Below are 70429 nucleotides of genomic sequence, written 5' to 3'. Positions count from 1 at the left end.
TCTTGTCTCTCCTGCACATTGCCACTCCAGTGGCAAAGCCACGTTAAGGCTGTGTAGTCGACTTTTGAGCAAAACCTTTAAAGATAAGTAAAAAATCATGCACAAATTCACGAATTAATACAACATTTAGATAAAATATGAATAGCATTTCATTTATAATTGACATCACAGGTTTATACTTCTGGCACCGCCTGAATCGACAGTGTTGGTTTAACGTGAGTACAGCAGTAGTCGATGTGTGTGGGGCTGAAGTTAGTTAGTTTCTGTGTCCATGCCTGAGACTAGGAATGTGCCTCTTCTGCCTGACTAATCGTTACTTTTGACCGGTGGTGGCACTGAAAGTTACGTTTCACCATTCTTGTTATTTCATAGGGGATATTTCAGTGGGATTACTTGTAATTAGTGGACTTATGATGGATTATTTCCTATTCACAGACATTAAGGGATTGTGAAGTAAGTACCCAGCAGGACCAGAGCAACAGTGGTGATTCATTACCTTATACTACCACACAATGCATTGAGAAGCTTCACAGAGAATTTGAGACTTCAATGTCTGATGATCTACATACTACAGTGGCGCTAGCTGCTATTTCCGAGCCGCTGAAAGTAATGAATGATTTACTGCATACTCGTAAGGTAAAGTCAATGATAAACTTGTGGGGGTGCATACAGATACACTATTTAGGTATTCGCAAAAAAAGATACACTATTTAGGTAGTGTCTGTGTTCTAATGCAAAGGTACCTACTTGTCTTGACTTCCTTCTGGTGTTTGATCAGGGAAAGAAGCAGGAAAAACGTTTGGAATCGCTTTCTGCCTTGGAAGAGAAAATAAGAATGGTGCTTTCTGGTCTCGGCTTGATGCCTTCAAGTTACTATGAGGTGAGTGGCATGTTTTGTTAACAGAAAACACCTTGTTGGCTAACGTACTGCTTGTTCCGCTGAAGAACATCTTTTTCTCCTTTAGAGGACCATCATTCATCACTCTTATCATCTCTCCCAGTCGATATATTCTTAGTTCCATGTTCTGAACTGTAGCATTCATGCTGGTCATATAGATCCAACTCTGAAAACTGCTAAGCAGAGCTTGGTACAAGTAAATGCAGTGACGCTCACCTTTGAACCTTATTCATGATTGAGGATGCAAAGGGTTCCTCTGTTGAATAGCTCAGGAGAAACAATTCACGTCAGTACATCTGTTTGCTTGATATATATAAATTAAAGGGGATAACGAAATAAAATACAGTTAGTGATCGTTGTTTCAAGTTCTGAAGTCACTGATCTAACAATACAAGGCACGAAAAGATATAATGCAAGCGTAGTTTGTCACTTGTCAGTAAGCTCTAGCTGCATTTTGCACAATTAGATTCGAGTGGTCTTTTTTCGCTCCACTAACGGCGACCCTTGTGCTGCCAGGCCCTGCAGCAGCTGCGGGAGAAGGCGCTGCGAAGAGCGTCCATCACTGAGGAGCAGGTGCTGCAGAAGATCGAGGAGCGGACCTCTGCGAGGAAGGCGAAGCAATACGCGAGGTCGGACGAGATCAGGGACGAGCTGGCCGCCCTTGGGATCGCCCTCATGGACGGGCCCGACGGGACCGCCTGGAGGCCCTCCGTGCCGTCCTCCGAGCAGGCGGTGGTCGCCAGCAGCACATGACCAGCGCAACCCATGGGGTTGCCTGAGGGTCTTTGACAGTTTTGAGAAATTAATCAGCGGCTCATTTATTTTGGTTATCGACGTGTTTATGTTGTTCTGAAAGGTTGTCATGAATTTGAAAACATAGGAGCCCAGCTAAGTTAGCACACGGAGAGCTACATGGCTAAGTAATACGGAGAGCTACATAGATAAGCAACGACGGATTCGATTCGAAAGTAGCGGGAGGAAGGGACAGAAAGTAGTATAGCAGCTTCTCCGAAGAGACGGAAGGAGATCCTCGTCCTCCTTCCCTGCTCCCATCATCTTGCTTTCTCACGTATATATTCCCGTCCCCACCACATTCCGACCGACCTTCACTTCCTCATCTCTACTTCTCCCCCACATGCGTCGCCGGCGCTTCTCCGTGCAGGCGCTCCTGTGTCTGGCCTCAACATGGGCGCTGCTGGTCGCCGGCGGCGCGTCGGCGACGTGGTGCATCGCGCGCAGCGGGGCGCCGACGAAGACGCTGGTGGCGGGGCTGGACTACGCGTGCAGCCCGGCGGGCGGCGCCGACTGCGCGCCCATCCAGGCCGGCTCCGGCCTCTGCTTCCTCCCCAACACCCTCGCCGCGCACGCCTCCTACGCCTACAACTCCGCCTTCCAGCGCTCCGGCGCCGCGCCCGGCGCCTGCGACTTCGCCGGCACCGCCACCATCACCATCACGGACCCCAGTAAGTTCTACACACTCACTCGCAGAGCTTAGCTTAGCTTAGCTTGTTCCTTGCTTCTCTCTCACGCACACGCCTTGCTCACGCATGCATGCAATGCTGTCTCTTTCGCTTTTGCTTTCTTTGCTTCTAGTGTCGCTTTTGCTTTCTTTGCTTCGTTGGTAGTGGCGCGAATGCTTTTCTTTTTTTGACCCTCTGCCTAATTTGTGGAATCTCAGGTTTCTTTCTCGATGTTCTTATACTGGTAGTAGGGACAAATCGTGTGGTTTCTTTTTTTTAAAATTACAAACTTTAGTTTGCTTTAATCTGATTTGATAAGATAGGGTTCAAAACTCAAAAGCATTCTACTCGACATGGTGGTTCACAGACACTAGAGAAATAAGTCCCCCGGTTTACAGTCTGTTGATGCAGCAACCAAGAGAGCAGCCTTAGTAGACGTACTTTCCCTGTTCACTCATGACTCATGAGCAGTTGTTTGTGTTACATATATACTTCGTGTTTGTCTCGCCATGATTTGACTGTCATTTATCAAATATCCTGCTTATGAACAATGTACATACATTGCTTATTTTACCATGTTTGTAAACTCAGCTTTCGGGGCTATCTAAACCATGAAAAGGAAAAAAGCTTTGGGGTCTACTTCAGAATAATTTTGTTGTAGCCGTGTAGCTATCTGGAGCATTTGCTAACTTCTACTAATTCAATATTCTTTACATTTCAGGTTACGGATCATGCACATACCCTGCGTCTCCAAGGTACATCCCTCAGATAGTAATTGTTTCCATTCGTAGAATGACCTTGCGAGCATGCTGAATTTCGAGTTCATCGATTCATTCAGAACACGCGTTCTACAATCCGCTGCATCTAAAAGACTATAATCTTCAGAAGATGAAATTATAAAATGTCAATCATTTTCACAGGGTAGCTCTTGATCTTGGATATTCTGATTTTTTCCTATGCCCAACTCTTGTATATCGCACAATATTGTGAGATGTTTACTTAGGCTCTACGGTTGCTGAAATTCGTTGTACCAATCGTGTTCATATATGCAGGAGAATATTTTCACTGAAATAAAGGCTAATTTGCAAAATTGTAAAATAGAAAAGGCTGATTAGGCAATCAACATTATTACAACCGCCTCAATGCGAAACACAACTTTAATTAGTTTGAAGAATCAGGTTAGCTTGAAAAATAAACCCTAAATGGATGGATAGATAAAACTTAAGCACATCCATATTTGTAGGAAGACATGGACCTAAATTGTTGGAGGAATTCATTATAGTTAAATCCCGCATCAGTATGAACCATAATCTTATTTACTTTCAAGAGTCAGTTTAGCTTGAAAATAATAAATTCTACATGGATCAATGGACTAAACTTAAGGATTAAACTTAAGCATATGCATGTCTGTAGGAAGACATGGACCTAAACTTACGCATAGTCTGTGTTGGCTAATATTGCTAGGGATATTCAGTTCACAGTCAGAGCATGTGGTTGAAATTTAGTTGACATTATTTTATTTTATTTACTTTTAACCAAGGAAAAAAAATAGCGCGCTATAACAAAATAGCGTTGGCCGAAAAATATGCTATTAGCGCGCTATAGCACGCTATAACGCCGAAATGATGTAGTGTGGACTGTCTAAAAACGCTATAGCGTGCTATTAGCGCCAAAATAGCGCGCTATTTTTTTTCCATGCTTTTAACACATCAGCAAAGTTAAAATATTTCCTAAAAAGGCAAAGAAGAAATCAATTTATGCGAAAGGACAACAAAAACTGAGGCTAAAAAACATGCGCATTATATTTATAAATAAGAAACATTTGGATTTAATGTATTTATAAATAAGAAACATTTATATTTAATGCATTATATTTATATTTAAATAAGAAACATTTTGCGAAAAGTTCCATGATGTCATTCTATTATGTGCCCAAGAGAATCCAGTAAGAGACTAATGCTCATGATGACTTCTAATATGCAGCGCCGCCAGGTCACCAGGTTCAACCACATCTCGACCACCTCCGGGAACTAGCAACGACGATAGCAACCAACCTGACCTCGGCCCCGATTCTGAAGCTGAAACTCGCATTGCTGTGGGCGGCGCCGCATCCTTCATGTCTCTTGCCCTGTCCTGTTTCGTGTATCTGCACCTGCGGTGATGGTGGGCACTACGGACCGCGCGCATAGTTAGAGCATCAGAGTCGTGTTGTGAGAAAGCACCACATTTTTGTTTATGGGAAAATTTTAGTGATCAATGGTTAGCTGTTGTAACCTGCCTGTTCAAGCAAAAGGGCTAGAGTGGCAGATATTTCAGTTATATTGATTCAGTTGGATGTTCATTCAGGTTATGTGTTTGCGGTTTAATTTTGTTATCTCTTGTTTTCGAAGAATTACGCTGCAAACTGAGGAAATTCGCTTTCTGCATTCATATTAGTTTGAAATGTTACTCGTAGTTCTAAATAGCCGGCTATAACACTGCTATATCTATTTGAGCATGTTGGCGTCAAATAAAACCATGTACAATTGTCTTTTACAGCCCCATTTAGCTCTGCAATAGCCTCGCTATAGTTGTTTTGGAGTTGCGGCTATTTTTCATACCCAGCTATTTAAAACACTTGTTACTCCTTGTTGTACAAACACGACTGTCAAATTTTAGTGTGAAAATCAAGTTTCATTTTACAATACATATGATTGCAGGATGTACTTTGTTAGGTTCCTGCCTGGACTTTGGATTGAAGGGTTTTCAGCGGAGTACAATTTATTGGAAATTTTCCTAGGGTGCATTGTGAATTCTAGGACCGGATTTTAAAATTTGGAGAGTCTGATGCTTTACTCTGGGGTCTTCCAGACCCCTCTCTGCTTTATTTATTTATTTTCACCTAAATCTCATGTTCTTGCCAAACATTATCTACCACGTGCCCCTCAGACCATGTACTATGTTCAGGTGATGCAGACGAATGTTTTTTATTTGAAATTGGGGCCACATGTGATTCCACACACAGCAACAAAAAGCTCATTAAAACAAAGAAACATATCAGGTGACTTCTCGAATTGGTATTGATTTTACTGGTGGCAATGGCAAGTGTTGAAAAAGCATTCCGTGCGATGAGTCTATTGAAGAATAATCTCTTGAACTATGGGTTAGCGACATTCATTGAGCGGGCAATCTTCTTGCAAGTTAAAGGGGAGTATTTTCGCAAAAAAAAGGGGTAGTATACATTTTAGACTTTCTTGGCAATGTGAAGGCGTAGAGTAATTTCCTGTACAAGTAGAACTATTTCATCTTCGGTCTACTTGTATTGTAAGTTCCGCTACTTTGGACTTATTTCCCCAACTTATTGTGCTGCGAGTCTTTTCGCAGTATATGCGGTAGTTTTCGCAAGCTTTGTATTGTATGTTGATGCTGATGTCAATTCTTTTTCCGATGTGTTAGAACCTTCGAACCGATGCTCGGGTACGTGTTGAACCGACTCGTTGGTGCATTTGAACCACTTTTGTTGCACATAGTGGATGAACGGTCTTCCTGAAATTTTGGCCGCGGTAAGAGCATCCCCACTCGTTGGCGCTCCCCACGCCCAAATCCGGCGAAATTTTCGTCCGGATTGGAGGAAGATTTGGCGTGGGGAGGAGTAGTTTCCCAGTCGTGTGCTCCCCAAGCGGCGTTTCTCGGAAAAAAAGAGCATGGCTCGGGGAATCCGGACGAAAGAGGAGACACGTGGGCGTGGACGGTTGGTTTAGCTTCATCCGGAGTCCCCGGGAGACCCCTGGGAAACCGAGGATGGCATGGGGAGTCCGGACGAAAATAGGCTCAAATCCGGACCAAAACGAGGAACCGGGGGCCTGACTGGGCCGTTTTTCGCCGTCCGGATAAAAAAAAGTGGCCGTGGGGGACTCTGTGGGGAGACGAGTGGAGATGCTCTAACAAATGTATTCTGCAGTACAACATTTTCCTAGAAAGCTTGGCAGAAAGAAGAATATACCTGTAGGCATCTCGCTCTGTTTCCTACTCCTAGCTGCCAGCCAGAGATAGCAAGCCGCGGGCTCCAAGGAGGCAACGATTTCCACGTGGCCGCCGCTGACACGCGGGTCCCGGCCCCGCACGTCGGCGGCTGGCGGGCCGCGGCAGCCACACGCTCGTCGCCGTCCCCTGGCAGCTTCAGAAAACTTCAGACTTGCTCCGCTGCTCATGGCCGCTCGTTCCCCGACCTCGCCGCGTGTCCTCCTCCCCTCCTCCCCTCCAAGAGCCCACCGGGAATTTTCGAACTCCGCAGCACGACACGTCTCCAGCAGTCATGGCGATGGCGGCATCCTCCGCGCTCCAGCAGCCGGACCGCTGCCGCCTCCTCGCGCCGCTCCGGCGGCGGCGCCAGGCCCACCACCTCCTCCGCATGCTCCCGCCGCCTCTGCTCGTGCCCCCGCGCTGCCGGCGCGGGGCCGTGAGGTTCTCCTCCGGGGACGGCGGGGGCAAGGGAGGGTCTGCGGGCGCCGTCGAGAAGCGCTCGGTTCCGGCTCCAGTTCCGGAGGCGGCGAAGGAGAAAGGGGGTGAAGGGGCGGAGGAGGTGGAGGTGGCCGTGGCCGTGGACGAGCGGAAGCTGGAGCTGAGGTGGCCGCCGTGGGAGGGGCTGCCGGAGCGGTACAGGCTCATGGGCGCCACCTCCCTCGCATTCGTCATCTGCAACATGGACAAGGTGCGCCTCTATCCTCCTTCTGCTGCACCCACTCCCCTTAAAATCCGGCCGCCGCTGGCGCTGTCTGCTGCTACGGCGCTGCTTATCTACTTCTGCTCGATCTGACCGGAGCCGGAGCAAACAAACGCCACCATGTTGTAAGCTGAACGAGCTGCTTCTGGTCTCTGAGGCTTGCTTCGTAAATCAGAGAAACGGAACACGAGTTCAAACTGGAGTACACGGGGGTGCTGTGCTGTGCACTGGATTTGGGTACCGCTGTTCGTCGGCTCTGCAATTGGCCGATCGCGCGCAGGCCAAGTTGAAATCGCATTATTGTTTGAGAAGATGATTAAGAGAAATGCTGCCTTGTCCGGCACTTGTCTAAATGTTACCCTGATGTCGTGATGTGGTCATGATGGCAGCGAGTGGATTCACTACTGCCTGCGACCGCGAATCTGCCATGCTAAATGCCTTCACAACTTCAGATATTGTAGCCATGTCTTCCTTTGGGTGATTTCCTTTGGCTGGCATACATACAAACAGAGACAACATAATATGACAAACTTTACATTAGAGCATCTCCACCGGCGACCCCCAAATAGTCGCCGGCAAGAGCGCCGGCACTGCATCCTCTATTTAGGGATGTTGTTCTCACACCGGCGCCCCCAATACGGCGGCCGGCTAGCATGTTTTGAGCAGAAATTTGGTGCCGGCGCCCCCAATCGAAGCCCTTAACATAGGGATCCTTTCGGGAGTGCCGGCGCTTTTATTGGGCTCCAAAACATGCCGGCGCTTTTTGGGGAGCGACGGTGTGGGTGTTTTCTCTCACTAGAATCCCAATAGAGCTATTGGGAGCTCTATTGGGAGCGCCGGTGGAGATGCTCTTACGGCTACTCGTTGCAATAGTCCTCTCATGACTCTGCTTAATGTTAATGCCATATCGAACATGGTGTTACGGTTAGAAAACATTTCTGCCACTCCTGTGCATCTGCGGACCAAGTTATGTATGTTTGATTCCGAAAGACACACCGGGTGGAGAGCTCGTAGTCCTTAATGTAGTGTTGACATGCTGCAGCTATTTACTTGTAGATAGACAACCGCTTATGTGGATAATTCGATTTTATCTCATCAAGAATTTCTGCTGCTCTGGTTTTCCAGGTTAACTTGAGTGTTGCGATTATTCCAATGTCGCACCAGTATGGCTGGAACTCGTCGACCGCTGGCTTAGTTCAGTCGTCCTTCTTCTGGGGTTACGCTTTGAGTCAACTACCTGGGGGTTGGCTCGCGAAACTGATTGGTGGAAGGTTTGTTTGGGGTAACCAAACCTCCTTTACTTATTTTCATACAGTTACACAGTTAGTTATGTTTGATTTCACGCCCGCAAATACGTTTTCCAACTTATAGATATGGTTATCATCGGTGGCTGCTGGCCATGATGAAATGATAGTTATTTCTTCCTCTCCTGTGGCATAATGTTGGGATATCTAACTTAAAATATTCGTTCGTATCATGGAAAATTGGAAATAATCTTGTCCAGCGAGTATAGTAGGTAGGAAAAGAAAAGCAAAAGAGCATTATGAACTATGTTGTGCTAAATGATAGAATGTGATTTGTGAGCTGTGCGCATTCTTTTCACCTCTTTGCGGGTTGCAGATTGCTTATTTTACCATCGAAATTAAAATGTTCGTTAACTTATTAGCCACAAAAATTCAAAAGCAACACCCAATAGTAGATTGATTCAAAGATAATTCCAAACTCTCCGACCTTCGGCGTCTCTTCCATAATTGACAGGAATATCTTATTTTACTAGTACCATGCGTATTCTTCATTTATCAATTGTTATATTGCATTGCTAAGTGTTGTTATCTCATTTCTAATTGTAGGACAGTGCTTAAGGTTGGTGTTCTCGCGTGGTCTTTGTCCACTGCTGTTATTCCTGCTGTAGCAGGATTTATGCCAGGACTTGTGCTATCAAGGATTCTGGTATGCGTCTACTCACTAACTAGTCCTGATACTTGTTCAGAGATGATGTGCTACATTATTCTGATTTCATGTTTGTCTTAAGAACGCAAATCCTTATAAAAGCATGCTTTGATCCAAGAGTGGTGGTTGTCATTTGGGTTAAGCCTTCTATGTATTTTGAGCAGCATGACAATTAGCATAAATTGTGCTTTTTATGGAAAAACATTTTGTCAACAGTACTTTTTGCGAATGATTTGTTAACATCATTTCTGTTAATGTTAGGATTGCTATATTCTTTAAGTATGCACATTTTCAGGTGGCAGATGTACCATATTTACATAGGGAAACATGCCTTTTGTGTAAATATCTGCCCCTTTGCCTCAGCAAATAAACCACCCATAATTATTGCAATACCTAAATATTAACCTAGGTTTTGGAGCATTCATGTGTGATGGAAATATCTTGCTTATTATCACATATTCATGTCAGTACAATGGGAGTGTTCCTTGTGATACTTTAATGTATTTATTGACTTTGTATTTATTTCTTTTTAACTGTGTTGCTATGGTAGGTAGGTATTGGAGAAGGTGTCTCACCATCAGCCGCTACAGATTTAATTGCAAGGTAAGAACAAATATATATTTTATTTAGAAGCAGTCCTACTGTTTTCAGTTACTTAATGCTAATTTGGTTCTCATGTATCATTTTATAAATACTCTGTATCATTTTCTCTTTTTCTAAATGATGGTGAATATTGTGGTTATGCACTCTACCAAAATGTTTATTGGGATTGTTTTTGCAATGACTATTCTAGTGTTTAGATGGATTCTCTTGTATCTACATGTGCAGAATCAGGGTTTGTGGCTGTATTCTCCACATTATTTTATCAAATATTACTCCGTTCCGAAGCTTTCCAACAAGGCTTATATTTCGGAACGGAGGTTACTACCATTGATTATGGACTTTCTATGACGTGCCATTATTCATAATTTTTTCAATGGTTCCGTTGACATTGTCAGGGATATAATGTAACTTCTATGTTGAAATGATTATTAAATAAACAGAACTGTCTATTACTTAATATGCATGAAAGGAAACCCAATGGAAAACTACCTTATCTCCCTGCTGTGGTTATAGCGAGTAGAACTGACACTGATCCCTAGTAGAATATGGATCAAAGAAATTAGAGTATCATGATTCTCATACACTATTATTCCGTGTTTAACTGCTATGGCTGCACATGCAGGACCATCCCAATTCAAGAAAGATCAAGAGCGGTTGCTGTTGTTTTTGGTGGCTTAAGCTTTGGAAGTGTCTTAGGGTATGTGTTTTCAGATATTTTTGTTGGTAATACGTATATAACTGTGCAACTTTCACATGGTTTCTGCTGAGGGTGTGATGACTATGCTGCTTTGAACGCAAGAAAGTTGCATCTTTTCGGAAACCCTGATAGCTATCGGACCTTAATATCCTGATTGATATTTTGCTTGTTTCTCAAACAACATTGAGTCACATTCTTTCTGTATGACAGTATCACTACACAACTTAATTACTTGTCTACTGATAATATTACAGTTATCTGTTCGCCCCTCCCATTATTCAGAACCTTGGCTGGGAGTCCGTCTTCTACATATTTGGTCTTCTTGGAGTTATTTGGTAAGCAAACATTTCTACGAAGTTCATAACAGATTATTTCTTCTAGCTTAACTTTATTTTTTATTTTATCTGCAGGTGTATAGGGTTTGAATCTATAAAAGAATTGCAATCAACTGACAGTGAAGACAACATACTAAGTAAGTGTGCATCTATCTTTATTTCCACGAAATACCTCCGTCTTTATGCGTCTCGACCACCATGACAGATATTCTCTGTCCAAATTCACATTTAATGTTATTGTCTGTTTATAAAATAAAAAGAACTTCGGCTTGCAGGTTTAGCCGAAGGAATCATATTGTGGCCTTAATTCTATAATATGTGAAATTCACGTGCGGATACTTGGCTTCTTTCGTAAGGACACATTACATATCTAGTGCAAATCATAGCTTAGTTCAGTAATGCAAATTAACTTGAAAATTTCTGAAAATAAAGAGAGTGGAGCAAATAGTTACCCATACTACTACTATCATTTTTATCTTTGAATTTCCATTTGGATGAGCGGGTTCGTGTGTTGGATATGCTCTCTTTTGGCATTACTATCCTTTTATATAACACAGGCCTATTTTGAAGTTTAGATCTTAATTATTCAGTAGGTACTTGATTTTAGTCAATTTCAAGTTAATTTTCTGTACTAACCAATGTGTCATGATTATACCTAGAGTATGGTTTGCACTAGATTTATCCCTTTAATACATTATCATAAATAGTTTCCAATAAGCTGGGTATTGAGTATTTTTTGAGCTTACGCGTATCTACTGGCTAAATATTTGGCAGTTATGACTTTCAAAGTTTTGTAACTTTGTGACAGATATTTGGCAGTTATATCTGTGCAATTTGGTACAAAATTTCAAAAAACTGAAACACCCAAGAAATCCACCTCCTTGCAGATATTGAACAGTCTCCTACTGGATCCAATGGTCTTATCTCATCACCTGTGTCTTTCAAATCATCGGACCCCTCATTGGAAGAGATGAAAGACTCGATAAAGGTTAGCATGTCGCATAACGTCTTGTTAATGTATTAGAGATATGTTTGGGGATCAAGTTAAACTATTTCCAAGCTGTGACATTGATGAAAAGGTTGCACAATAAAGATAGAACAACTAATATGATCTAGTTTTTTGTAAGATACACCAAGCAGATGAGCAATATATCTAATGATTTGGGAAAAAAATCAGTCCATTAAAAAGGAAAGTGTTGGTTGCTAGAGTGTTTCAAATTGGGAAGTTCGAGTGGGAAACTGGGAACTGTTTGGTAGTAAAACTGCTAAGAGTCTTCTCAATTGGTTAGACTCTGTGCAGCACTATCTGAACTACTGCTGGTGTAGGTTTTGTGCAAGCCTCTGGTATTCAATTTGTTGGAATGTAATTCACTACTGATCACTTTTACCTAGCATTCTTAATTAGTTTATGATATGTCTAGGCTAGCCAGTAGTGTTCTGCTATACTGCTAGTTCCGCTGTGCAGTGCTTGTCATCTACTCCCTCTGTTCACTAATATAAGACACTTTAGATATTTTAAAGTGGACTAGATACAAATTAAAATGAGTGAACCTATACACTAAAAGTAGACTAGATACAAACTAGTGAATCCAAAAAAGAGCTTAAACGTCTTATAAAAGAGAACGGATGAAGTATATCCTGGGGCTGCATAGTATAAAGTTTATACCATAAACACCAATGTAGACTTCAGTAGGGTTGCAGATGTATGTCCAGTGTACTTAAATGATATCATTTGTAAAAGATCTGATAACCGATTTTTAACAACTGTTTCTTTCAGATAAGGATTTTCTTTACCTGTATCACATGGCCAGCTTGGTGTAACTGTAGCAAACAATTATGTATGTGTTAACTTTTTCGATAAAGGGAATATATTAATATCAAAAGATACATGTATGTGTTAACTTATTTGATGTTATAAGTAAAGAGTTGAGCCTCTCTTTATCGTCAGACTCGTATAAAGTACATGCTGGTCTTTCCCTCACCTGGCAGCAGTTCAACAGCAATGCTTTGATCTAATTCAACTAGCTGTGGATTTAGTTTGTAACTCCCAGTAAGAATTATGTGTGAAAATCTTGGTAATTGGTTTATTTACACATGTCACTGATATAGCAAGTTCAACCTTTGTGTTGTAGGATGTGCCTTGGAGGGAATTTTTCAAAAGCAAGGCAGTGTGGGCCATGATATATGTTCACTTCTGTGGAAGCTGGGGGCACTATACTTGTTTGTCTTGGCTCCCGACATACTTTAGGTTTGTCACCTTGCATATTTGTTTTGTCACTTTTAGATTAAGTGTCGCTGCTTTGTTATAATGAATAGTTCATCTTAGTTGGGCACACCTGTTTGTTGAGCTATTCAACTTTTTCTGCTATTATGGAGATTGAGGTTCTTGGTTTTTGTATTATTGTTGGAAGTGATTGGGTCTTTATTGTTAAATGACAATCTTCTTCACATTTTATATGGAAGACTTCCTTACATGTGCACACTTATTACTAGTTCATTTCAAATTTCTGAAAGTGGATTGACTTCAATCAAGATCGGAGGACCAACCAAAATTTGGATAGAAAGCTTCTACATTTGACTTCCATAACTTCTGCTCAAGTTGAAATTTCTTTGGAGAGAATGCTCAAGTTGAGATTGGACATGAAAATTATCAGTGTGCTTGCCTTATAGTATAGATTTGTTGGTACACGTCAGTCTAATAGTATGTTTTCTGTTTTATGCTCTAGAGTCTACTAAAATGTTTGGAGGGATACGATAATATTTCTATATGTTCAGCACATTATGTCAAATATCTATAATAATTGCATTCCGTGTTTATAATAATTGCATTCTCGTGCAGTGAGGAGCTAGACTTGAACTTGACAGAAGCTGCTTGGGTACGTTTCCGTAGAATTATAAGAAGACACTTGTACTCCCTTGTGTTGAAACCCTCATACCCCTCCTCACTGTGATAATGGCCTGTCCTTGTCTTACATTCACAACTTCTGCTCCAGTCTCATGTATAGCTTATGAATTTCCATATTTGCTGTAGGTTTCAATTCTTCCCCCGTTAGGCTCAATGATCATTACATCTATTGCAGCACCTTTTGCAGACAACTTGATATCAAGTGGAGTTGACACCACAAAGGTAAAATGGCCTTGAAGATGAAAACAGTCTGCTTGTTCTTGTTTTAGTTGATTTGTATTCGAGGATCCTGTATGGTACCTCATCGAGTAATTAAGTTTGTAAAGGCTGAAACCCAGATGTTATCTTTTCACAATATCAGCTTTCATTTTTTTGTGTGCATAAAGTAAAGCATATGTTGCAGAAAAACGAAGTCTAAGCTCTTTAATTTCTTTTGTAGGTACGAAAAATATGTCAAACAATTGCGTTTCTGTCACCTGCAGCTTTTATGATGCTTTCCTCTGTGGATCTTGGACTGCCTCCCTGGGTAATCGTGGCTTTCCTGACAAGTGGCTTGGCACTCTCTAGCTTCGCATTAGCAGGTCATGTTGGTAAACTTGCACTGGATTTCTATTTCCCCAATATTTGAAAGGTTCAAATCTAACATTCTAAATGTTTCGGTCCACAATCAGGCCTTTATTGCACCCATCAAGATATATCTCGTGAATACGCAAGCATTCTCCTTGTAAGGCATTGAACTTATATCTTTCTTCTTACTTTTTTTCCATTAATGTTCTAAGAAAGGAAAGGAAGAGAAGAAAAGGAAATTCCTATGCCTGATTGCTTAAACAATGTCTGATGCTATGTTTGGCCTGTTTGGAGGCATTCAGATTTCTATCATTTTGATTTACTGGAAACAAAATCTTGAAACTTCAAAGGAAATATCCCTCATCCTGCAGAACCTTTTATTTTGATAATCTCTGTGCTTATCTCATCAAACAATGGTTGCCGCCTTTGTATTTCAGGGAATCACAAACACTGTAGGGGCTGTGCCCGGAATTGTTGGTGTTGCGCTGACAGGCTATCTCGTTGACACGACTCATTCTTGGAGTGTATGCTTGCCGATACCAAAATCTAATCCATCTTTATATTCTATACTTGTCTTTCATGAATCATCATTCTAACTCTAAGAATGGTTATTGTTTCTTCTGCGTGCAGATGTCTCTCTTTGCCCCTTCAATCTTCTTTTACTTAACTGGTACCGTGGTCTGGTTAGCATTCTTCAGCAGCGAGCCCCAGGATTTTAACAAGTCAGCATTGGATTCGTTAACAGAAAGTAATCAGTAGTTACTCACTGGTTCCGTTTCCTGGAAAGGATCATTTGGAAGGATATTTCTCAGAGTTTAGTTCGCCCTGGACAGCAAATTTATGGAGCTCCTGGGCGCTAGATCAGTAGAATTTTAGTTGCCAGGAGGAGACTGGTAGGAACAAGTAGACTGTAAATGTACATGCAACGGGTATTTTCTGCCATACTATATTGTAGAGATCTCTGTATATTGTATAGGCCTTGTTGTAGTGAATTTTCTGTGTATGTTCTGGCACAATTTTGGAATGGAGGTGCCTGTCACTGTTTTCCATTATAAGGAGTTGCCTTGTCCCATTCAGAAATTCAGAGATGAACTGGAATGTATGTAGAGTTTGGCAAAGAGATTTAACATCCTTACATTTTTTATGTTTTCTTGTAACTTGGATAAGAGAGATAATAAAAATGGAAATGTCGCTAATTTTCTCATTCGAGTGTTTTTTTTTTGTTGTAATAGTTTTGAGCGGGTTTGACATGTATTCAGGTTTGATAAAATCCCATCTAAAAACAAAAAAATTCCCACTAGTTCTCTCCAAATTGCTCCAATCCACATAGGGAGGGGGTTAACCGAACAGGTTAAGATATAAGTTTCACTTTGAGAGCAAACACTGAAATTTAAGTTGGTAGACTGTGTTTGGCAAAGAAAGCACATAAATTTAAGTTGGTAGACTGTCTGGCAAGGAAAGCAAAGTTCCTCCCAATTCAAGGTTCTTCCAACAGCCAGTTCCTAAGGCTGACAGCCTTTGTGCAAAGAATAAATAATCATTTCAGCCACATACACAATCAGGAATCTGTGGAGTCAAACTCAAAAGCAAATGGTGGCTGACAAGCACATATGTGACACACTTGGCGACCACGCCAGAGCAACAAGAATTAGATTGAATGCATAACGAGGTATGACAACTCCAATAACAGAACACAGCAAAGTTAAGACTACATGCACAACTGGCCAACACAAGAGATAGCATCAGAGTTTCAACATTCTCCTACCCTATGAGACCCGACAACCAAAGCCACAAGCTACACAGGTCGGCACCAGACCTGCCAAATCATCATCTAAACAGGCAGACAGCTAACAGATACTGAAAGGACAGATGCAGCAGCTAGACAGATCATTTCTTCTTCTTGGATGGGGGCTGGTCCTCATCTTCCTCCTCCTCTTCATCCTCGTCTTCATCCTCCTCATCATCATCATCGTCCTCTCCGTCCTCACCATCTTCATCATCATCGTCATCGCTTCCCCCTTCACCATTGGCCTCAGGGTCAGCTTCCTCATCATCATCGTCATCCTCACCCCCTTCTTCACCCGAGAAATCCTCCCCAGCATCATCATCGTCAGCGTCAGCATCGCCAGTTTCATCATCCTCATCTTCATCATCGTCGTCATCATCATCTGACCCATCCTTGTTCTCCGGGACAGTTTCAGACTTGATTCTGCCAAATTGCCTTCAAATATTGAAGTGTATATAAACCAGTCAGCAATAGGAAACAGTAAATTAGAGTTAAAGCCATGCAGAATAAAGTGATGAATTTACTTACTTGATAATTTCTTGCTGGTCTTCGCTGAAGATATCTGCTCCGCTGTTTACAGCTTCCATCTAAGAAATGATTCAAGTCAGTCAGACCAACAAAGGAAGATATGTATATAGTAGGAAATAAAGTATTTCCATATAACGAGCAGTGAAGTGTCAAACAAATCGATAAAATAAATGCCTATATACAGTGTATTCAGTCAGAAGCAGAAATTAATGCAGTATCAGCAGAAATCCATTAGTATGCAGAACAAGACCACCACACTATACTATTGACAGAGTTTCCATTTAATTCCATGGCTGCGCTGCGCAGTAGAGATTTTCATTGAATTAGTCCAGGGGCATCCATCCGTAAGGATCTCAAGTTTCCCGCGCAGAATTTTAATTAAATTAGTTCAAGGGCTTTCCATAAAAGCTAATTTCCGACAGTTTCCACCCCAAGACTTTCCTTGTAAAGGACACAATCACAACAACTTTATGGAACTTAATAAAACACTACTCAAAATCTAATTCCAAACCCAATCTGTTTCCATATATAGGTATATGGTGAGTCCCGTACGATGATTGTTACGATACTAACCCTGCTGGTAACCTTTTCACAGCATTTACTGCTCTATCCAAAACAGTGCACAATGAAAAATTCGCTTCCGTGTCCGAATACCATTCGGAAACGAAACTAAAATTTGTGCTCCCAGAACAATACACAAACGGAGTCTGTCCTGGTGACAAAAGTTAAAGGTAATCGTGGTCTACAACTGGTAAAACACAACAATGATGTTGGCCTCTACTTAGCACAGCGTATTTTCCCTATGATTCCCACTTCCGATCAAAGCTTCGATGGTAAAATACAACAATGATATTGGCCTCTACTTGGCACAATGTATTTTGCCTATGTTTTCCACTAGCAAACAACCCTTCCCCGCTCAAACTGCCCAGATCTGCCAGATCTACTCACGGTGACCAACCCAGGAAACAAAATAACCATTGTTTCGCAGTAGAGAAAACCTAGAATGGCCTAGACATCAGAGGTCCTGAGGATACATACCCAGATCTACAAGCTAAATTGCCCAGATTCCTACGGTCAACCCCTCTAGCAGAACAAAAATACACCATGCCTAACAAAAAAAATTCAGCGCTACAACGAGTCAACGAGCATTTCTACCCAATCCTACCAACAAACTACAGTAACAAGTAAAACAGCACAGGAACGTGGTACACCAACAGGGCTCTGGAGGGGGCCAACTCACCGCGAGCGCGAGAAGAGCCAGCAGCCTCTGCGCGGCCACCACGGCCGTCAACGCCGCGGGCAACTCCACCACCACCATCTCAGTCCCGCGCGCCGCCGCCGTCGCCGCCATCTCTGCACGGAGAAATCGAACAGATAAGCGCCCGGAACCGGCCAAATCTGGGTCCGCGCTCGGCCCGGAACCCTAGGGGAGGAGGATGACAGGCCGTACCTCTGGTCTGCTGCAGCGCGCGCCGGAGAGGAGGGAGGAAGGAGGAGCGGATAGAGGAGATGCGGGCGTGCGCCGGATTTCTTGGGGCGGAGGCTTTAATAGGTGGGCGGGGCTAGGGTTTTGGGCTCGGCGGCGGGCTAGGTTTTTCGCTGCGGCTGGCGGGTGGGGCCCGGCTGGAGCCGACGGCGGCGATCCGCTCGAGACGGCAGGCGTCGGGCGAGCCCCCTCACGATTCGTGCGGCTGAGAGTGACTCCACTGTCTGCCCGTTTGGCTTCTGCTGCTGCTGCCTGGTTGGAGCCTAGCTGGGCTGCTGGGGCTGCCACGCTGGGCCCACATGGCAGGGAGTTCTTTGGTTGTGTTCAATTTTTTTAAGAGATTCTTTGTTCATGTTCATGATTGGCTGTAGTCTAAGCTCAATTGTTTTTTGGATCTAATCTTAGGGTTAGGGTTCCTTTGTCCTCTTTTTTTGTTGGAGAATTCTCTAGGCCCTTTGTTGGAGAAGAAAATATGAGGGTTCCGAGTCGTAGCACCATCTACACGGCATCTTGTTTGTGTCTGATTAGGGTCGACCGATATCCGGACGGCTAGGCTTATGTTAGCTACTGGCAACACCATTGCAGTTCATGTCCCAGGGAAATAAGAGCATCGAACAGCGATTCGACTTCCACGCGCGCGCGTATTACTGCCGCCGGTGACACGCCCATGAGGTAAGTTAAAGCACCCGAAGCTTTTATGCCGAACATTAATACGATTGATTGGTAATCATATCGTCCTAGGGTATGCAATGGACCGGTCCATGCCCGGGCCATGGAGTATGATGTAAGCATTTATGTGGTAGACGATTTGAGAATATCCTATCACACATCACTGGTCTATTTTGACATGCTTAATGAATACTGCTTTTATTTGCTATAAATAGATATTTGCCAAATACTTACGCTGCGTATGTTGCTACACTGCCTCGGCAACGCTACACTCTTCTGCTTGAATTCGTTGCAAGTTTGATGCCTATTAAAAGGCGGGTTTATAAGTTTTTTTCAAAATGTTTGTTATGACCGTGTTCCCAGTTCTCACGAATAGTATGGTGTTGCCACCGTGAATCGGTGAATTGGATGGATGCTAATAACTTTCGCGAAGTTGTTGTATCTATACCACCGGATGGACGTGACGCCAACTACAGTTAGGTCCGGCCAACTTGTTGTATGTTTGACCCGTGTTTTTTACATGTAGGCCACACCCTCGCTTCGATGCTCGACTCGTTTTCTTACACGTGGGTTGTACCTGACATCAACATTGTGACTGTTATACTTACATTGTGACTGTTTTCTTACACGTGGATGCTTAGCCACCATCATGCCCCTCCTCCTAGTCCCTGCTATATTATGTGTCGTGCTCTGGCGGCTAAAAACGAAGTGTGTGAGCCCCGGTCATTGTTGGCATGCCTTTAAAGGTCGATGTGGAGCTAATCTTGACGCAGAGATGGATCCTGCAACCACGGAGATTGTGGGTAGTGGGGACATAGAGCCAGAGATCGGAGCCCTTTGAATGTATCGTCCGTCGTCCCTAAAGGGCAGGAATTGAGATTCCTTCCCTGATACAGTTATTGCTACTTTAATTAGGGATTTGGATCAAGTTAGTAATCATAAGGATATGCGTTGGTAACTGTAGTACGTCTGCTGCATCTCCATTTTTCACATTTCGTATGGGTGTCGAACTGAAACCTTGTTCGATGGTTGAAATACAGTTAGAGCCTGATTTGATTATCGATTGGCAGTAGACACGGACGAGCTAACTCTAGATCACTTTCACATGGAATTTGGCAATATGACATGTAGCCAAAATGAGGAATTCCTGCCCAGATAGTATGACATTAATTCTAAAAGTTTCTACTATGTTAGGACTCACAATGCTTTGGCTCTAATATGGGGAAGGCACCTGAGTTCGAGGACGATGTCTTCGATCTGGATTACATATTTTAGTACTAAAGCATTTTCCCTAGAGACCCTAGGTTATCCAATCCACATGAATATCGCTTTTGTCAAGCAACTACAATTGAGCTTTTACAAACAAGTACGAATAGTTGAGTAATCGGTACTCTATCTTTCTCTAGAAAACTTTTGCGTGTCAAGGGTTAATTACTATTCAATAATTCTAACAGTTAAGAGTGATTGATCATGTCAAAAGAAGCATATCAATAGAGTAACTCATTTTCAACTCCCACTTACTAACTCATGACTTTTCAATACCTTTTCTTAGTTCATGTTCTTTCAAGAACTTGCACTTGTTAGTAATGAGATCATTGATGTCTACGGGTGCTTCTATTCTTTTAGACAGTGTTGGGCCTCCAAGAGCAGAGGTTTGTAGAACAACAGCAAGTTTCCCTTAAGTGGATCACCCAAGGTTTATCGATCTCAGGGAGGAAGAGGTCAAAGATATCCCTCTCATGCAACCCTGCAACCACAAACCACAAGTCTCTTGTGTCCCCACCACACCTAATAGGTGCACTAGTTCGGCGAAGAGATAGTGAAATACAGGTGGTATGAATATATATGAGCAGTAGTAACGCTAGCGAGTAGTAACGCGATAAAAACGAGTAAACAAGCGGCGATAGCGATATTTAGGAACAAGGCCTAGGGATTACACTTTCACTAGTGGACACTCTCAACATTGATCGCATAATAAATAACTCTTTCTCATATGTGCTACATACACTCTTTTGTTGGATGATGAACACATTGCGTAGGATTACACGAACCCTCAATGCCGGAGTTAACAAGCTCCACAATTCAATGTTCATATTTAAATAACCTTAGAGCATAATAGATCATTGCAAAATAAACCAAGAACTAACATAGTGCACACACTGTCCACATTACACTATGAAGGAGGAATAGATCACATCAATACTATCATAATGATAATTAACTCCACAATCTACAAGAGATCATGATCATAGCCTACGACAAGAACCACACGGTGCACACACTAGTCACCTTTACACCATGCGGGAGGAATAGACTACTTTAATAACATCACATGAGTAGCACACAACTAGTAGCGATACAAAGCTCATCATATGGATCTCAATCATGTAAAGCGACTCATGAGATCATTGTATTGAAGTACATAGGAGAGAGATTAACCACATAGCTACCGGTACGGCCCCGAGCCTCGATGGAGAACTACTCCCTCCTCATGGGAGACGAGCGGCGTTGATGAAGATGGCGGTGGTGTTGATGGAGAAGCCTTCGGGGGCACTTCCCCGTCCCGGCGGCGTGCCGGAACGGAGACTCCTGTCCCCCAGATCTTGGCTTCGCGATGGCGGCGGCTCTGGAAGGTTTCTCGTACCGTGGCTTTTCCGTCTCGAGGTTTTAGGTCTGGGACCTTTAAATAGGCGAAGAGGCGGAGTCGGAGGGGCGAAGGGGCGACGACACCATAAGGCGGCGCGGCCAGGGCCTGGGCCGCGCCGGCCTATCATCTGGGGCCTATGTGGCCCCCCTCTGGCGACTCTCGGGTGTTCTGGATGCTTCCGGGCAAAATAGGAACTTGGGCGTTGATTTCGTCCGATTCCGAGAATATTTCGTTACTAGGATTTCTAGAACCAAAAACAGCAGAAAACGAGAGCTGGCCCTTCGGCATCTCGTCAATAGGTTAGTTCCGGAAAACGCATAATAATGACATATAATGTGCATAAAACATGTAGATATCATCAATAATGTGGCATGGAACATAAGAAATTATCGATACGTCGGAGACGTATCAATCATGCGAAAATGTTATAAACCTGACTTGTAAAAGAATTATGAACTCTTCTGAGGAGCATTTGAATTTATTGTGAAAAGTTGCTCATGGAGGTATTTTACCCGTAATAATGGGCAGAAAACATGAAAAAAGCGAGTATTGCCAATGCATGTCTAACCATGTATTGTCACCGTCGCTGCAAGTTGTCCCGAGAACAAAAAATGTGCGCTATATCCCATGAAAATAGGCAGAAAACATTAAAAATACGAGTTTTGGCGACGTATATCAAACCATGTATCGGTGGTCACGATCGCTAGAAATTGTCTCGTGAACCAAAAACTACTTGCTAGCCCACGAAAATGGGCAGAAAACATGAAAAATGCGAGTTTTGGCGATGCCTCTCAAACCATGTATCGGTGGTTACGATCGCTGGAAATTGTCTCGGGAACCAAAAGTTGCGCGTATAGCCCACGAAAAAGAGTAGAAAACATGAAAAATGCAGGTTTTGGCGACGCCCTTCTAACCATGTATAAGTGGTCACCGTCGTTGAATATCGTTCCATAAACTAAAAATTGTGAGCTATAGACCAAGAAAATGAATGCAGGAAATATGAACATCGCGAGTTTTTCATGAAGCCTCTCTAACCATTTATCGGTGGTCACAGTCGCTGGAAATCATCCCAGGAACCGAAAAATGTGCGCTATAGCCCATGCAAAAAGGCATAAAACATGAAAAATATGAGTTTTTGTGACGCCACTTAAATCATGTATGGCCACGATCGCTGGAAATTATCTCGGGAACCGAAAAATGTTCGTTAGCCCACAAAAATTGGCGAAAAACATGAAAAATGACAGTTTTGGCGATACCCCTCAAACCATGTATCGGTGGTCATAATCGGTGGGAATTATCCCAGGAATCAAAAGTTGTCGCTATATATAGCACACAAAAAAGGGCAGAAAACATGAAAGTACCGAGTTTTGGCGACACCCGTCTAGCCATGTATCGACGGTCACCGTCACTGTAAATCATCATGGGAACTTAAAACTAAGCGCTAAACCCACGAAAATGGAGACATAAAACATGAACAACACATGTTTTCATGAAGCCTCTCAAACCATGTATCAATGGTCACGATGGCTAGAAATCATCCTGGGAGCCCAAAAATGTGTGTTATATCCCATGAAAATGGGCAGAAAATATGAAAAATACGAGTTTAGGCGACGCCACTCAAACCATGTATCGGTTGTCACAGTCGCTAGAAATTGTCTAGGGAACCAAAAAACTGCGCTATAACACACAAAAATGAACATAAACATGAAAAATGAAAGTTTTGGTGATGCCCCTCAAACCATGTATCGGTGGTCACGGTCGCAGGAAATTGGCTCGAGAACCAAAAGTTGTCACTATAGCACACGAAAAAGGGCAGAAAACATGAAAAGGCCGAGTTTTGGCGATACCCGTCTAGCCATATATCGACGGTCACCGTCGCTGCAAATCGTCACGGGAACTTAAAACTGAGAGCTACAACCCACAAAAATGGAGACATAAAACATGAACAACAAATGTTTTCATGAAACCTCTCAAACCATGAATCGGTGGTCACGGTTGCTGGAAATCGTCCCAAGAATCCGAAAAATGTGTGCTATATCCCGTGAAAATGGACAGAAAATACAAAAAATACGAGTTTAGACGACGCCACTCAAACCATGTATCGGTTGCCACGATCGCTAGAAATTGTGTCGAGAACCGAAAACTATGCGCTATAACACACAAAAATGTGCACAAAACATGAAAAAGGCAAGTTTTGGTGATGCACCTCAAAACATGTATCGGTGGTCACGGTCGGTGGAAATTATCCCAGAAAACAAATATTGCGCGCTTTAGCCCACGAAAATGGGTAGAAAACATGAAAAATACGAGTATTGCGATCGCCCGTCTAACCATGTATGGTCACCGTCTAGGGATGTGAAAACGGTGAGCTATAGCGCATGAAAGTGGAGGCTCAAAACATGAAAAACACAAATTTATTCCGTGAAGTCTCTCATACCATGCATCGGTGGTCACAGTCGCTGGAAATCGTCACGGGAAACGAAAAATATGCAATATAGCTCACAAAAATGGGCAGCAAACATAAAAAATACGAGTTTTGGCGACGCCACTAAATCATGTATCGGTAGTCACGATCGCTAGAAATTGTCTCCGGAACCGAAAAGTATGCGCTATAACACATGAAAATGGGCAGAAAACATGAAAAAGACGAGTTTTGGTGTTGCACCTCAAACCATGTATCGGTAGTCACGGACGTTAGAAATTTTCTCGGGAACAAAAAATTGCGCCTTATAGCCCACGAAAATGGGCAGAATAAATGAAAAAGGTTAGCATTGCCGACACCTGTCTAACCATGTATGGTCACCATCGCTGGAAATTGTCACCTGAACCCAAAAAGTGCGCTATAGCCCATGGAAATGGGCAGAAAACATGAAAAATAAGATTTCTGGTGACGCTACTCAAACCATGTATCGGTGGTCACTGATATGTCCCAAACGTATCTATAATTTCTTATGTTCCATGCTACTTTTATGATGATACTCACATGTTTTATACACATTATATGTCATTATCACTAGTAGGGAAATGCTTATAGGCGGAGCTTAGTTCTGTGCCGCACCGGAATAAATGCGCCACAGAAAGATTTTTTGTGGCGCACGAGGAAGAATGCGCCACACAAATAAGCTATTTTTGTGGCGCACTACTGCGCCGTGCGCCACAGAAATTATGTGGGGCCCACATTCTGCCACCACCAATTATTAGTGTAGGTATTTCTGTGGCGCACATGGCTTGTTGCGCCACGAAATAAGTGTTTACGTGGCGCACGGCTCGGTGCGCCACGGAAGTAGTTGATTCCGTGGCGCACTTGTGCTTCGGTGCGCCACGAAATAGCGCCTTCTATAACCAACCGTACCCCCCCCCCCGCCCGTACTTCCTCCTCACCCCTCTTCCTCTCCCTACCGCCGCGCGCCGCCGCCTTCCATGGTGAGCGTCGCTGTTGCCGTCGCCGCCTCCTTCCTCCGCGAGGGCCGCATGCCGCCACGCTCCATGATACGTCTCCGACGTATCGATAATTTCTTATGTTCCATGCCATATTATTGATGATACCTACATGTTTTATGCACACTTTATGTCATATTCGTGCATTTTCTGGAACTAACCTATTAACAAGATGCCGAAGAGCCAGTTCCTGTTTTCTGCTGTTTTTGGTTCCAGAAATCCTAGTAACGAAATATTCTCGGAATTGGACGAAATCAAGACCCAGGGTCCTATTTTTCCCGGAACCTTCCAGAGCCACCGCCATCGCGAAGCCAAGATCTGGGGGACAGGAGTCTCTGTTTCGGCACCCTGCCGGAGCGGGGAAGTGCCCCCGGAAGGATTCTCCATCGACACCGCTGCCATCTCCACCGCCATCTTCATCACCGCTGCTGCTCCCATGAGGAGGGAGTAGTTCTCCATCGAGGCTCGGGGCTGTACCGGTAGCTATGTGGTTCATCTCTCTCCTATGTGCTTCAATACAATAATCTCATGAGCTGCCTTACATGATTGAGATTCATATGATGATGCTTGTAATCTAGATGTCATTATGCTAGTCAAGTGCGTTTTACTTATGTGATCTCCGGAGACTCCTTGTCCCACGTGTGTAAAGGTGACAGGTGTGTGCACCGTGTGGGTCTCTTAGGCTATATTTCACAAAATACTTACTCACTTGTTATGAATGGCATAGTGAAGTGCTTATTTATATCTCTTTATGATTGCAATGTATTTTGTATCACAATTTATCTATGTGCTACTCTAGCAATGTTATTAAAGTAGTTTTATTCCTCCTGCACGGTGTAATGGTGACAGTGTGTGCATCCGTGTTAGTACTTGGTTTATGCTATGATTATGATCTCTTGTAGATTATGAAGTTAACTATTGCTATGATAGTATTGATGTGTATTATTCCTCCTATATAGCATGAAGGTGACAGTGTGCATGCTATGTTAGTACTTGGTTTAGTCGAATTGATCTTTCTTGCACTCTAAGGTTATTTAAATATGAACATTGAATTGTGGAGCTTGTTAACTCCGGCATTGAGGGTTCGTGTAATCCTACGCAATGTGTTCATCATCCAACAAGAGTGTAGAGTATGCATTTATCTATTCTGTTATGTGATCAATGTTGAGAGTGTCCACTAGTGAAAGTCTAATCCCTAGGCCTTGTTCCTAAATAGTGCTATCGGCTGCTCGTTTCTTGTTTTACTACGTTACTACTTGCTGCGTTACTACTGCTTGTTCTATCGTCCTGGGCAAAGCACTTTTACGGTGCCGTTGCTACTGCTCATATATATTCATACCACCTGTATTTCACCATCTCTTCGCCGAACTAGTACACCTATTAGGTGTGTTGGGGACACAAGAGACTTCTTGCTTTGTGGTTGCGGGGTTGCATGAGAGGGATATCTTTGACCTCTTCCTCCCTGAGATCGATAAACCTTGGGTGATCCACTTAAGGGAAACTTGTTGCTGTTCTACAAACCTCTGCTCTTGGAGGCCCAACACTGTCTACAAGAATAGAATCTCCCGTAGACATCACTCCACCCATCCCCGCCACCAGCAGCACAAGCCGCTGCGGCGTGGAGGAGGAGGGGCGGCCGCCGCATGGAGGAGGAGGGGCCGGCTCCGCGTCAAGGAGGAGGAGATGCCGCCCCTGCCATCATCGTCAACCTCCTCCTCCACCCGTACCCGGCCCCTCCCTCTTCCTCTACCCGGCCCCTCCTCCAACAGCGTCGTCGGTGAGCTCCACCTCTCCCCTCCCCTCCCTCTTCCTCTCCCGTGCGGGCACAAAGTGCTCGACGAAATTACTTTGTCGGATTGAGTGATATGACTACTGCTTGTTTGCTCTCCAAATTAGCAAGTGATGAATATATAATCCCTTTGGAGCATCTGCCCCATGCTATATATGTGTATTTGACCATGCTTATGATGGATTTCTTTTAAGGACTCTAGCTAGATTAGAGGGGAAAAAGTTGTTGCTTTGTTGCCTATGATAATGGATCATAAAATGTTTCCCTTTGTCCCCTGGTTGCCTCCTTAATTGATGCCTTATGATCCAAATGACCCAAGTCCCTTGCATGATCCTATTTGTCCCTAATGTTGCTTAAGATGAATAAATTCCCTCTAATCACCATTTGGAGATCAAGACTAGTTCTTGATTTCCATTAGCTAGACTACAATATTAAAAATGTCTCCCAAATATGAAGACAAACATTTTAACATTACCCCAATGTTATTTCTCTCAAATGGACAATTTCTGATGGTATGCTTGCTCCTCACTGTACTTTATCAATTCCCTACTGATCCAAAGTACCCATGAATATCTCGTGGTGTTCTTCTGCTGTTTAGTTACTGTCAACACATGTGTTTGCATGTGTGTGTGTGAGCTGCTTGCAGATGTTTATCCACTGTTGGCCTTTATTCTTGGTAGCTCAAAGTGTCATGCACTTACTTGGATCATCAAATGTTTCCCTTTGTCCCTGGTTAATTGCCTCCTTAATTGATGCCTTATGATCCAAATTACTATATTATTGGATTGAGTGATATGGCTACTTGCTTGTTTGCTCTCCAAATTACCAAGTGATGAATATATAATCCCTTTGGAGCATCCGCCCCATGCTATATATGTGTATTTGACCATGCTTATGATGGATTTCTTTTAAGGACTCTAGCTAGATTAGAGGGGAAAAAGTTGTCTGCTTTGTTGCCTATGATAATGGATCATCAAATGTTTCCCTTTGTCCCTGGTTGCCTCCTTAATTGATGCCTTATGATCCAAATGACCCAAGTCCCTTGCATGATCCCATTTGTCCCTAATGTTGCTTAAGATGAATAAATTCCCTCTAATCACCATTTGGAGATCAAGACTAGTTCTTGATTTCCATTAGCTAGACTCCAATATTAAAAATGTCTCCCAAATATGGAGACAAACATTTTAACATTACCCCAATGTTATTTCTCTCAAATGGACGAGTTTCGATGGTATGCTTGCTCCTCACTTGTACTTTATCAATTCCCTACCGATCCTAAGTACCCATGAATATCTGGTGGTGTTCTTCTGCTGTTTAGTTACTTGTCAACACATGTGTTTGCATGTGTGTGTGAGCTGCTTGCGGATGCTTATCCACTGTTGGCCTTTATTCTTGGTAGCTCAAAGTGTCATGCACTTACTTGGATCATCAAATGTTTCCCTTTGTCCACTGGTTAATTGCCTCCTTAATTGATGCCTTATGATCCAAATTACTATGGTACCCTGGTTAATGTCCCTGGTTACTACCAAGTTATGAGTAATCCCTTATGGTACCCCAACTTTGTTTTGAACTCAACTGAGTAATGATAAATTTCTATTTCTTGTTGGCTTTGATGAAAATAGAGATATCCACAGTAGGGGATCATGTAAATGAAAGCCATTGTGGTATCCTTTGAAGAAAATGGATTGTTTCTGATGGTTTTAAAAGGCTAGGTGGTGCTAGGTGATTAAGTTAGCTACCAAGACTTGTCTCATCTGGTTAGCTAGGATATGCTATGTGTTGTTGCTTGTTTAGGCATATCTATCACTTACTGGATTTACTTGGTTCTTGATTGGCCTCTCTTTTGCCGGCATCACTTGGTCTATATACCAAGTGATGAATAATCCCTTTGGAGCATCTCGCTCCATGCATGCTATGTGTGTTTGAGCATCTTGACTTATGTCACCATGGTTGCTCGGTTTGTTGGTGTTTTTGTACTTGCCGATGATTAGATGGTTGGTCGATCACTCGTACACTCGGGGTGGAGCAAGTGAGCCCGGTGTGATGGCACAAGTATCAATATTTTGTGCATCCTACCTGGCCTCACTTACTCCATCCCTGGATGTTAATATTTGTTTCGACCAACAAAGTATGAGGCATTCCATTTAGTTCATACTAGCTAGCTACTTCTTAATTGCATTGGCCCTTTTTCCATTTTAGTGCTGATGATTAAATTGTTTGGTCACTTGTACACTGCGGGGTGGGGCCGGTGAGCACAGTGCGATGGCACAAATATCAATCTCTTGTGCATCCTACCCGGCCTCACCGACCCCATCCTGGAATGTTAATATTTCTTTCGACCAACAAAGTATGAGGCATATGATATCTAGTTGAGATACCACTTGGCTCTTTCTTCCATTTTAGTGCCGATGATTAGAATGTTTGGTCACCTATACGCCGCAATATACTTTGTAGACGGCCCCCCTTTTCCCGGCCGCCGTTCCGTGAACGAGTCTTTGACGAGACAACAACGCCGACCTGCCTCTCCGGCGCATCACCACTTTTCTTCTCTCGCCCTCCCGATGCGTGAACGAGTCCTTAATGCAAAGATGGTGCCGGCCTCCCTAGCATCATGCCGAACCTCGTTGCCGTGCTTCGGGCCGTGTCTCACGCGCCCTGCACTCTTCGCCTTTTGCCCGGTGAACGAATAGACTAATCGTTGGAATAAGGAAGCCGATGACGGCCGAACGCAATTTAATCTTGCGACCGGCCGTCATCGGTTTCCTTATTGCAACGATCGATCTATTGGTTCACCGGCAAGAAGGCGAACGATGCGAGCGCGGGACACACGGCCTGAGCGCGGCAACACGGCCCGGCATAATCTCTGGGCAGGCCGGCACGATCTTTGCATCAAGGACTCGTTCAGCTGGACGGCGAGGGACTGCCGTGGTTCCGCGCCGAGAGGCGGATCGGCGTCGTTGTGTCGTCAAGCACCCGTTCACGGAACGACGGCCGGGGAAAGGGGCCCTTCTGCAAAGTATACTGCGGTGTATCTCGCAACTATGGTTTCGACCATAGTATTTGTGTTGACCAACAATGTATGAGGCACTTATTCCATTTTGTCATTCCATTTGCTTTGAGATTTTCAAAATGCCGATGATTAAAATGTTTGGTCACCGTACACTCGGGGCGGCGTAAGTGAGCCCGGTAAGATAGCACAAATATCAATCTCTTGTGCATCGGACTTGGTCTCACTTACGCCGTCCCTGAATGTTAATATTTGTGTTGACCAACAATGTATGAGGAATTTATTCCATTTCTCTTGTGCATCGGACTTGTTGGTCTCACTTTCTTCCATTTTCATCATAGTAGGAATTGGATGAAGACCCCGATGCAAGCGAGCCTGGTGGGTAGAGATGAGGGAGCAAAGGAGGAACCGGATGAAGACTACTTTGCATCTCGAAATTGTGAATTTTGTATGAATTAAGAGTTGTATGCAAAATATTTGACACTTGCCACTACATATGTATCTCGATCGGGATCTAAGTAATGTGATGATGATGTCTATGTTATATCTGTGCAATGTACATGATATTTATATTATATCTGAATGTTGCTTGTATATAACCCGTATATTGCTTGTCTATAAATCGCATGTGTATAGCGAGCGGCACAAAATCGTGTATAATACAAGCAAATTCCGTGGCGCACCGAAAACCAATTCCGTGGCGCACGCTTTTCTGTGGCGCATCTAGGAATAAGTGCGCCACAGAAACCTTAATTCTGTGGCGCATGGGCCGGTGCGCCACAGAAACCTTATTTTTGAGGCGAAGTTTCTGTGGCGCACCTCCCGTGCGCCACAGAAGCCTATTTTTGTGCGCCACTGATGAGGCTTTTCCTACTAGTGTATTATGCATTTTCCGGCACTAACCTATTGACGAGATGCCGAAGAGCCAGTTGCTGTTTTCTGTTGTTTTTGGTTTCAGAAATCCTAGTAAGGAAATATTCTCGGAATTGGACGAAATCAACGCCTAGGGTCCTATTTTTGCACGAAGCTTCCAGAAGTCCGAGGGAGAGACGAAGTGGGGCCACGAGGTGGCGACACGCCAGGGCGGCGCGGCCTGGGCCTTGGCCGCACGGCCCTGTTGTGTGGGCCCCTCGTGACGCCTCTTGACCTGCCCTTCCGCCTACATATAGTCTTCGTCGCGAAACCCCCAGTACCGAGAGCCACGATACGGAAAACCTTCCAGAGACGCCGCCGCCGCCAATCCCATCTCGGGGGATTCGGGAGATCGCCTCCGGCACCCTCGCTGGAGAGGGAATCATCTCCCGGAGGTCCCTTCATCGCCATGATCGCCTCCGGATCGATGTGTGAGTAGTTCACCCCTGGACTATGGGTCCATAGCGGTAGCTAGATGGTCGTCTTCTCCTCATTGTGCTATCATGTTAGATCTTGTGAGCTGCCTATCATGATCAAGATCATCTATTTGTAATCCTACATGTTGTGTTTGTTGGGATCCGATGAATATTGAATACTATGTCAAGTTGATTATCAATCTATCATATATGTTATTTATGTTCTTGCATGCTCTCCGTTGCTAGTAGAGGCTACGGCCAAGTTGATACTTGTGACTCCAAGAGGGAGTATTTATGCTCGATAGTGGGTTCATGCCTCCATTAAATCTGGGACGGTGACGGAAAGTTCTAAGGTTGTGGATGTGCTTCGTTGCCACTAGGGATAAAACATCGATGCTTTGTCTAAGGATATTTGTGTTGATTACATTACGCACCATACTTAATGCAATTGTCTGTTGTTTACAACTTAATACTGGAGGGGGTTCGGATGATAACCTGAAGGTGGACTTTTTAGGCATAGATGCATGCTGGATAGCGGTCTATGTACTTTGTAGTAATACCATGATTAAATCTCATAGTACTCATCATGATATATGTATGTGCATTGTTATGTCTTCTTTATTTTTCAATTGCCAACTGTAATTTGTTCACCCAACATCTGCTATCTTAGGGGAGAGACACCGCTAGTGAACTGTGGACCCCGGTCCTATTCTTTACATCTGAAATACAAACTGCTGCAATTATTCTTTACTGTTCTTTGCAAACAACCATCATCATCCACACTATACATCTAATCTTTTGTTTACAGCAAGCCGGTGCGATTGACAACCTCGCTGTTACGTTGGGGCAAAGTTCTGTGATTGTGTTGTGCGGGTTCCACGTTGGCGCCGGAATCCCCGGTGTTGCGCCGCACTACACTCCTCCGCCATCAACCTTCAACGTGCTTCTTGGCTCCTCCTGGTTCGATAAACCTTGGTTTCTTTCTGAGGGAAAACTTGCTACTGTGCGCATCACACCATCCTCTTGGGGTTCCCAACGGACGTGTCAACTACACGCATCAGTCACGATCGCTAGAAATTGCACCGTGAACGGAAAACTGTGCGGTAGCCCACGAAAATAGGCAGAAAACATGAAAAAGACGAGTTTTGGCGATGTCACTTAAACCATGTGTCGGTGGTTACGATCGCTGGAAGTTGTCTCGGGAACCAAAAGTTGTGCGCTATACATACCCATGAAAAAGGGCATAAAACATGAAAAATGCAGGTTTGAGCGACGCCCTTTTGTAACCATGTATATGTGGTCCCCATCGTTGGAAAAATCATAATGGGAACTAAAAACTATGAGCCATAAACCACAAAAATGGAGGCAACAAACATGAACAACACGAGTTTCCGCGAAACCTCTCAAGCCATGCACGGTGGTCACGGTAGCTGGAAATCATCTTGGGAACCGAAAAATGTGTGCTAACCCATGAAAATGGGCACAAAACATGAAAAATACGAATATTATTGATGCCACTTAAACTATGTATCGGTCACGATCGGTAGAAATTGTCCCGGGAACCGAAAACTGTACGCTAGCCCACAAAATACGGCAGAAAACATGAAAAAGTCGAATGTAGGTGATGCCCCTCAAACCTTGTATCGGTGGTGACGATCGCTGGAAATTATCTAGGGAACCAAAAGTTGTCGCTATATGATACGTCTCCGACGTATCGATAATTTCTTATGTTCCATGCCACATTATTGATGATATCTACATGTTTTATGCACACTTTATGTCATATTCGTGCATTTTCTGGAACTAACCTATTAACAAGATGCCGAAGAGCCGGTTGTTGTTTTCTCGCTGTTTTTGGTTTCAGAAATCCTAGTAACGAAATATTCTCGGAATTGGACGAAATCAACGCCCGGGGTCCTATTTTGCCACAAAGCTTCCGGAAGACCGAAGAGGAGTCGAAGTGGGGCCACGAGGCGCCGCCACACTAGGGCGGCGCGGCCCGGGCCCCGGCCGCGCCGACCTATGGTGTGGGGCCCTCGTGTGGCCCCCGCGTTGCCCTTCCGCCTACTTAAAGCCTCCGTCGCGAAACCCCCGGTACCGAGAGCCACGATACGGAAAACCTTCCGGAGACGCCGCCGCCGCCAATCCCATCTCGGGGGATTCGGAGATCTCCTCCGGCACCCTGCCGAGAGGGGATTCATCTCCCGGAGGACTCTTCACCGCCATGGTCACCTCCGGAGTGATGAGTGAGTAGTTCACCCCTGGACTATGGGTCCATAGCGGTAGCTAGATGGTTGTCTTCTCCTTATTGTGCTTCATTGTTGGATCTTGTGAGCTGCCTAACATGATCAAGATCATCTATCCGTAATACTATATGTTGTGTTTGTCGGGATCCGATGGATAGAGAATACTATGTTATGTTAATTATCAAGTTATTACCTATGTGTTGTTTATGATCTTGCATGCTCTCCGTTATTAGTAGAGGCTCGGCCAAGTTTTTGCTCTTAACTCCAAGAGGGAGTATTTATGCTCGATAGTGGGTTCATGCCTCCATTGAATGCGGGACGGTGACGAGAAAGTTCTAAGGTTGTGGATGTGCTCGTTGCCACTAGGGATAAAACATTGATGCTATGTCCGAGGATGTAGTTATTGATTACATTACGCACCATACTTAATGCAATTGTCCGTTGTTTTGCAACTTAATACTGGAAGGGGTTCGGACGATAACCCGAAGGTCGACTTTTAGGCATAGATGCATGCTTGGATGGCGGTCTATGTACTTTGTCGTAATGCCCAATTAAATCTCACTATATTTATCATGACATGTATGTGCATTGTTATGCCCTCTCTATTTGTCAATTGCCCGACTGTAATTTGTTCACCCAACATGCTTTTATCTTATGGGAGAGACACCTCTAGTGAACTGTGGACCCCGGTCCATTCTTTTATACTCGAAATACAAATCTGCTTGCAATACTTGTTTTACTTGTTTTCTTGCAAACAATCATCTTCCACACAATACGGTTAATCCTTTGTTACATCAAGCCGGTGAGATTGACAACCTCATCTGTTTCGTTGGGGCAAAGTACTTTGGTTGTGTTGTGCGGGTTCCACGTTGGCGCCGGAATCTCCGGTGTTGCGCCGCATTACATCCCGCCGCCATCAACCTTCAACGTGCTTCTTGACTCCTACTTGGTTCACTTAAACCTTGGTTTCTTATCGAGGGAAACTTGCCGCTGTGCGCATCACACCTTCCTCTTGGGGTTCCCAACGGACGTGTCGGCTACACGCATCAAGCAAATTTCCGGCGCCGTTGCCGGGAGATCAAGACACGCCGCAAGGGGAGTCTCCACTTCCCAATCTCTTTACTTTGTTTTTGTCTTGCTTTATTTTATTTACTACTTTGTTTGCTGCATTATATCAAAACACAAAAAAATTAGTTGCTAGCTTTACTTTATTTATTGTCTTGCACTCTATATCAAAAACACAAAAAATTAGTTACTTGCATTTATTTTATCTAGTTTGTTTTATTTACTACTACTAAATGGTCACCCCTGAAAATACTAAGTTGTGTGACTTCACAAACACAAATAATAATGATTTCCTATGCACACGTATTGCTCCACCTGCTACTACAGCAGAATTCTTTGAAATTAAACCTGCTTTACTGAATCTTGTTATGCGAGAGCAATTTTCTGGTGTTAGTTCTGATGATGCTGCTGCCCATCTTAATAAATTTTTTGAACTATGTGAAATGCAAAAGTATAAGGATGTAGATGGTGATATTATTAAATTAAAATTGTTTCCTTTCTCATTAAGAGGAAGAGCTAAAGATTGGTTGCTATTTCTGCCTAAGAATAATATTGATTCCTGGACTAAATGCAAGGATGCTTTTATTGGTAGATATTATCCCCCTGCTAAAATTATATCTTTGAGGAGTAGCATAATGAATTTTAAACAATTGGATAATGAACATGTTGCTCAAGCTTGGGAAAGAATGAAATCTTTGGTTAAAAATTGCCCAACCCATGGATCGACTACTTGGATGATCATCCAAACCTTCTATGCAGGACTAAATTTTTCTTCGCGGAATTTATTGGATTCAGCTGCTGGAGGTACCTTTATGTCCATTACCTTGAGGGCGGCTACAAAGCTTCTTGATGATATGATGGTTAATTACTCTGAATGGCACACGGAAAGAGCTCCACAAGGTAAGAAGGTAAATTCTGTTGAAGAATCCTCTTCCTTGAATGATAAGATTGATGCTATTATGTCTATGCTTGTGAATGATAGGACTGATGTTGATCCTAATAATGTTCCGTTAGCTTCATTGGTTGCCCAAGAAAAACATGTTGATGTAAACTTCATTAAGAATAATAATTTCAACAACAATGCTTATCGGAACAATTCTAGTAATAACTATAGGCCATATCCTTATAATAATGGTAACGGTTATGCTAATTCTTATGGGAATTCTTACAATAATAATAGGAACACACCCCCTGAACTTGAAGCTATGCTTAAAGAATTTATTAGTACACAAACTGCCTTTAACAAATCTGTTGAGGAAAAGCTCAATAAAATTGATATTCTCGCTTCTAAGGTTGATAGTCTTGTCTCTGATGTTGATCTTTTGAAATCGAAAGTTATGCCTAATAGGGATATTGAAAATAAAATTGTTACTACAGCAAATGCCATCCAAGTTAGAATTAATGAGAATATAAGATTAATGGCTGAACTGCGTGCTAGGTGGGATAGAGAAGAAAATGAAAAACTAGCTAAAGAGAATAATGTAGCTAAAGTTTGGACTATTACCACCACAAGTAATGTTGATTCTTCACATGTTTCTGCACCTCCTACTATTAATGGTAAAATAATTGGTGTTGGCAATGTTTCTACTCCTAGTGCAAAGCGCGCAAAATTACCTGAAATTGCTAAAACTGCTGAAACTGCCAGTGATAAAACTGCTGAAATTTTTTCCAACCTTGGGGATGATGATCCCATTGCTGTAGCTCATAATGATTTAGATTTTGATGATTGCCACATCTCTGAAGTTATAAAGTTCTTACAAAAACTTGCTAAGAGTCCCAATGCTAGCGCTTGTAAACTTGGCTTTCACAAAACATATTACAAATGCTCTCATAAAAGCTAGAGAAGAGAAACTAAAACTTGAAACTTCTATTCCTAGAAAGCTAGAGGATGGTTGGGAGCCCATCATTAAAATGAGGGTCAATGATTTTGATTGTAATGCTTTATGTGATCTTGGTGCATGTATTTCTGTTATGCCTAAAAAAGTCTATGATATGCTTGACTTGCCACCATTGAAAAATTGTTATCTGGATGTTAATCTCGCTGATAATGCTAAAAAGAAACCTTTGGGGAGAGTTGATAATGTTCATATTATGGTTAACAATAACCTTGTCCCCGTTGATTTTGTTGTCTTGGATATTGAATGCAATGCATCTTGCCCCATTATATTGGGAAGACCTTTTCTTCGAACCGTTGGTGCTACTATTGATATGAAAGAAGGTAATATTAAATATCAATTTCCTCTCAAAAAGGTATGGAACACTTCCCTAGAAAGAGAATGAAGTTACCTTTTGATTCTATTATTAGAACAAATTATGATGTTGATGCTTCATCTCTCGATAATACTTGATATACACTTTCTGCGCCTAGCTGAAAGGCGTTAAAGAAAAACGCTTATGGGAGACAACCCATGTTTTTACTACAGTATTTTTGTTTTATATTTGAGTCTTGGAAGTTTTTTACTACTGTAGAAACCTCTCCTTATCTTAGTTTTGTGTTTTGTTGTGCCAAGTAAAGTCTTTGATAGTAAAGTAAATACTAGATTTGGATTACTGCGCAGAAACAGATTTTCTTTGCTGTCACGAATCTGGGTCTAATTCTCTGTAGGTAACTCAGAAAATTATGCCAATTTACGTGAGTGATCCTCAGATATGTACGCAACTTTCATTCAATTTGGGCATTTTCATTTGAGCAAGTCTGGTGCCTCAATAAAATCCATCTTTACGGACTGTTCTGTTTTGACAGATTCTGCCTTTTATTTTGCATTGCCTCTTTTGCTATGTTGGATGGATTTCTTTGATCCATTAATGTCCAGTAGCTTTATGCAATGTCCAGAAGTGTTAAGAATGATTGTGTCACCTCTGAACATGTTAATTTTTATTGTCCACTAACCCTCTAATGAGTTGTTTCGAGTTTGGTGTGGAGGAAGTTTTCAAGGATCAAGAGAGGAGTATGATACAATATGATCAAGGATAGTGAAAGCTCTAAGCTTGGGGATGCCCCGGGGGTTCACCCCTGCATATTTTAAGAAGACTCAAGCATCTAAGCTTGGGGATGCCCAAGGCATCCCCTTCTTCATCGACAACATTATCAGGTTCCTCCCCTGAAACTATATTTTTATTCCGTCACATCTTATGTACTTTGCTTGGAGCGTCGGTTTGTTTTTGTTTTTGTTTTGTTTGAATAAAATGGATCCTAGCATTCACTGTATGGGAGAGAGACACGCTCCGCTGTAGCATATGGACAAGTATGTCCTTAGGCTTTACTCATAGTATTCATGGCGAAGTTCTTCTTCGTTAAATTGTTATATGGTTGGAATTGGAAAATGCTACATGTAGTAATTCTAAAATATCTTGAATAATTTGATACTTGGCAATTGTTGTGCTCATGTTTAAGCTCTTGCATCATATACTTTGCACCCATTAATGAAGAAACACTTAGAGCTTGCTAATTTGGTTTGCATATTTGGTTTCTCTAGAGTCTAGATAATTTCTAGTATTGAGTTTTGAACAACAAGGAAGACGGTGTAGAGTCTTATAATGTTTACAATATGTTTTTTATGTGAGTTTTGTTGTACCGTTCATCCTTGTGTTTGTTTCAAATAACCTTGCTAGCCTAAACCTTGTATCGAGAGGGAATACTTCTCATGCATCCAAAATCCTTGAGCCAACCACTATGCCATTTGTGTCCACCATACCTACCTACTACATGGTATTTTTCCGCCATTCCAAAGTAAATTTCTTGAGTGCTACCTTTAAAATTCCATCATTCACCTTTGCAATATATAGCTCATGGGACAAATAGCCTAAAAACTATTGTGGTATTGAATATGTACTTATGCACTTTATCTCTTATTAAGTTGCTTGTTGTGCGATAACCATGTTTTTCGGGGACGCCATCAACTACCCTTTGTTGAATATCATGTGAGTTGCTATGCATGTCCGTCTTGTCCGAAGTAAGAGAGATCTACCACCTTAATGGTTGGAGCATACATATTGTTAGAGAAGAACATTGGGCCGCTAACTAAAGCCATGAATCATGGTGGAAGTTTCAGTTTTGGACATATATCCTCAATCTCATATGAGAATAATAATTGTTGCCACATGCTTATGCATTAAAGAGAAGTCCATTATCTGTTGTCCATGTTGTCCCGGTATGGATGTCTAAGTTGAGAATAATCAAAAGCGAGAAATCCAAAATGCGAGCTTTCTCCTTAGACCTTTGTATAGGCGGCATGGAGGTACCCCATTGTGACACTTGGTTAAAACATGTGTATTGCGATGATCCGGTAGTCCAAGCTAATTAGGACAAGGTGCGGGCACTATTAGTACACTATGCATGAGGCTTGCAACTTGTAAGATATAATTTACATAACTCATATGCTTTATTACTACCGTTGACAAAATTGTTTCATGTTTTCAAAATAAAAGCTCTAGCACAAATATAGCAATCGATGCTTTCCTCTTTGAAGGACCATTCTTTTTTACTTTTATGTTGAGTCGAGTTCACCTATCTCTCTCCACCTCAAGAAGCAAACACTTGTGTGAACTGTGCATTGATTCCTACATACTTGCATATTGCACTTGTTATATTACTCTATGTTGACAATTATCTATGAGATATACATGTTATAAGTTGAAAGCAACCGCTGAAACTTAATCTTCCTTTGTGTTGCTTCAATACCTTTACTTTGATTTATTGCTTTATGAGTTAACTCTTATGCAAGACTTATTGATGCTTGTCTTGAAGTACTATTCATGAAAAGTCTTTGCTTTATGATTCACTTGTTTACTCATGTCATTACCATTGTTTTGATCGCTGCATTCATTACATATGTTTACAAATAGTATGATCAATGTTATGATGGCATGTCACTTCGAAATTATCTTTGTTATCGTTTTACTCGCTCGGGACGAGCAGAACCGAGCTTGGGGATGCCGATACGTCTCCGACGTATCGATAATTTCTTATGTTCCATGCCACATTATTGATGATATCTACATGTTTTATGCACACTTTATGTCATATTCGTGCATTTTCCGGAACTAACCTATTAACAAGATGCCGAAGAGCCGATTCGTCGTTTTCTGCTGTTTTTGGTTTCGTAAATCCTAGTAACGAAATATTCTCGGAATTGGACGAAATCAACGCCCAGGGTCCTATTTTGCCACGAAGCTTCCAGAAGACCGGAGAGGAGTCGAAGTGGGGCCACGAGGCGCCGCCACACTAGGGCGGCGCGGCCCAGGCCCTGGCCGCGCCGACCTATGGTGTGGGGCCCTCGTGTGGCCCCCCACGTTGCCCTTCCGCCTACTTAAAGCCTCCGTCGCGAAACCCCCAGTACCGAGAGCCACGATACGGAAAACCTTCCGGAGACGCCGCCGCCGCCAATCCCATCTCGGGGGATTCTGGAGATCTCCTCCGGCACCCTGCCGGAGAGGGGATTCATCTCCCGGAGGACTCTTCACCGCCATGGTCGCCTCCGGAGTGATGAGTGAGTAGTTCACCCCTGGACTATGGGTCCATAGCGGTAGCTAGATGGTTGTCTTCTCCTCATTGTGCTTCATTGTTGGATCTTGTGAGCTGCCTAACATGATCAAGATCATCTATCCGTAATACTATATGTTGTGTTTGTCGGGATCCGATGGATAGAGAATACTATGTTATGTTAATTATCAAGTTATTACCTATGTGTTGTTTATGATCTTGCATGCTCTCCGTTATTAGTAGAGGCTCGGCCAAGTTTTTGCTCTTAACTCCAAGAGGGAGTATTTATGCTCGATAGTGGGTTCATGCCTCCATTGAATCTAGGACGAGTGACGAAAAGTTCTAAGGTTGTGGATGTGCTTGTTGCCACTAGGGATAAAACATTGATGCTATGTCCGAGGATGTAGTTATTGATTACATTACACACCATACTTAATGCAATTGTCTCGTTGTTTTGCAACTTAATACTGGAAGGGGTTCGGACGATAACTCTGAAGGTGGACTTTTTAGGCATAGATGCATACTTGGATGGCGGTCTATGTACTTTGTCGTAATGCCCAATTAAATCTCACTATATTTATCATGACATGTATGTGCATTGTTATGCCCTCTCTATTTGTCAATTGCCCGACCGTAATTTGTTCACCCAACATGCTTTTATCTTATGGGGGAGACACCTCTAGTGAACTGTGGACCCCGGTCCATTCTTTTATACCTGAAATACAAATCTGCTGCAATACTTGTTTTACTTGTTTTCTTGCAAACAATCATCTTCCACACAATACGGTTAATCCTTTGTTACAGCAAGCCGGTGAGATTGACAACCTCACTGCGTTTCGTTGGGGCAAAGTACTTTGGTTGTGTTGTGCAGGTTCCACGTTGGCGTCGGAATCTCCGGTGTTGCGCCGCACTACATCCCGCCGCCATCAACCTTCAACGTGCTTCTTGACTCCTACTGGTTCGATTAAACCTTGGTTTCTTACTGAGGGAAACTTGCCGCTGTGCGCATCACACCTTCCTCTTGGGGTTCCCAACGGACGTGTCAGCTACACGCATCACTATAGCACATGAAAAGGGCAGAAAATATAAAAAATGCGAGTTTCGGCGACACCCGTCTAACCATGTATCGGTTGTCACTGTCGCTGCAAATCTTCCCGTGAACTTAAAACTGTGAGCTATTGCCCACGAAAATGGAGGCAGAAAACATGAAACACATGAGTTTTCGTGAAGCCTCTCAAACCCTGCATTTGTGATCACAATCGCTAGAAATTGTCACGGGAACCAAAAAATGTGCGCCATAGCTCATGAAAATGGGCATAAAACATGAAAAATACGAGTTTTGGCGACACCACTCAAATCATGTATCAATGTTCATGATCGCTAGAAATTACCTCGGGAACCAAAAACTATGCGCTAGCCCACAAAAATTGACGGAAAAATAAAAAATGCAAGTTTTGACGATGCCCCTCAAACCATGTATGGTTACGATCGCTGGAAATTGGCTCGGGAACAAAAAGTTGCATGCTATAGCCCACGAAAAAGGGCAGACAACATGAAAAATGCAGGTTTTGGCGACGCCTTTTTCTAACCATGTATCAGTGGTCCCCGTCATTCGAAATCGTCCCAAGAATTGAAAACTGTGAGCGACCACGAAAATAGAGGTAGCAAACATGAATAACACGAGTTTTCGCGAAGCCTCTCAAACATGGAAAATATGAATTTTGGCGACGCCACTCAAACCATGTATCGGTGGTCACGATCTCTAGAAATTGTCTCGGGAACCGAAAACTGTATGCTACAATACACGAAAATGAGCAGAAAACATGAAAAATGCGAGTTTTGGCGATGCACCTCAAATCATGTATTGATGGTCACGATCACTGAAAATTGTCCCGAGAACCAAAAATTGCACGCTATAGCCCACGGAAATGGGCAGAAAACATGAAAAAGGAGAGTATTGCCATCGCCCGTCTAACCATGTATGGTTACCGTCGCTGGAAATTGTCCCCAGATATGAAAACGGTGAGTTGTAGCCCACGAAAATGGAGGCTCAAAACATAAAAAACACGAGTTTTCGTGAAGCCTCTCAGACCATGCATTGATGGTCACAGCCGCTGGAATTGTCCCGGAAACGAAAAAAATGTGCGTTATAGCCCATGAAAATGAGCAGAAAACATGAAAAATACGAGTTTTACCGACACCACGAAAACCATGTATTGGTGATCATGATCCCTAGAAATTGTCTCGGGAACCAAAAACTGTGCGCTAGCCCACAAAAATGTGGGCAGAAAACATGAAAATGGCTTTTGGTGCTAAGAAGCCAGAGCTGATTGCCCTATTCATATTCAAACCTGGCTGGAGATATTGATGGAAGAAAATCTACTTCATGTTATTTGGTTACCCATTCAGGGGGAGCAGTGGCAAGGCAAAGTGGATTGCAAATGTGTGTGGCGTTGAACACAAGTAAAGCTGAGTTCATCGTACTAGCAGAGGCGAGAAAGAAGCTACTGTGGGTGAGATGATTGGCTTGTGAGCTCGGGTTTAAACAAGACAAGTATGTGCTATGTTGTGACAACCAAAGTGCTATCCACCTAAGTAAGAATGCAGTTTTCATTCAAGGTCAAAGCATATTGAGGTACGGTATCATTGAATTCGAGATGTGCTGAATTCCAAGAAAATGCAAATTGAGAATGTGCACACAGATGACAATGGGGCTGATATGTTGACCAAGGTAATGACAAGAGAAAAGCTCGAGGTATGTCGCCAGCTCGCTGGCATGACTGCCGGTAGGCAGTGAGAAACTCCATGATGTTGGGAGGGGAAGCTTTTTTTGGGCCATGTACCTCCACATGGAGGTGTGTTGGTAGCCAGAAAATCCAACACATATCAACCGTTGATCGACGTTCGCATCCAACGGTTGTGCTGCCTCCTTGAGAGTTAGAAAGGAGAAAACTTAGCCTTCCTTATGGCTGTGTGTGAGAGAGCAAGAGAAGACAAAATGTGGTAGTTGCTGTGAGAGGGTGAGAGAATACACTAGAACAGCACAACTAAGTGAGAAGAGAGGAAAAAGAGGGGGAGGTGATATTTGTCTAGATTTCCAAGATCTGACCTATCTGTCTTCAAGCTATTATTTGGAGGCTCAAACGTTATTGAATCGGCTCCAAACTCGGTTAGCTGGTTTGAGATCTGGGTTAGTGGAGAATCAGATTTGAGAGGGGTTAAGTCAGTTCGGACTGCCGGTATCCTATTGAGCTATTTTTGGTCTGTATGTTGGGAACTCAAATGTCTGCTTGTCTACCAAATTTTGTGTTGATTGGATATGCGGTTTAAGAGTAGTTTGCTGATTACGGAAAGGGACATAAACTATGATTACGGAAAGGGCCATCAACAAGGATTTCTCCCGTCCCCCACAGTCCCACGGCCCCGGACACTCTGTCATGCTCCGCCAACCTCGCCGCCCACCAACTCGCGCCACCACGGTCACACAACCACCAGCGCCGTCTCACCGTGACCCACTGACGAAGACCGACGAACTGAAAGGAATCACCCCGAGCCGAAGAGAGCCTGGACAGCAGCCACGCGGGAGGGCGCAACCTCCACCGCCAGCTGCGGTGACAGACCAGACGCAGCTACAGGAGCAAACCAGGCCCCTCTGGCCCGGCCGAGCCCACCGGGCTCGTGAAGCTCCCGTGGCCGCGCTGCAGTCCACGCGCCGCCGTCCTAGCCACCCTCAGCAGGAGAAGCTCCACCAGCCGCCGGGAGCAGATCTCGGGATGCCAGATCTGGCCCGCCCAAGCCCAGATGGGGCCCAGACAGGCCCAGATCTGGGTTAGGGCCGCTGACCTCCCTGCCGCCCGGCCGCCAAGAGGCCGCGCCGCCGCCACCAGACCACCCGGAGCAGCGCCACCCGCGGTGCGCCGCCGCCGCCGACACCTTGCCCACCAGGAAGCACCGCCGCTGGCCGAAGAGAGCCCCGCGCCTCCCAGCCTAGCGCGCGGGTAAGGGACGGCCGCCGCCGCCGGCACCGCGCGGGCTTTACCCGGCGGCCTGCACCGACGGTGGCGGAGGGGAGAGGAGGAGAGGTAGGGCCTGGGCGGGGAGGATTGGGGTCGTCGCCCCGACACCGCCCGCGGGGGACGGGACGGGACGAAGGGTTCCGCTCCCAAAGAATGTCGGTGGTTCGCTGCTCTAGCGGGTCATCTTTGCGGGTTTCTGGGCTAGCGCATCTTTGAGCTCTCAAGGAAGTGTGGCTTAAGGGTTCCTATGTTGAGGAACTCAAGCAAAGACTTGCAGCATCAAATTGGCATGTTCGCTACACGGAAGCCTGTGTTGAAGGTGCAGGAACCACGCTCGTCCTGACCAATGGGCCGGGTACTGATGGTTTCTTCTAAACAACTCATCTTCTAAACAACTCACCGTCTCACTCGGTGACAATTCGAATACACCACACGTGCTTCTAGCTTTTATTTTTTTTCTTTTATCAGAAATAGTATGCTCTGCATATCCTTGTGTATCGCCAGGAGAAAAAGGTTGAACCTGTAGCTACAGCCTACAGTTTATAGTTGTTGCATAATTTCTTCCATGGTGTGGTTTCATGGGACACGTTGTATGGCACTGTGATCTGGAACTCGCTCATTGGAGTAGGTTTTTTTTTTGCCCCGTGGAATGAGGTCATGCATTGAGCGGGTTATCCTTTTCCAAATATCTCCTTCTAGCTTCCATGTTTTCAATGTCTCTTGTAATTGCTGATCGTCGTGAACTTCCATGTTTTCAGCGTGCGCTGGGATAGATCTATCCTGGACTTCATCTATACAATCATGTGTTTTTTTTTTACTGTGATCTTAGTGTGGTATCTTATTGCACAAGTTAATTCTTGAGTAGCATATTGTTGCCATTTTTATGAAAATATTGCACAAGTACATACGTATGATGTTCAAAGTTGAGTCGAGCAAGAGTTCTTCAGAAGCATGCATATTGTGAGAACTTTGATGTTGGCTGTGTCCCGTATCCTCCACAGGATTACGAACAGGACTGCTGACAGCAGGGGGCGCAAGGATCAATGATCAATATGATGATTCAAGCAAATACCAAAGTGTCATGGTTACACATTCGGTGGAGATTCTTCAACAGTAAATAAAGCATTATATTGAATGACATGTTCATTTTCACACAAAAATTAAGAGCATCTAGTACCGCAAAAAAAGTTACGATAGCTTGGCATCTCAAGCTACAGCACCATGGCACCGGGTGCAAGGCTCAACAATTGTCAACTCAACCGTAGATGGTACTCTCCCCACAATGTAATTCTGTACTGCTGAGACCGCTCTACGAGCTTCCATTACCATACGCCTGCTGATGGGAAGGCATGAGACGCTTTCGTCACTACAACCCCTGACATCAGTAGCACTGGGGTCCAGCACCAGACGCTCAAGGGAAGGCGCATTCTCTAGTATATGGCATGTAAGCTCAACCATGCTCTTTGCGGAGCAGAAACCCAAGATGCTTACGTCCTTCAGATTGTTATGACGGTGCCCTGTCATCTGCCTTAAACATGAGGGATCTCCTGAAACCGGGACATGGTCCATGCCATCCTGTGACACCTACCAAGGATCAATGTCAATAGTGACTGAAATAATACAAGGTACTATAAATTTGGTTCTTTAATTAATTTCGCAAGATTGATATGACTTACAGATAGTGTGAAAGTCTCCAAGGCAGGACAAGCATCAAGAAGAGAAACCAGAGATAGGTAATCATAGTCCGGGCAAAAACCACTACTCCATGCCACAAAAGAAAAATTCAAGTGCTTGAGGTAGATGAATTCGCCAGGTACAACCGGCGTATCCCTCTACATAAATAAAAGAACAAAATGCCACAGTTGAAATCATATTCCAAGAAAAAAAAGGCACCTGATGATGTTTATACGCATAGTGTTACTATGTAATTCATAAAGTAAAGTTTAAGAGTATACCTCAAAAGATGTACAAATGTCAAGAGATTCTAGTCTGGGCACCATGTGTGGAAGCCTTTCACGTGCATAACAAATAATCTCGTTCCAAACTGAATCCATAAGAGTCATGTTTTGCAACGAATCTCCAAATGAAAGTTGTACTTGGGAACCAGTATAAACAAAACTTAATAGATTAGGAGCTTTGCTCTCTATCACTTCCAGATTTTTACACTCAGATACCACCAGGTGGCTGAGTCGGTCCAGCAGGCAAGGTATTTCAAGGCAAATTATCTCTGAACAATCCATGAGATGCAGTTCCTCCAAAGCAAGGGAAGTGGATAGAAGCCACCCTAATTCATCCCCTGTAATGCACACCCCGTACAGTTCTAGAATAGACAGATTTCTTAAGCAACCAAGTCCAGCCACGGGACGGAAAACACAGCAGCTGAGATGAAGAGACCGTATCGAGTTTCCACACCCCTCAGATAAACGTGACCATGGGAAGTTGTACACTTCCGTAAAAGCAGAATGCAGCCAAAGGGAAAGTTCTTCTACTTGTGATTTTAAAGCAAAACAGAGCCAACTATTGAGATCGCGATAGCTTATATCAGGGCAATCAAGTAATTCAAACTTGAGTGCCTTCAAACCAATTCCCCAGTGTTCCCCCAGAATGCTGTTAATATTCCTGGCAAGATATCCCGATACATCATCTGATATTTCACCACCCTCTCCATTCCCATTTTTTTTCAAATTGAGTGTTTCCGGACTTAAGGTGAGGTTGGGACGGCATCTCCAAGAATGTAGAAATGTGCGAGATACACAGGCAGCGTGGGCAGCATCTTGTAGTGGCAGAAGTGAATGTATATGAATCCAGATGTCCTGCATACAAGCCAAAAAATCAGCATTGGAATTTTATAGGTCAACGGTTACCTCATTCTGGAAAGAGAACAATAGATTGAGTAACAATAGGACCCATGGGATTCGAGTGACTGAATACTTCACTTTCTAATGGAAAACAAGGAGTAATTAACGGTTTTTATTACTATGTGTTTCAGTCATACAAGATGGCTTGAATGTTTGGTTGCCCAACTGCAAGAAGTCAACTTTGAAACAATCACACGAAGTCAACTTCCGGAGAGTGACCACATAAGAATTATTGATCTCGAAAACTATCAAGTGACACCGACTGAGATTATACTCATTGTAAAACACAAGTATCAGCTTGACAAGGCTGTCAGGTTCTAGATCTAAACGAGGAATACTAAGGCGTAACGACAGGTTTCACCGTAGCTATACAACTTCTAAATCTTCAATTGCAATATACAACTTCTAAATCTTCAGAGTTCAATGAAAAACCTCTGGAAGGCATGGCCCTGCTTTCTTAACAGCCCGAGTAGCTTCACCGTCTTGTAGGCAGGCCTTGTGGTTTCTTTTCTCTAATGAAGCACCTGCACCATATATAAGATGAATAGTTACAGACAATACATAGGCACCGAGTAACAGAATAATACAAGCAGCGCGAGCACATTGGCAGCATCACAACAATTATTAGAAAAATAAAAGCTGTTTCAGTATCGATCAGAAATAATAGAACTTTAATCATGAAACGCTGCCGGCCCCAGTTCTCCTCCATCCCAATCAAAGTAGACGCTAAAAAGAACACGGTGCCCGGCTCCTCTAACTTAGCTCTTGCAAAGTTAGGCTAACATAGTCGTTGGATCTAAAACAAGAGGCCAAGATTATGTACTGTAGATGAAAATACTGTAGAATTTGTACTGTAGCTAACACACTCTGGATCAGCCCTGTTTGTAACACTGTAGTCTCGAACTGTTCATGTACTGTACAGTTAGATCTGAGCCATTCATTTACGATCCAATGGTAAATAACACACCAAGTCAGGGTACTGTAGCACCCTAACTTAGCAAGAGCAAAGTTAGAGGAGCTCGTTCCCTGCATAGCCATAAGGGAGCAATTCGGTGTTGAGGACTCATGTCAAGTGTTCATTGTACTGTTCGATCCCCTCCGCTACAACTACAACTAGTGGCAAATAGCGTAATCCGATCACAGAATAGAATCACGTCTTCTCTAATCCCCTCCGAAATTAGACATTGGCCGAAGAACATATGCAGATTGCGGGCTGAAAAAAAAATTAACGAGTACAGAGGCAGGGATGGGTGCTTACCGCGGCGTCGGCGACGGCGATCCCGCTGCTGCGAGGATATGAGCCGGTGGAGCGGGAAGAAGCCCATGGCGCGAATCAACAGAGCGATTAATTTACGTATCGAGTCGTGGTGGCGAAGATGATGGGAGCAGGCGGCGGCTGTTACCCACGATGAGGAGGAAGACGATGGGAGGAAGGGTTGCTGTTACCGACATAATCTGTTGTTCTGGACGGCCCATCGGGCCCAAATGGAAGTCTAAAACGAGGCCCGCTCTCAACCTTTTATTTTTCTGAAACTGGGCTGCAAGCCTGCAAGAGTAGGAACAGCAAGAGTAGGAGCAGCAAGAGTGCAAGAGGTGGGGACAGGGACAGGGGCACATCAGTCACTGCTGTGATTCTCCAGTCCTCGACCCAATCCTTGTGCTTTAGGATTTTTTTTGACCCTGTGCTTTACGATTTTAACAAGGTCAAAAGTAAATGTAATTGTTTGCTCTTTTTCCGGTACTACGGGCTAGTGTCTTTTCTTGTACCTCCCATCCCCAAACTTTGTACAGATGAGCCTGAAATGTGTATACTCACTTTCCATGTGTGTAGTGGTTAAGCGATGTCGGAACATGTGTGTAATCTTGTTGTTCTCTTCAATCGGACCCAAGTAGTGTTATATACTAGATTTAGATGTGCGCCTTGGCGCACGACCCCGTGAAGCTCTTACCAATATAATTTTTGTATAATGGGGATTTTTCTTTTGAGAATTACAAAACTTCAGATTTAACAAACCTACTAAGCACATAAATGGGATGGTATATCAATTGTTTCTTATACATGAGGTCCATAAACATGCAAGCCTAAAGTTTTGCCCAATGCACTGTTAAATGTTAGGTTAATTCTACTGATCCATGCACAAATCATTCCTGTTTGCAGCTTCTCTGGAAGTCAACTATAGATATTTGCACACTTCCTGACTGAAACAAGACTAACAAGCCAATTTTCTTCGTAGTTCGCTTGCAGAATATTTAGTTCGTATGCATCAATGCCTGTTATGAAAGCAACATTAGGAACATCAGAACCAATGGAGTGCTGATTAAATATAGTCGTAAACGTGGATAACTGTTAAATGCCATCACGGAACAATGCAGTCAAAATTCCAAAATGTGGATAACTCATGAACACAGAATTGTTTTGTTATTTCCTCGCATATATGGTCCTGGTATATTTTTATAGTATCAAATTCACATCGATACAAAAAGAGTACCGATATCTAAAGTAGGATTAGAAGACGCAATGCTTATAGATATAGAGGTAGCATAGGCATCAGGAAAAAAACTAAGCCGTCAATGACACGAATAATGGAATTAGCAGGAATTTCTTCATGAATGTCACAATAGATTTCTCGTGGATTTAGCAGGGATTTCTTCATGAATGTCACAATAGATATATCATGGATTTCTCTTCAAAGAGCAAACATCAAAGTATATAGTTAGTTATTGTAAAAAATTTGATGCCTAAATGTTGATCATTTAAGAAGTCTTCAAACGTGGGCTGCTATTTCAAGAAGATAAGACAGAAGGGTGTGACCAGGACTTAAGCATCAGCCTCTAGTGCTTTTACAAAACAAAAAATTGATGCATATCCGTTTGTGTGTCAAGAGATGCGAACTTGGTTGCAGCCACAGAAACAACATCAAAAGACGTTCAAGGATGAAGACAATGACCCTACCAGCACAGGATAGTCTATATTTATATTCCAATTATTTATGTCCTCATTTTCACAATGAAAATGCTAATGCAGTACTCCTCTGAGCAAAAATGCCAAATTTCCAATGGACCTCCATAAGTAAATGTAAGTATGTAACAATGGGTTGGGCATCACAAGTAAAATCAAACTAATGGAATATATACATGGAGAGAACACATAACTATGTGAGTCATCAAATGCAGAAAATACACAACTGATATTAGCATTTTTTAGTACCAGCAGAGAAATTCAAATCAACATCAAAGACTAACTACACAATTGCAACATCTTTGATAGCAGCGAAACACCTTTTAGATTTTGAATGTCCCTCTTCTCAGTGAAAGAGAAGCATGCCCGTTTAACATGCAGAAGAACAATCATAATTACGCATTTTTTTGTGTTGTACTGCTATAACACCAAAGCAGGTCGAAGAAAAGGAACCTAAAATAATCCTGCCAAACAAAAGGAGGAATGAAGCAGTGGACAAACTTTATTACCTCGTGGTGTGAATCAAGTACTGACAATATCTGGCAAATACTCACTGAAAGTTCCTTTTTCAGAAAATTTGTTGGAACACAAGCATATATCATACTTGGCTGCGATATCAAAAAAATCCTGTTCAAAGCGAATACTGATCCCAGTTCACATTAGCTGAAGTCCATTTGAAACATGATTTCTGATCCAACATGACATTCATACATACTATCTATTTATTATTTTAAAGGAAACAATATTCTCAAAATTTTAAATATTCATTCAGTAATACACACTGCTAGAACTGCTATTATAACATTAATTTTGGTAATTATTTTACTAAGATTAGATCCAGCTTTAAGGCACGGGCAAAATAATATATTTTTCCATTGAGAAATGGCCAAATAATATACAGTTACAAAGAACCGACAAAATGGAAGAGAAAATCAGTATACTGAACTACAAAGCCAAAAATATAGAGATCAGTAACTATACAAACATCGAAACCAAAGTATGCATGATTCAGAGTAAAAGAGCAAACCTGTCCAGAAAACCACAAACACAGTGGTTCCGCATGAACCTGTACAAAGAGCAGTCACAAGCTCACATTAGAAACAGACTAAAAAGCACAACTTGGGATCAAGAACAGCGCAACCCTGGATCGGGAAAGGGGATGGAGAAAATGTGTATGGAACCAACTTCAACCAGCCAACCACTGGTTCAGGCGTCAGCCATCCAAACCACGCAGCAACGCACCGCTTCCACTGCACCTGAGAAGAAACGGATGCTCAAGTGATTTCGAGTGATGGCACTACCAGATAATATTAAACAGAATATTTTAGAGCTCACTATTAGTATATAGGAAAATTTGTTTTGACTCACTAAAGATCCTAATGGATTTCAGTGAAGACATGTTTTTCACCTCATTGCCAGATTGCACACATCACATCCGGTTCATGATTCGAAGAACTAATCTTTCGTTCATATAAAGTTGACCAAATCACAATCCTAGAGTGATCCAAGCAAACAACTTCATATAACTAAGTGCCTTGATACGTATTAAATATTAACACATATGTACTCTTAATTTTTCTTGATATGATCTAGCCAAGAAACAATGGGCAAATATCACCTCAACATGGATTAAGTACTGCCCATACCATCCAGAATTGTAGCCAAAGCAAATATAAATATGTGCATACAAAAGAAAAATAAAGCAGGTCATATAGCCCCGAAGAAGTGGCAACCCACATGGCAGGCTCGACCAGCACATAAATCTGTGCAATACTGCACCAGCAGCCTCGAGCAGGCAGTGAGCCAGTGACCCAGCCAGCAGGTCAGAGGCACACCAAATCCTCTCATATCCAACTTCACTTTACTCACTGTAAGACCACCCAAGTATTTTACTTTCATCAAACTATACTTCACAGCATCATTTCAAAACTCAAAATCTCAATGGAAAAGTCTGGAGAAATACAAGTATGGAGATGGCATTAAAGATTCCAGAAGCATATTCGATATAAAGGCTGATTTTCTAGTATGCAAAAAAATAAAATATAGTAGCTAGTCGTGATATTTATGCAGTGATTTCAGTATTTAACCAGACACAAAGCAGCCATCTGAATGTAGGTTTGTTAGCACAACCGTCCAAATATTTAAAAGAGTGCAGAGGTTTCAATATTTAACACCAGGCATAAAGCAGCTAGCTGATTGTGGTTTCGTTAGCACACACTATCCCAAAATGTAAAATAGTGGATACCAACACGCTTAACTAATTAGGATCACCAAAAGAATGTGGTTACGAAGAAATAAATGATCAGGTATGGAGAGAATACCAGTCCAATAGTGTTCCTACCATTTAAAATTTAGAGAAACTCAAATCAAAACCCTGCCATCGTAACTAACATATTTGGTGTGATAATTCTGAAAAATAAACAGTGCACTCTACCTACAGAAGCACGATAAGTAATAATAAATACGCCAAGACTTCACTATACAAACTGAGAAGCGGAACATGTACATATAATGATTTATCACCTTGCTTTACTGAAATAGCAGATAATAGATTTGACACCAGCAGTGAAAGCAAGGAGGGCATATTCATGGATCTGATGTTTCAGATTTGGCAAATGAGGCATGACTTTTTCCAATACAAAACCTTCAAATGAAGAAAACAACAGAATAACTAACTTGTCTTGTCTAGTATGAATGCAGGTATGCATACCAGACAACTCTTGTACAGCCCTACCAAGAGAACAAATCTACAAGAAGAAATAGTAATTGCCTGCACAATAGAAGGCTCAGATCTTTTCTGTCTGCGCACGTTCCCCGGATTGCTGATCTAGATGAAGTGAGGAATGCAACAATCCATGTATTACACTCTATTTATCCAATGAAAAATATATACATGCCAAAGTACAATCAAACATGTCATTTTGTGAATAGGCCAATACAAGGGGAGAATATCAATAAGCATTAGGAGACAAATAAGATCCGCTAAAATTATGTATCGCAGTTTCTTTGACACATAGAAGCCAGAATGAAACTTGACTGTCTCTTATATCACTTGTAGATTAAAACGAAACCCAAGCCCAAATTCAGAGCCTACATGGACGAATTCTAATAAGCAACCGCCCCTATACAGCCAAGAACATGAGCGTAATTAAACCGACAATAGCCGCAAGGGATCACAATAGCCTTAATTAGAAGAGGTGAATTCAGGAACATACCTTGTAACCGTAGAGGCCTGTCATGCTGCTGGCAGACGCCTTTGCCGAGTACCAATTCCCCTCCTGTTTCTTCATGAGCGGCCACATTACTCCATAAGACAGAACAGCGCCAAAGAGGAGAGAAAGGTTGACGAGGTGCGAACAGATCATCCCGGCGCCAACATAGGTCAGACTGAAGTCGAAGAAGAATCTGGCCATGGAATTATGGAGGGTTAAACGGTGAACTCTGTGATGCATTTCAACTACTGAAACTTGAACTTAAGTTTTGTGAAAAATTCATAGACAGTACGATTGTTTCCAAGCCTTCAGCCCAAATGTGGGGAACTGCATGAATCCGCAGAAGTCGCCGCCGGTGTAGAACCACTGGAAAAAGCTCCAGAAGAAGCTGATCCCAAAGTACTTGAGGAAGCCCAGGACCTGCTTCCTGTTGTAAAGGTGAAACTTTTGAGTCAGTTGAGGTCATTGTTTCATTTCCTAAAACGTTGAGCAATTCAATTTCATGAGCGCACGTTGCTGGAATAAAAGAGCATGCCTTTTATATGCAGGTAAAATAAGAAAAGAGAGCATACTTTGCATTCTTATCTCCTTGAGGTGTGTGGAAGCCGTTTATGAGCACGGCAGTCGCAGTCCCACTTGGATAGGTTAGTTTATAGTCGATGACGAGCACCTGGAAACGAGTAGTATTTAGTTTCACCAAACACCAGTTAACTTAAAAGACGGATTGCGACTATTAGATCACTTGTAGAGTAGTAAAAGGTGTTTCTGATCAACACTGCAATAACTAAATCTAGACCAGGTTATGTCAGCAGTGCACCGTAGCGTCACGCACTGATACAAGTGAGAAGAGGAGAAAACAATGGTTCCAGTGATGGAACGATCTTCCGACTGATGCCAAAGTTTGAGTACTTTTCGGACAGTAACGGCAAGAAAACCCCGGCCCAGAAAAATTCAGTAAGTGCGGCTCAAATCGTCAACTGGTAAACGCTGACGAATAGTAGGACATGGAAAGATCAGAGGTGAAGGGTGGGGAAAGTGTGGGAATGGAATCTTACGTACCTTTCTGAGGGGGAGCAAGGTGAGGAGGCCGACGAAGCTGACGGCGAGGAGGAAGCCCATCATCCATCCGATGCCGGGGTCCTTGTAGCTCCCCGGCACATTCCCCGGCGTGCTGGCCCCGGCCAGCTCGTAGGTCTTCTTGTCCAGCCCCAGCAAGAAGGACCCGAACCCGCCTGCAAGGCATGGATTAATGAGCGAATTAATCGAGATTCGGAAACTAATTAACGCAATGGCGGCCTGGTGTGCTCGAATGGGGAAATAAATACTAATCGGTTAGTTCGATGGGAGGGGAGGCGGGCGGCTTACCGCCGAATCCGATGGTGTAGCAGGCGACGATGCAGGTCTGGACGACGGTGTTCTCCTGTCGCGTGAAGGGGCGTGAGGCAATGCCGAGTCGGTGGAGCACGTGCGTCCATCCGCGGAGCGCGAGGAAGGCGAGCAGCGCGGCGGAGACGTTGAGCGTGGGCACGATCCCCGTGGTGAGGCTGAGCTTCATGACGATGACGGTGTAGACGACGCCGATGAGCAGCGCCGCCACCAGGCCGCGGGCCGTCAGCTGCTCGCGCCACGGCGGGACGCGCTCCGCCGCGCGCGCCGCGGCCGGCTCCGACTCCATGTCCGCCCCGGCCTCGCGCGGCGCCTTCTCGATCTCGACGGCTCCCGCGCCGCCCAGCTCGTGGCGGTCCATGCCCGCGGCCCGCGGGACGAGCAGCTCGAGCTCTCCGGCGGCGGCGGCGGCGGCGCCTGCGGGTTTGGGAGGGAGACGCAGGCGTGAGTTCATCTACACTAGAGGAAGAGGGAGAGGAGATAAGGGAGCAGGAGAGCACGAGCGGTGGGGCGATGGCCGAGGACGGGGAAGGCCGCCGCCGCCGCGGATCGGCCTAGCGCCGGCCCGTCTCTGGGTCGCCGCCGCCACCGCCGCCTCCGGTCGTCGCGGATCCGGCCCGCGTCGGCCCGTCTCTGGCCACGCTCAGCGCCTCCGGTCGCCGCCGCCATCCGCCCTCCCTTGATCTCGCCATCAGCTCCTCGACGGATGCATGGAGGAGATCTGCCGGCGAGGTGGGGAGACGAGGCCTGGGAGGAGGAGAAGGGCGGGTGGCGGCCTAGGAGGTGGAGCGGCGCTGGGCAGAACGGGATTGGGGGAGGAGGACGGTAGGGGATTGGTAGGAGGAGACGCGCGAGACGATTGGGAGCGAGAGATCGGGCCGAGCGGGGCTTTTCGCGACCCATGGATAAAATGCGGGTTCGTGCGAGGGTCTCAGCGCCCTGGACGGAACGACGGCCGAGATTGCGCCACGTCAGCTCGATCGGACGGCCGAAAATCCAAAGCGCTGTGAGAGCTCCATGGGGGTGCAGCAATCATACCGTGGGATACAAGAGTGAACTAGTGCTCCCTTTGATCAACTTTAATTGACGTGACATATGTATTTAGGTAGGTTACTAAATGTCCACAACTAGCGTCAATTTATTCAGATCGGAGCGAGTAGTTGGTAAGGACATCCTAGTGTAGATGTCTGTGAATTCTCACCAACCCAACAACATTTACCTTCCTCGGGCTGAAAGGCTAATCACAAGAAATTACTCTTTCTCTTCCGGGACTCAGCCCCGTGTCAAATTTCTCTCCACGGTATAGCTTCGAATAGAAAATAACATTCTTGTCTAAATACACCAGAGCACTATGTTCTCCCTTAGCAATCCGTAATTTAAAACCTTCCATTTCAGATACCAACGACAACAAATTCTAAATGTTGTAATCATGTACACAATAAGTACTATACTAAATGGCAACCAACATCTTTTTTCTCGTAATTTTGAATTTTCTTCTTCGGATTAACGCTGATTTGGCAAGAATGTGTTTTTGTGGTTAGATTCCCGCTGCATCAGTTTTGTGTACGTTTCGGTGGTCCCTAGCAATTTTGTGGGTGTTTCTGAATTTTCTTCCGTCATAGATAAGTTATTTTGGTATCTTAGTTGTGTGGATGTAGCCGTGAGCCACAAGGTCAAAGCGGTGATAAAAACGTGTTCCTACACGTAACTTTTCTCTCGATTTCTCGTCCTCTCTAGATTTATCTCTTTTCGTTGCGCCCCCCAGCCTACCCTCCCGAGAATGGCCACCACGGGCTTCCACGCAAGCGTGTGCTTCGCTGATGCCGCTCCTCTGTTATTCTGGTCGCCACTATGGACCTCCACAGGCGCAGCACACGGGGAGGAGGGGCATCTCGCCGAGTTCCCTAGGCCGGCCATGGCATCGCGGTGCCGTGCTGATCTGGCCACCACGCGAGCCCGAATGGGAGATGAGGTGGCGGCGAGTCCGGCAACACTATCGGTATGCAGGTGAGACGGTGGACCCTCGCCGGCAAGAGGCCACCGAGCAGGAGGCGACCGTGGCCTCCCCCAACCTCCTGCAGCTTCAGCCGTGTCATCGTGCTGCTCCAGCCGAGAGGAATCAGCGCGGAGGCCATGGAGGCATCAACGACGTCACGTTGGGCAGGTGCTGCCCCACGGTGCAGCTTGGTGGAGGAGTCTGGGGATCCTCCTCTCCTCCAGAGGGGGCTGCCGGTGTTGATGAGGATGGTGCCCTCCGGAGCAGCGTGGTGGAGGAGCCTAGGGCCCTCCTCTCCTCCAGAGGCGTTGTTGGCGTTGATGTGGACCTCGACACCCTCCTCTTTCCCCGACGTGTACTGGCTATGGGAAGAGTTGTCTCTCTTATCCACGTCCTCCCGGATGGGGGCTGGCGCCTTCGCCGCCCTCCCTGGCCGTTGTGGCCTGTACCGAGACAGTCGTCGGGGCGGTACGCCTTCTCACCCTACCAAGGCGGCACGAAGGAGGAAGGCAATAGCGTTTCTCCCTAGGGCCGCAGCGGACGAGGCGACGATGGAGATGCGCGCCTCGGTGTGCAGGTACCTCTACTTCCTCTCTTCACATTCTCACCTCCTCTCTCTATATGCCTCTTTTACTTGCCGCACGCGAGGGGGGATGTTGACCTTCGTCGGCGCGTCCTCAACTCACGGCGAGCGGCAGGCCCCCATGAGATCAAATATTTTCGTTGCAACTCCTGATTTTGAGAGAGATATTGACTCAGGCAATTGAAGTTAGATGCAATCGGATCATATATGTGTGTCCCCAAGACCCAAAGTGGCATTCTTTTCAGCTGATTCGTTCGATTCCATTGTACGGATGTACAGCTGTTTCATGATCACATCATGGTGGGGGTTGAAGATACCCGGTTGCATTTGCTTCGTTGTTGCAAATCTGATAAGTTAATCATAAAAAAACAGTTGCTACATACAAACAAAATCACCTGGCCACCTTTACCAGTTGGGCTTCTTTGCTTAATACATCATCTCGCTTTATAGTTATCATCAACAGCTTGAAGACTGTACACACACTTGCACTTCATGAATCAGCTCCCCATGTTTATCATGCAATTTGTAAATATGATTTTTCCGACACATGATATTGCTGATGTAGAAAGAGAAGTTATGATGCCATTGTAAAATCAGTATATGGAGACACTAATACCTTTGAGAGATTACATATAAAAAATTCTTGAGTAGCATGTTCATGGACTAACAAGAAGACTGTTGATAGCTCTGTATGCTATGGAAAATCAGGTATACGCTTGCATCATATCACATAGTTTTTTCAGTGCAGTTGAAGGGGTCATAGTTACTAACGACCAATTGATTGTTCTTCATCACAGTTAGGAGCATTCATGAATTCAATTAAAAGAATTCTAGATGTGTTACACTACCAAATTTAGGATACTATGGAATCATGCGCATCATATCTAACCATAGCAAGTGGGACCATAGTTATAAACGGTAATGATGTGTATGGGGAGCTGAGGGTGATCAAAGCGCAAATTACGATGGGACATGAAAAACTCCAAGGCATGCATGCAGCTGAAGAGCAAGCGTACTCCTCATCATATCCAACCATAGCAAGGGGACCAAAATTATAGCTTGTAATGATGTGTATGGGGAGTCGAGGGTTATCAAGGCGCAAATTACGATGGGACATGGGAAACTCCAAGGCAATGCATACAGATGAAGAACACGCGTACTCCTCCAGGAGATGCAATAATGACTGGAATCATGCACATCATATCTAACCATAGCAAGTGGGACCGCAGTTTTAGCCGGTAATGATGTGTACGGGGATCCTAGGGTGATCAAGGCACAAACTACGATGTGACATGGAAAACTCCAAGGCAATGCATACAACTGAAGAACAAGCATACTGCTCCTCCAGGAGATGCAATAATTGGACAAGTTTAATGTTTCGCGCAAGGTAATGATGTGCGCTCACTTCTTGAGAGTGTATCTTGGAGATTTTACATTTTTGGAGCGGGTGTGGTATGTACCGATGAAGCCTTATTGTTTTTTTGGTAATATCTTTCACTGCTAGTATAGAATTCCGTGTTCAGATATCGTTTTAATTATAGTGTGTAGAAAAGTACTTCTGATGATCAGATTGTAAAGAACAAATTAACTGAGTAGTCATTGTTCTAGTTTACAACAGTCATGTGTCAATTGCTTTTTTATTGCTTGAATTGCCATCTCATAATCCTATACTCAATTGCTTTACTTGGCATCTCATAATCATATACTCGATTGCAGAGCTATATATACTGACACCTAGAGGAAACTCTTGCATGCAAGGGGCTACAAAGACTCAATTTTTTTAGGTTTACTTAATTGCTAGAACAAAATCGTCATCTGGTGCCTTCACCATCATCCGAGCCATGATTTGAATCTTAGAAATCCTCTTCACTGCCTCACTGGGCTATCTATGGGTTGTGCGTCAATGAAGCAATTGTTCTTATGCATATATATATAGCCACTATTGTCTGTCAAGATTAACACAATAGCCAAGTAAATGCATAGTGACAGTTCTAGATGATTCCTTAGTTTATTTGCGTACGAAGATATCGAAAGCACTGAGTTGACATTCGATATCATTACCTCATTTTTTTCTCTATTCTAGCAAAGAGTATTTAAAATTTATCTATCCATCAACAATTTAGAGCCTATCTAATAAATGATTTATGTGTCAACTATCAGTATATCATGATTTTCCAGTAGCTTGAATGCTAATATTTGCAATTATATACTTCGGAAGATATATCATGTTATTTTTTTATTTCATTATATGTATCTCCTTGCAGCTTTTGAGGATATTGCTGTGGAGCTTTAAAAGGCAGGGGAAAGTGGGGGGATTAGCAGGCATCACAAGCATACGCTGCTATTGCATTATATTGGACGTATAGATAGATATTGGTTGTTGAGGGGAGGTCTCTTGACAGTTACTTTCTTATCTTCTCTTGCTGGCACTATTGGCCCGTAGTAATATTTATTCCAGTTTCATATGAGTAGTATGAGTATGTTCTTTTGCTTGTTGTTAAGTTTTCTTACTTTTTGTTTGAATGGATCGTAGCGAACAAGAGGGGGGGTGAATGGCGCTACGGCAAGTTTTAGTCTTTTTCAAGTTTTATGCAATGGAAGTTAAAGGTGTGACTTTTAGCAATGGGGGTGATCCTACAATGAATATCGGACGAGTGCAACAAGTAAAGGAATCAACAAGATAATGAGAGTAAGGAGCGAGACAACCGGGGGGGCGCGAGGCGAGTCGAGGTTTGTTTCCCGCAGTTCCTTCCACTAAAGGAAGTACATCTTCGTTGAGGAGGTGCTAGTCTCACACAAGAGACTAGGCGGCCACACCACGAAGGAAGGCCTCACCCTCTTCCTCGAGAGAGCTCCACGGAGGTGCTCTCCCTCTTCCACTAAGGCACCGGTCGAGGCGGTGATTCCTTCACAAGGTTGGGGCGAGCTCCACACACAAGGATGCTCCCAACACCCTATGGATCTAGTACATCACCAAGCTAGACTCCATAGCTGCACACATCCAATGCTCCACCATAGGAACCCATCACCAATGCTCCACCATAGGAACTCTTCCAATGCTCCACCAAAGAAACTCTCCAATGCTCCACCAAAGGAACTCTCCAATGCTCCACCAAAGGAACTCTCCAATGCTCCACCAAAGGAACTCTTCTCCAAGATCCACCAAAGGAACCCTACCACCAAGATCCACTAAGGAATAGCTAGTATTTGTGAAATCTCTCTTGGTAGAACTATAGATCGGGGTCTCCTCCACCTATCCTCAAAGTTTGGGCAAGATTGGTTGGATGGGGAAGGAGATCCTCAAGAATTAAGCTCAGCAACAATGGAGGAGAGAGAAGGGGAAGAGATAAAATTGTGTTGGGGAAGAAGGGGCCCTTAAATAGGCTCCTCCAAATCCAACCGTTATGCCCAGATTTGGCCTAAGCGGTACTACCGCTTTGGGGTAAGCGGTACTACCGCTCTGAGTTCAAATTCGATCCAGATCTGGTCAAACGACGCAGAGCGGTACTACCGCCCGAGGTACCGCTCGAGGTACCGCAATAGGGTCCAGACCTTACTGGATCCAGAGCGGTACCAGGGCGGTACCGGAGCGGTATGATTGTAACTCGGTTACGGTACCTAAGCGGTACCTTGAGCGGTACTACCGCTCGTGAGCGGTACTACCGCTCCAGGTACTGTGATACGTCTCCGACGTATCGATAATTTCTTATGTTCCGTGCCACATTATTGATGATATCTACATGTTTTATGCACACTTTATGTCATATTCGTGCATTTTCTGGAACTAACCTATTAACAAGATGCCGAAGTGCCGCTTGTCGTTTTCTGTCGTTTTTGGTTTCAGAAATCCTAGTAAGGAAATATTCTCGGAATTGGACGAAATCAACGCCCAGGGTCCCATTTTGCCACGAAGCTTCCAGAAGACCGAAGAGGAGACGAAGTGGGGCCACGAGGTGGCCACACCCTAGGGCGGCGCGGCCCAGGTCTTGGCCGCGCCGACCTGTAGTGTGGGCCCCTCGTGACGCCCCTTGACCTGCTCTTCCGCCTACAAATAGCCTCCGTCGCGAAACCCCCAGTACCGAGAGCCACGATACGGAAAACCTTCCAGAGACGCCGCCGCCGCCAATCCCATCTCGGGGGATTCAGGAGATCGCCTCCGGCACCCTGCCGGAGAGGGGAATCATCTCCCGGAGGACTCTACGCCGCCATGGTCGCCTCCAGAGTGATGTGTGATCGAGTAGTCTACCCCTGGACTATGGGTCCATAGCAGTAGCTAGATGGTTGTCTTCTCCCCATTGTGCTTAATTGTCGGGTCTTGTGAGCTGCCGAACATGATCAAGATCATCTATCTGTAATTCTATATGTTGTGTTTGTTGGGATCCGATGAATAGAGAATACTTGTTATGTTGATTATCAATTTATATCTATGTGTTGTTTATGATCTTGCATGCTCTCCGTTATTAGTAGATGCTCTGGCCAAGTTGATGCTAGTAACTCCAAGAGGGAGTATTTATGCTCGATAGTGGGTTCATGTCTCCGTGAATCTGGGGGAGTGAGAGAAACCTCTAAGATTATGGATGTGTTGTTGCCACTAGGGATAAAACATTTGTGCTATGTTTGAGGATGTAGCTACTGATTACATTACGCGCAATACTTAATGCAATTGTCTGTTGTTAGCAACTTAATACTGGAATGGGTTCAGATGATAACCTGAAGGTGGACTTTTTAGGCATAGATGCATGCTGGATAGCGGTCTATGTACTTTGTCGTAATGCCCAATTAAATCTCACAATACTCATCATGATATGTATGTGCATGGTCATGCCCTCTCTATTTGTCAATTGCCTAACTGTAATTTGTTCACCCAACATGCTCGTTTATCTTATGGGAGAGACACCTCTAGTGAACTGTGGACCCCGGTCCAATTCTCTATACCGAAATACAATCTACCGCAATACTTGTTCTACTCGTTTTCTCGCAAACAATCATCATCCACACTATACATCTAATCCTTTGTTACAGCAAGCCGGTGAGATTGACAACCTCGCTGTTTCGTTGGGGCAAAGTACTTGGTTTGTGTTGTGCAGGTTCCACGTTGGCACCAGAATCCCTGTTGTTGCGCCGCACTACATCTCGCCGCCATCAACCTTCAACGTTCTTCTTGGCTCCTACTGGTTCGATAAACCTTGGTTTCATACTGAGGGAAAACTTGCCGCTGTACGCATCACACCTTCCTCTTGGGGTTCCCAACGGACGCGTGTTGTACGCGTATCAAGCGATTTTTCTGGCGCCGTTGCCGGGGAGATCAAGACACGCTGCAAGGGGAGTCTCCACATCCCAATCTCTTTTACTTTGTTTTTGTCTTGCTTAGTTTTATTTACTACTTTGTTTGCTGCACTATATCAAAATACAAAAAAATTAGTTGCTAGTTTTACTTTATTTGCTATCTTGTTTGCTATATCAAAAACCCAAAAAAAATAGTTACTTGCATTTACTTTATCTAGTTTGTTTTATTTACTGCTACTAAAATGAGTAATCCTGAAGTTGAAGTTCGTACGTTTAAGCAACGAGGGGGAGAATGTTTAAGAGATTCTTGGTATAGAATTAGTGATGCCCATAATAGGTGCACTAAGAAACACTCCACCACTATCCTACTCAGGAATTTTTATGTTGGTATCTCTAGCTGGAATAGGTATGTTCTTGATTGTCTCGCGAAAGGTAATTTCCTAAGTACTCCTGCATTAGAGGCTAGCTGCATTATTGAGAGTCTATTTGGAATACTCCCTGTTGATGAAGTTAAAACTGAAATCTCTCTTGAAGATGTTATGAAAAAATTGGAAACCATAGAGAAAAATTTTCCAAGTATTGAAACTAAATTGGAAATGTTACTTGATAAAACTGATGAACTTGATAAATTCTTAGGAGGAATGGATGAAAGAATTAAGAAACTCTCCAATGCTCCACCAAAGGAACTCTCCAATGCTCCACCAAAGGAACTCTCCAATGCTCCACCAAAGGAACTCTTCTCCAAGATCCACCAAAGGAACCCTACCACCAAGATCCACTAAGGAATAGCTAGTATTTGTGAAATCTTTCTTGGTAGAACTATAGATCGGGGTCTCCTCCACCTATCCTCAAAGTTTGGGCAAGATTGGTTGGATGGGGAAGGAGATCCTCAAGGATTAAGCTCAGCAACAATGGAGGAGAGAGAAGGGGAAGAGATAAAATCGTGTTGGGGAAGAAGGGGCCCTTAAATAGGCTCCTCCAAATCCAACCGTGGCCTAAGCGGTACTACCGTTTTGGGGTAAGCGGTACTACCGCTCTGAGTTCAAATTCGATCCAGATCTGGTCAAACGACGCAGAGCGGTACTACCGCCCGAGGTACTGCTCGAGGTACCGCAATAGGGTCCAGACCTTACTGGATCCAGAGCGGTACCAGGGCGGTACCGGAGCGCTATGACCGTAACTCGATTACGGTACCTAAGCGGTACCTTGAGCGGTACTACCGCTCGTGAGCGGTACTACCGCTCCAGGTACTGCAGGGGTACCGCAGCGTGTTTCTGGAGGGCGAATCAGTGCAGACTCAGAGCGGTACCGACAGCGGTACCTATAGGGGTAGCGGTACTACCGCTACAGGTACCGGTAGTACCGGCCTGGCTAAATCTGGTTTTCTTCCCTTTTTCTCTCCAACTTTGTTACCTCGCTAAACACACACAAAACCAGAAAACCTATCAACTACGCTTGACGCGTCCGGCGAGGTCACCGTGTACTCGCAAATCTAACAATGATACTCAAGGCACACGGTGAGATTACTCAAGTGTTGTCATCAAACACACAAAACTCGGGGTGTGAATTTTGCTCTTACATTGTTGTATCTCCCTACTTATTTACTATAAATATAAAAGGATGTGCACTTCTGGTTTACACTGTTAAGCTTCATCACTAGCCACTTGAACCAAAAGTCCGAATTGATGGAAAGGGCTAGGCAATCTACTTATACACTTCAACACCCCCTCTCACGTGTGACGGGAAGATTAGAAGACAGGTCAACACGTGTAGAGAGGCAAAGAGGCAGCGAGAGGCCGGGCGCGGCGGAGAGGCTGCGGGGAATTTAGAATAAATTGTGAAAGCCGGGACTCGAACTTGAGACCCTAGGCTCGATACCATGTTAACCTTCATGCACTAGCCACTTGAACCAAAAGTCCGAACCGATGGAAAGGGCTACGCAATCTACTTATACACTTCAACATACACAATGACTATGAAGAAACAAATGACTGAATATCATGCCCTGCAATTTTTATATTGAGAACTTATATTTGATTGTGCTCTGGTCCAGGTCTCCTTAGGAAAATACAAGAAATCATTAGTTGTCCAATTTACTTAATTGAATTTAATGTTCCATGACTTCACCAACCAGTACAAGTAGATCATCTGAGATAGCTGAGTGCAAAACGATTGTCGCTCTCCCGTGTGGGCCACATCTCTGATAGCTGCGATTGTCTAGTTTTTCCAATGATGCTTGTGCTTTAGGATTTTGATGAGGTCAAAAGTAAACTGAATTTTTTGCTCTTTGCATAATATTGCGCGCTAGTGTATTTCCTCGTGCCTCTCATCCCCAAAATTTGTACAGACGAGCTAGTGAAATTTGTACAGACGAGCTTCAACGGCCTCAATGTCCAACCATGTGTGTACTCTTCTTCTCTTCAACCGGATCAAAGTAGGGTTATTATATATAGAGGAGCGAACTACTAGTTGGCATCCTAGTGTAGACGAGGAAATAGCATTTAACACCAGTTGTTGGTGTCTTTTTTGCATAGAACCACGGGTTGTACTTTGTTTTGCACAGAACACCATGTTTTCCCGTAATCTTTGCAAATAACACAGAAAACTTGATTAGCCTTTTTAACACATCAATTAGATGACTAGGCCCACCGGCTAGAAGTTCGACCCGCTCCGACACTCCACATCCTCGACCTGGAACGAACATGCCAGTTTAGTTTGAACCCCATTTTCTCGATACCTCCCACCAAGGAGAACCCACGAGCCAGCAACCTATAGAGCACCGACAGCGGTAAGGGCGGCGACCCTTTGTCGGCGGGGATGGGGGGAGACAGAAGGCGTAGCGCTGTCGGCAGGGATGGGGGAGACAGAACACTACGTGCCAGATTGGTTTGCCATAGGAATCAGCCACGACCTTTTGGAGCATCGTTGTGGATGTCGTCGACGACGTTCTCCAGGGTGCGCCCCGGAACGCCCCAGAAGAGGACGCCCCTCCCTCGTTCCGGGTGTTCCGCCGGCCGACGAGGCCGGCGGTGTTGTTCATCTCGATGTCGTGTTGTGCCTGGAAGTAGGCGATACACCAGCCGTCGTTGTCGGTGGCCGCCCAGGTTGGATCCTCCCGCTCCTCGGCGGTGGGCGAGACCACCGGGTCCTGATCGCGTCCCTCCAGCGCACCGTGCCCGGCAACGGCGGCGGCGGGACGCCTATGCCGTTGGCAGCCATCCTCCGGGTCCTGATCGCCTATGTCATTGTCGGTGGCCGCCCAGGTTGGATCCGCCCGCTCCTCGGCGGTGAGCGAGACCACCGGGTCCTGATCGCGTCCCTCCAGCGCTCAGGCTGATAGTTGAATTGGACAAAATAATAACCACTGCATGTATGTTCAGGTTGGATGATTATGCTGGTTATTTTTCCATGTTGCATTGTAGCACCTGGTTACTTTAATTGCTGTGTCAAAGAGGTTTATCAAGGTTTATGTGTTGGTTGCAAAGATTACAGCAAAATATGGTGTTCTATGCAAAACAAAGTGCAATCTGTGGTTCTGTGCAAAAAAGACACCAACATGTGGTGTTATGTGGTATTTCCTCAGTGTAGACTGTTGTAAATTCTCAACAACCCAACAACATTTATCTTCCTCGGGCTGAAAGGTCGGTCACAAGAAACTACCCACTCCTAGAGCTTCCGCTTCGAGGACTCAACCCCATGCCAAAGTTCTCTCCAGTGTAGCTTCAACTACAAAATAGCACTCTAATACGGCAGAGCACTATCTTCTCCCTTGGCCATCCGTAACTTAAGACTCTTTCTTTTTTCCTTTCAGATGCCAATAGCAACAAATTCAAAATGTTGCAATCATATCCACAATGTACATGAAAGTGAGTTCAGAATCATACACTACATTGCACCAATTCTCCTTTTATCATTGACTAGTAGGTGTACCTGCGCATTTGTGCGGCTAGAGTATTATATTTTCTTCGAAAATATCATTTTTATATTCTTTTATCTTGTCCATGATTTTCCATTTGGCTTGATAGCCATTACTTTTTTCTCTCGTTTTCAAATTTGAAAATTGATCGAATTTCAAAAAATTGGAATTCTAAAATTGTTTAAATTCTGATTTTTTCAAATTTTAAAATTATTTAGATTTAAAAAGGTTCAAATTTGAAAAAAGTACAAAAGAAAAAAAAATTAGAAACCGAAAAAAACGCACCAGACTCGCAGAAGCAGGAAAAAATGAACCACCCAAGCAGAAAAAGAAAAAAAAGGAAAACCTGGCCGCCAGGTTTGAGAACATTCCTGAAACCGGAATAAACCAAACACACACGAAAACTTAATGGGCTGGCCCGCTTCGTACGAATAGCTACGTGCGGGTACGTAACCTTGGTAGAGGACGCTACGGGCGTCAAATAGGAATTTGCCCCTGAACCCATAGCAGAGGAGGCATCCCGCCATTCCTGGCGGTGGCGGCACATCAGTCAGCGGCAGGATGTAGCGGTCGAGTTGCTGATGGCCAAAGTGGCGCTAGAGTGTGGCAGCGACATCTCCGCCTCCCAGGAGGAGATCCTCGCGCACTCCTTCTTCCTCGGCGATGACAATGGCCTCCCCGTCTCTGCCTCCGGCGAGGAGGAGGTATTCGCCACCCCTCTTGACGCTACCCAAAAACAGCAAGAAGACCTCATCACCCCGACCCCGACCCCGACCCTCTCCAAGTCAACTGCCCCCCCCCCCCCTCCGATGAAAAGGCACGCGGCAGCCGACACCGACGCGGCGGTCGCGCCTCCCTCCACCAAGCCCCAGTCTCCCGCATCCTCCAACGATGACGACAATGTGGCACCCGTCGATCCGCACCACAAGCCAAGGGATCCCATGGCAGACTTCATCCCGCTCGCCATCCTCTAGCCATTTCGATGTTGCTCGTTACTGGATGCAATAATTTGTCTTCTCCTTAGTCTCACGTGCAAGATGCATTTACCAAATTTTAACTCATTTCTTCACCTGGACCGTCCATGTCACCTTGGACTTTGATACTGTCGGACTGTCATTTTGGTCATGCGGTCAAATGGAAGAGCCTGGTTTCGCCTTTTCAGTGATAGCTAGATAGAGAGAACCATGAGTATGTTGCTGCCAAACAGGTTTCAGCCCTATTGTCAATGTTTTCTTTAGCACAAACAACGTGAAAATTTTCATTAAATCCATCTGAAAGCTTGTCAATGTTTATTATGCTTTGCTATTTTCATGTTCACTGCCATGACTAATCCAGTGATGCTTGCTGCAAGTTTTTGTTGTTTCACTTAGCTTTTAGTTCTACTAACATTAAGAGAACCACATTCACGGTAAAATAAATAAATGAAAAGGTTTTTTGATTGTTGAGGGTGCATGGCTTGTTGCCTTTAGTTCCTAGCCTATTTTAATGAGTTTGTTTGATAGGAAAATTTATCGTTAAAATAATGAACCTTGCATGCCTTATTGTTTCTTGGGTTGTCAGTATTATGCATACTTGCGAAAATACGCAGCAGCACCTAGGTCCAACGAAAATACGCATACTTGGGCCTTTCTTGTTTCTAGCTTCACTAGCTCCTCTCGATTTGTTGACAAGGGCTATAGTAGCTCCTCGCTGGAGACAAAGTTTGAGGCAAACCTGTTTCCTCTTTTCCAGTATGTATAGTTAATCTATTTCTTAATCTTTCGTTTTTTATTCAGTTCAATGTTAGTTTGCTGGTATGCTAGAGCCTGAATTGCTCTTTCTAGAAAGCCAAATATGCTCTGCTTCACACCAAAGCGCACTCAAACAGAGAAAAAAACGAAAAAACAGAGGACACAAGGGGCCTGGTTTGACTTTCGAATTCAGAAATTCGTTTTGAATGAGCTTATTCACACGCGATAGACACGTGTACACACTCGATGACAAGCTTCCTGGATTTGTACTTGCACACAAAATATATATTGTGTTGTCTGGTTAATTACATAACTTGTGTACTGCATGCTTCATCCCAGCTGGACACACATGTCTATAGAAGAGATGGAGGTCAAGAAATTAATGTGATAATAATTTTTTTTCTAGACTCTTCCAACGTTGGCTACTATATATGGAATCTTTGTCTAAAATAAGAGATGATTTAACATTGCAATAATAACCTACTAATCTTTACTCTTAAGGAAATATTAAATGGCGTGGTGGGATATATGTGGAATCACATTCCAAGTAATTAACATCATATTGCTAGTTATTTAAGGATTGACTATATATATGAAAGAGTGTGGATTGATACAGCAAAGCATCTGATAGTGCCGTAGACATTCTTTCCCATACCGCGAGCACCATACAAGTTGGCACTACTATATTAATCTCCTGTTGTTTATTCCATTCCATTTTAGTAGCTGGCTTGTATGCTAGAGTCTGAATATGCACTTCCTAGAATGTTTTGTTTTGCTTACCGTCAGAGTCTGAAGATCCCAAGTTCACTGGTGGAAAAAGGGGCGAGTAAAATTTACCGTAGGTAATCGAACTTAGCGTGCAATCTCAAGTTGGTCACCGTACACAGAGAATACAGATTTACGGTCATCGAAGTCGTGTTGCAGCGTCGGAGACGGTCACTGGGCCAGGCGGGGCATTGTATTTGCTGACGTGGATGGTGTCTGGGCCCACTGGCAGTGTCAGACGACCTCTCCTTCTGTCTGCTGGTGTGCAATAGTTGCAGAAATCCCCCGAAACATCTGCCTGTACGCTGGACGCTCTGAAACTCGTTGTATTTATCCCGATCGTTCCGGACGCAGCTCGCACGTACTTCTCCACCTCTCTCCTCGTGGGTTCCCGGCGGCAGCAGGTTGGAGAGGGGCGACAGGAGCGAGTACAGCCGTTGCTGCGCCGCGGCGATGGCTCCCCGTCGACGGCCGGAAGGCGATCCGGCTCCTGTGTACGGTAAGGGCCTCACCTCGAGCTTTCCGCCATACAAAAATCCATGGATTTGATTCGGATGCAGTGTTCTGTAGGTTGACATTTAGGTTTGAAGCGGTTTAGTTAGGGTTTAGTTATGGCTCCGTCACGATTTCAGTATGGTTTGAGAAAGAGATTTTGGCGGGTTTCGGGGGGTTTTGCGAGGGATTTGCGCTTCGCGGTATGATGAGGCTTTAGGAAAGGAGTGATTTTTCGAGGCGAACTAGTTAATATGGTTTGAAGTCGTGACCCACACCAATCAGTCAGCGTCAAAACGTTGTCCTGAGGATTCAGTGTGAGTGGCAACCGACAATGTTCCAGCACCAACATCCACAGCGATCTGGTCAAGAAACAGTTTACAAGAGGTTTGTTGCAGTCTCGGGCTCAATTTTGCAAAGCGGATACATAGGGTTGCAAGGCCAAATCCTCTTTTGTAAATTGTCTGCTGTGAGACACTTTCCAAGCACAGCGAGGCAAGAAAAATCTTGCATCTTAGAGTCATGTCAGACTTCCAAATTAGCTTGTTGGTCCCTGCACGAGTAGCTCCTTCAAACTGAATAGCATACGCTGACGCAACCATGAATATACGGTCTTCAGTCCATCGCCAAAATACTGAATCAGGCATATCAGGAGTGAGGTGAAGAGGTGAATGTGATCTCCAGGCTGCCGCCAATGTTCAGTTTGTGCAACTGTGGGAACAAATGGATCACGTTCAGTTTCACATATCAAAAGAACAAGCAGTATACTTGAATTACAATGCAAGAGACATGTTATTCTATAATGACTCTAGGTCACATTAGTGACAGGATACAAAAAATGGACGGAGCAAAACATTAGAAATCCTATTCTCTTAAGGTTCACACTTCTATTCTTGCCCAGATATCAACTCGGCATTGTTGAGCCCTATACACTTTATTTTAGTGTATCACTGAAACTAAAGAGGCACCTCGTGGCAGAGCACATGACATATCATAATCAAATTAAATGGTTTGAGGGACATCAACCATATAACTGACTTCAGTTTCATATATCAACGGAACAAGCTATGTAAAATCAAAAGAAAACTTATTTAACACCTGTTTGCATATCGATCCTACAAAATTTGGCCTCACATGTTTCTCGGATTTATCAGATAGTTTCAAAATATTATAAATCCTATACTCTTAAGGCTCACACTTCTAATTTTGCCCATATGGTATTGACGAAGTGGAGCAACGTTTGTATTTCTAAGTTGATTGAACGTGATTTATTGAAGAGTGTAATTCCTGTAGATGAACTGAATCTTACTGTTTACTGAGAGTGCTCATTTAGTTAACTGAACCCTTATTATTGTTGTCACGTGCAGGATCATGTAGTATGTTTTTCACCATTGAGATCAACCATGGGGGATTTTTTGTGGGAAATGGTAACAACAGATCATATGTTGATGGCCATGTTATCTATTATGATAATGTCGATTCTCTCACTTGGTCTGAATTGATGCTTGAGAAAATAGTGGAAGAAATAGGGTATGAGATGGCCGGCAGAATGAAGGTACATTATTGTATTCCTATGCTCACAATTGCCAGGAATGGTTTGAGGGAAATCAGAGATGAGATGGACATAAAGTTCATGATAACT

The 70429-nt window shown here is 44.0% G+C and overlaps 6 protein-coding genes across 16 annotated transcripts in view; 3 read left to right on the top strand and 3 right to left on the bottom strand.

The window, feature by feature from the left end:
* LOC124653151 (cysteine--tRNA ligase CPS1 homolog, chloroplastic/mitochondrial) overlaps positions 1-1851 on the top strand; it is a 5164-nt gene extending 3313 nt beyond the window's left edge. For both annotated transcript variants that reach the window (XM_047192214.1, XM_047192215.1), the window contains 3 exons: positions 436-636; positions 779-880; positions 1415-1851. In XM_047192214.1, coding sequence (XP_047048170.1) covers positions 436-636; positions 779-880; positions 1415-1651 — 540 coding nt within the window. In that variant the 3' untranslated portion in view covers positions 1652-1851. The remainder of the gene's footprint in view (positions 1-435; positions 637-778; positions 881-1414) is intronic.
* A 182-nt stretch (positions 1852-2033) lies between these two features.
* Positions 2034-4724, top strand: LOC124657573 (PLASMODESMATA CALLOSE-BINDING PROTEIN 3-like). Its single transcript, XM_047196102.1, has 3 exons — positions 2034-2361; positions 3080-3113; positions 4342-4724. Exons 1-3 carry the CDS (start codon positions 2034-2036, stop codon positions 4517-4519), a joined length of 540 nt encoding a protein of 179 aa, XP_047052058.1. The 3' UTR covers positions 4520-4724.
* A 1926-nt stretch (positions 4725-6650) lies between these two features.
* On the top strand, positions 6651-15172 carry LOC124651883 (probable anion transporter 5, chloroplastic). The gene is made up of 15 exons (XM_047190901.1): positions 6651-7048; positions 8186-8331; positions 8911-9010; positions 9561-9613; positions 10236-10310; positions 10565-10645; positions 10721-10782; positions 11533-11633; positions 12778-12893; positions 13485-13521; positions 13677-13772; positions 13990-14131; positions 14222-14274; positions 14555-14641; positions 14748-15172. The coding sequence occupies exons 1-15, from the start codon at positions 6653-6655 to the stop codon at positions 14874-14876; spliced, it is 1674 nt and encodes a 557-aa protein (XP_047046857.1). The 5' UTR covers positions 6651-6652; the 3' UTR covers positions 14877-15172.
* Positions 15173-15757: 585 nt separating this feature from the next.
* LOC124653174 (protein bfr2-like) lies at positions 15758-17757 on the bottom strand. Its single transcript, XM_047192241.1, has 3 exons — positions 17672-17757; positions 16432-16490; positions 15758-16338 (listed from the first exon to the last, which is right to left on the bottom strand). Exons 1-3 carry the CDS (start codon positions 17747-17749, stop codon positions 16005-16007), a joined length of 471 nt encoding a protein of 156 aa, XP_047048197.1. The 5' UTR covers positions 17750-17757; the 3' UTR covers positions 15758-16004.
* A 26960-nt stretch (positions 17758-44717) lies between these two features.
* Positions 44718-48024, bottom strand: LOC124651406. Its single transcript, XM_047190497.1, has 5 exons — positions 47721-48024; positions 46895-46986; positions 45560-46417; positions 45281-45436; positions 44718-45188 (listed from the first exon to the last, which is right to left on the bottom strand). The coding sequence occupies exons 1-5, from the start codon at positions 47785-47787 to the stop codon at positions 44811-44813; spliced, it is 1551 nt and encodes a 516-aa protein (XP_047046453.1). The 5' UTR covers positions 47788-48024; the 3' UTR covers positions 44718-44810.
* Positions 48025-48480: 456 nt separating this feature from the next.
* On the bottom strand, positions 48481-54395 carry LOC124651407 (probable metal-nicotianamine transporter YSL16). Of its 10 annotated transcripts, none has more exons than XM_047190502.1 (10): positions 53999-54380; positions 53693-53865; positions 53206-53303; positions 52926-53060; positions 52637-52826; positions 52192-52248; positions 50607-50677; positions 50449-50487; positions 49742-50029; positions 48481-48733 (listed from the first exon to the last, which is right to left on the bottom strand). In XM_047190502.1, exons 1-9 carry the CDS (start codon positions 54378-54380, stop codon positions 50020-50022), a joined length of 1155 nt encoding a protein of 384 aa, XP_047046458.1. In that variant the 3' UTR covers positions 48481-48733; positions 49742-50019. The 10 variants fall into 10 exon arrangements, with proteins under 10 accessions (XP_047046458.1, XP_047046457.1, XP_047046463.1 ...); XM_047190501.1 differs by having other exon boundaries at positions 49931-50029; XM_047190507.1 differs by having other exon boundaries at positions 49931-50029; positions 50449-50677; positions 53999-54395.
* Positions 54396-70429: the final 16034 nt, after the last annotated feature.

Source organism: Lolium rigidum, chromosome 5 (genome assembly GCF_022539505.1).
Source record: "Lolium rigidum isolate FL_2022 chromosome 5, APGP_CSIRO_Lrig_0.1, whole genome shotgun sequence".
Lineage (NCBI taxonomy): Eukaryota > Viridiplantae > Streptophyta > Magnoliopsida > Poales > Poaceae > Lolium > Lolium rigidum.
The sequence above is the reverse complement of the archived record's forward strand: the minus strand, read 5'-3'. Positions and strand labels throughout refer to the sequence as shown.

Bases quoted from the DNA above. Each gene is read 5' to 3' on its own strand.
- LOC124651883 (XM_047190901.1), top strand. From the start codon at position 6,653: ATGGCGATGGCGGCATCCTCCGCGCTCCAGCAGCCGGACCGCTGCCGC. The intron at 8,332-8,910 runs GTTTGTTTGGGG...TTCTAATTGTAG, and splicing joins GCGAAACTGATTGGTGGAAG to GACAGTGCTTAAGGTTGGTG. The intron at 13,773-13,989 runs GTAAAATGGCCT...TTTCTTTTGTAG, and splicing joins GTGGAGTTGACACCACAAAG to GTACGAAAAATATGTCAAAC.
- LOC124651407 (XM_047190507.1), bottom strand. From the start codon at position 54,380: ATGGACCGCCACGAGCTGGGCGGCGCGGGAGCCGTCGAGATCGAGAAG. The intron at 52,249-52,636 runs GTATGTTCCTGA...CACTTCATCTAG, and splicing joins CAGGCCTCTACGGTTACAAG to ATCAGCAATCCGGGGAACGT. The intron at 50,678-52,191 runs GCAATTACTATT...GTTTCTTCTCAG, and splicing joins CTGAGCCTTCTATTGTGCAG to GTGCAGTGGAAGCGGTGCGT.
- LOC124651406 (XM_047190497.1), bottom strand. From the start codon at position 47,787: ATGGGCTTCTTCCCGCTCCACCGGCTCATATCCTCGCAGCAGCGGGAT. The intron at 45,437-45,559 runs GTATACTCTTAA...TTATTTATGTAG, and splicing joins ACATTTGTACATCTTTTGAG to AGGGATACGCCGGTTGTACC. The intron at 45,189-45,280 runs GTAAGTCATATC...GATCCTTGGTAG, and splicing joins TGGAGACTTTCACACTATCT to GTGTCACAGGATGGCATGGA.
- LOC124657573 (XM_047196102.1), top strand. From the start codon at position 2,034: ATGCGTCGCCGGCGCTTCTCCGTGCAGGCGCTCCTGTGTCTGGCCTCA. The intron at 2,362-3,079 runs GTAAGTTCTACA...TTTACATTTCAG, and splicing joins CATCACCATCACGGACCCCA to GTTACGGATCATGCACATAC. The intron at 3,114-4,341 runs GTACATCCCTCA...TCTAATATGCAG, and splicing joins ACATACCCTGCGTCTCCAAG to CGCCGCCAGGTCACCAGGTT.
- LOC124653174 (XM_047192241.1), bottom strand. From the start codon at position 17,749: ATGGTGGTGGTGGAGTTGCCCGCGGCGTTGACGGCCGTGGTGGCCGCG. The intron at 16,491-17,671 runs GTGAGTTGGCCC...ATCATTTCTTAG, and splicing joins TGGCTCTTCTCGCGCTCGCG to ATGGAAGCTGTAAACAGCGG. The intron at 16,339-16,431 runs GTAAGTAAATTC...CAATATTTGAAG, and splicing joins GACCAGCAAGAAATTATCAA to GCAATTTGGCAGAATCAAGT.